This window comes from Phaethon aethereus, assembly GCF_964289735.1.
Source record: "Phaethon aethereus genome assembly, chromosome: 18".
Taxonomy (NCBI): Eukaryota; Metazoa; Chordata; class Aves; order Phaethontiformes; family Phaethontidae; genus Phaethon; species Phaethon aethereus.
Genome location: NC_138594.1, coordinates 1,682,729 through 1,743,676, shown reverse-complemented (window position 1 = coordinate 1,743,676; position 60,948 = coordinate 1,682,729). Strand labels below are relative to the sequence as shown.

At 52.8% G+C, this 60,948-nt stretch overlaps 1 protein-coding gene across 1 annotated transcript; it reads right to left on the bottom strand.

The window, feature by feature from the left end:
- Window positions 1-4,655: 4,655 nt before the first annotated feature.
- Window positions 4,656-18,030, bottom strand: ELAC2 (elaC ribonuclease Z 2; the record flags this gene model as incomplete). The annotated part of the gene is made up of 24 exons (XM_082008205.1): window positions 17,689-18,030; window positions 17,549-17,599; window positions 17,392-17,462; window positions 16,629-16,693; window positions 15,769-15,826; window positions 15,175-15,243; window positions 14,498-14,653; window positions 13,958-14,016; window positions 13,198-13,256; window positions 13,037-13,109; window positions 12,420-12,532; window positions 11,694-11,792; window positions 11,345-11,483; window positions 11,181-11,266; window positions 10,001-10,110; window positions 9,104-9,200; window positions 8,527-8,665; window positions 7,842-7,880; window positions 7,564-7,673; window positions 7,000-7,099; window positions 6,799-6,919; window positions 6,521-6,599; window positions 5,591-5,735; window positions 4,656-4,898 (listed from the first exon to the last, which is right to left on the bottom strand). Exons 1-24 carry the CDS (start codon window positions 17,958-17,960, stop codon window positions 4,656-4,658), a joined length of 2,553 nt encoding a protein of 850 aa, XP_081864331.1. The 5' UTR covers window positions 17,961-18,030.
- Window positions 18,031-60,948: the final 42,918 nt, after the last annotated feature.

Sequence of the window (60,948 nt, the reverse complement as noted above, 5' to 3'; positions counted from 1 at the left end):
CGAGCAACGTGAGCAGCCACATCCTGGGGCTCTCCTAGCCTCTCAAACCTGCAACTGGAGACAGCCCCATAGGCTCTTGTCTACTTGTCCTCACACCACCTCCTGGTGCTTACTCCCCATTCCACTGCCAGCAGGCAGTGGCATGGGCTTCCGGAAGCCTTTCGGTACCAGCAGCGCTGGGCTGAACCCAAAGGCTGTCCCTTGATGGCAACATCCAGTGTGCTGAAAGGAACTTCTGGTCTTCTGGAACCTCCTGGGGTCTACTGCTGGTGAGGGTCACCTAGGTCCCTGTCCCAGCTGCACTGCAGGTCTTGAGCATAGACAATTTTTAGGTTATTTTCCAAAGTTGCAACCCACTAAATATGACTTCTGTCATTATCAGCGAAAGTTCCCAGGGTTTGTACTGACCCAATAGTGTGGGGTCTCAGCACGAGTCTGGGCTTGCCTGGACCTGAGCTGCTTTTGGCTTGTTTGAGCTGTGATAGCAACACAGAGTCTGTGACCTACCGCAGGCTGGCTCTGCTCTGGGACCAGCCTTTGGCAACAGCCTTGTCAGGCCAAGTTGTCCCTGGCAACAAATAACAGCGCGCTGCATTACCAGGCACGGGGGAAGCTGCTGAGAGCAGCTTTAGCTGGGGCTGATGAGAAGAGAATGGTCTGTGATACAAAAAGGTATAAAAATAGCTACAAATGGATGCAAAATTGAGAAGGAATAAAGCAGCCCAGCACCACCACGGTGCTGTCACAGGATGCTGATGACTCTCTGTAACCACAGCTGGCACTGTCGCCCTGAGGAAGACCGGCATCAGCAGCCTTTGTGCTCAGGGAGCCACAAGAAGGGGGAGCACAGCCCCAGGGAACATGCGCAGATACTGCTGAGTTCACCTTCAACAGTTTTAACTACATTATTAGAAAGATTTTTCTCTGTTATTTAAATCATGTGGACTGCTAGTGCTAGTGATGTTGTAATCAGTCTAATAATAGCTGTTCGTTTTCTTTCTAATTGTTAAAATGCTAACTGAACTCACAATGAGCCCCCAGCTCCAGAGAGAGGAGGTGTGTGCCCTCCAGCCAACACAAGCTGGAGTGAGAGGTATATAAGGCCACCCCAGCTGTGGTCTGCAGCTCAGCTGCACTTCCTCACTGAATAAAGACACAGTTTTGGTGTGTCTATTCCTGATGTCCCAAATAACCCATGGAGAGTTTGACACAAACTATTTCTTTCACAGGACAAATTCTTCTAAGACCGTCCTAGAAAGCCCTGATAAAATGCAAGAAGCTCTCGTGCAGCAGGCAGAGCAACGCACATCCTCACCCTCAGGAAACTCAAGACCCTTTTCACCTCCTCGCAGGCCCACCGTGTCCTCCTGACCCAGCACCACCATCCTGTTTTCCTTGAAGTGGTTTGCGAGGAAGATGGGACTAAACACAGGCACGATCTGCTCCCTACAGACACACCACCTGCAGGGGCCGGGGGGCCAGAAAGCCTGCAAACTGGCTGTCAGGGTGCACAATCCCAACTGCTGCAGGCAGCCAGGAAAGAGGCTCTAACAGGACCTGCTAAAGTGCTCCTACCCCAAAATCTCGTGTAGCAGATGGTGTTTACAATGCCTATCATGTGCTACCTGCCATCCCTTACAAACAAAGCCGTGGTGCAAAAATCACTGTTTGTGCAGAGACCGTGAGAAGGACCTTTAAAGGCCATCTAGTCCAACCCCCCTGCAGTGAGCAGGGACATCTTCAACTAGAGCAGGCTGCTCAGAGCCCCATCCAACCTGACCCTGAATATTTCCAGGGATGGGGCATCTACCACCTCTCTGGGCAACCTGGGCCAGGGTTTCACCACCCTCATTGTCAGAAATTTCTTCCTTATATCTAGTTGAAATCTGCCCTTTTTTGGTTTAAAACCGTTACCCCTTGTCCTATCACAACAGGTCCTGCTAAAAAGTCTGTCCCCACCTTCCTTATAAGCCCCCTTTAAGTCTTGGCAGGCTGCAGTAAGGTCTCCCCAGACCACATTATCCCACAAAACCAAGACAACCCAGTCTGGCAGCCTACTCGTGTGTATCCAGTCTATCAGTCACCATCTTAATGTACTGACAGTGTCACCAGAGCTTCTCAAATCAAGCAGCTCCTCTACTTTCCCATTTCGGCCTCACTGCTGAGACTTCTCCGGGTCAGGGGCCACCAGGAATAAATCGAGGCAATGCTGTCTGGCTCAGGCTACTAACACAGGAAAGAGAAAGCACTCGAACCTCTTGAAGATCCCTTTGAGAAAACATCAGCCCACTTGCCCAGCTGGGCACTGCACTACAAGGGGCTCCTTCTGAATGTCAGGAAACAATTCTTTCCTGTGAGGGTGCCCGAGCACTGGTGCGCGTTGCTCAGGGAGGTTGTGGAGTCTCCATCCTTGGAGATGCTCAAAAGATACCTGACACGGTCCTGGGCAACTGGCTCTGGGTGGTCCTGCTTGCGCAGGGAGCTGGCCTGGATGACCTGGAGATGGGCCTTCCAGCATCTACCGCTCTTTGATTCTGTAAGCCGGATCAGTCCCACCAGAACAACACCCCGAGACAGGCCCAGAGCTGGTGTGGACTGGGATTTGGGAGGCTTGAATGAACTCTGGAGACCTCCGTGGCCAGGAGGTGCGGTGAAGGGCGGAGCTGAGGGTACTAGCGCATCAGCAGACAGGAGGCAGCCCAAGGAGCCCGTTCGCACGGACAGGGGGCAGCGCCCGGTCCCGGCGCTCGGCCCCAGGCAGCCCGTCGCTGCCGAGCGCCCAGGCCCGCCGCCCCCGGGGCGGCCCGGGCCTCACCTCCTCCACGACGGCGGCGAAGTGCCGCAGGGCGTCGGCGGGCAGGTCCCCGCAGAGCAGCTCCCCGGGGCCGGCGCCGGGCGGCCGGAGGAAGAAGACCGCCTTGGGGCGGGCGGCGGCGGGCGGCGGCGGCGGCCCCAGCGCCAGCTCCCCGGCGGGGCCGCGCCAGGCCAGCAGCGCCGGCCCCGCCGCGCCGCGCAGGAAGTCCTGCAGCCGCGGCCCCGCCGCCCCGCGCTCCCCGCGCCCCGCCGGGAGCCCCAGCCCCCGCGCCGCGCACCGCCACAGCCGCTCGCCGCCCGCCTCCGCGCCCGCCGCCATCCCGCCGCTGTTTGCGGGGAGGAGCCGCCGTTGCCCGGGGGACGCGGCCCGGGCGGGGGGGCGGGGGCCGCCCCCGGTGTCCCGCCCGGAGCCGAGGGCGGTGCGAGCGCGGCCTTCCCCCGAGCAGAGCGGCTCGGGCTCGGCGGGGACGCGCGGGCCCGCGGCCCATCTTCCTCCACCGGGCGCCGGCCGGAGCTTCTCACCAGCCCCACCGCGCTGCCCCGCATCGACCTGCGGAAGCTGCAGCTTGTGCGCCCTGGCCTCCTGCACCTCCGTCCCTGTGTCCCGTTAACACCCCCGCGTGCGAAGCGGTTCGTTCTTTCCCAGCAAGAGACCCCCCGGGTGCAGCCGCGGGGCTGCCTGCCCTGCACCGGCAGGGACCATGCCCTGTGCCCCCCGCCCTGACCCCATCTACCCCCGCACTGGAGCAAGTACTGGCTTAGCCTTAACAGCTCAGCAGCCTCTGCTTGAGGTACCCAGCTGTATCAGTAGGCCAGTTTCCTCTTTTAGACAAGCTTAATATTAAAGTGCAGGTGATCAACAAAAGATGGTTTGCTGCCAGTTTGGATCTTCATTTTCCATCACCTTAAAATTAAGTCTTAAATCTTTAATATGTGCTGGTGTCACTTGCTGAGCAGTGCCTGGATCCCCAGTGCCTTCACTTGCCTCTGAAAATTAACTCCTTAATGAAACAGCGCAAAGCTCCCCCTCCTGCTTGCAGACACATGCAGTTGCAGCACAGGTAAAGAAAGGAAAGCAGATCCAGAACAGGCATGAGGCTCCAGCATCAGGGTGAGATCTTGGTCTTTACAACAGTGCTGTAATGCAGAAACAGCCAACTGAGGTCATTTGGAGCAATGCAGATATTTGTTTTCCCCTCACTAAGTCCTCATTAGCAATCTAGGCAAAACACAGCCTCCTGTACAATGTTCGGTGGTTTATTAGATTCTAAAATAAGGTTTTGGAAAACTGATCTTATGAAAAACAAAAAAATGGGCTGAGAAATACCAAAATAAAATGGGAACACAGCAGCATTCACATCCCTAATTTAACGTAAAAATTAATTGGGCCCCATTTTATTGTGAAATTTGCTCCTGGGATCTGGGTCCTGATACCCAGTTACATGCCTCATAACCCCGAGACCTTATTCGCCTTATTCTGGCAAATCCACGGCCCCTCCTGGCCTTCTCAGATCTGATCTCTTGCAAAGGTCACAACTGCTGCTGTCACATTATAAATAGCTTGTAGCATAAAACCAAAAATTAAAACAGTTTAGAGAAAACTTTTGGCTAAAAGGAAAATGACACGTGGACTAGAGATGTATGGGCAGACACTGTTGCCACAAGGACTCGCGCTGCTAACAGCGTGCTTGGTAGCTTCAGCCCACGGGGATCCACTGATGACCAAGCAAACCCAGATGCTGAGGCCAGCCCCTTTTTCCATGGTGCCTGCGGCGCTGCGTGCTCCTGAGGCCTGCAGAGAGCAAGGCACCTCTTACAGAGCATTCTCAACCTTGTTTCTTTCAGTTTACTGTTTTAAGCTTCTTGTTTGAGGGTTCCTGATGGTTCTTGGCCTGTTTCCGTTTCTGGCATGGTGCTTCCCTGTTCTCGCCCCCAGCCAGTTTGTCCAAGGCTAGAGCAGTCTCCTTCAGAAGCCGCATCTCCCGTTTTTCCTTCCGTTCCTCCATTTCTACTATGTCATCTGCAAACAAAGCCTTCAGAGGCGGAATCAGCTTCGGGATGGTCAGAAAGTCACCAAAACGTACCTGAAATACATCAGGCACAAGAGCACCTGTGAGAGAACTGCTTTTTGTTTTCCATCCTCCCCAGTGTCTTTTGCCCATGCAGATGGCACTGCCCCTTCCTGCATGCAGCACCAGCACAGGGGAGCCCTAACCTTGCCGACAATTTTCAGCTGCACTGACACTAGTGGGCAGGTCATCTTCAACCCTACAGCAGTCAGCCCACAGATGCCACACCCCAAGTTATTTACATTTTCTTCACAAGAAATGATGCGGGCACTACAAGTTTTGATTGATTAGTGAGCTATTCTCACTGCTATGACTGTATTCGACCAAACGGCAGCAGCTTTTGGCTCCCAGACGTCTTTTGCAGAAAGCCATTAAAGCAGCACACCAGTTGAGAAGGGAATGGGAATGGAAGCAAAATTACATTTTCAGGTGGGAGTAGCGACCACAGAAGGGAGGTGACACAAGGCAAGTACTCAGTATGTTAAGAGTGGACTTCTGTTCTCAAGAGCCATCAGCACCTGTCTCACTCTGTCACCTTTTCCCCATGTTGGTGATGTCCACTGCCAGCAGTAAAAGAGGCCATTTCAGAGACTACTCTTCAGAAGGAGATGGTATATCAATACAAGTGGAGAATTGAATTCATGATCAGCCATCCCAAAGTAACACCGAAACCTTTCCCACAGTCTGGGTCAAAGCTCTCAACTTACCCTCATATGATCGAACGCAATTCCAACCTTCTCACTGAAGTCTTCACTGAACAGCGGGATCTTGGCATATCTCTGACTGAAGTGATTGAGCATGATGAACTCTGCATTCATCTTCATCCCCGTCTGAATTGCCTGGGAGGTTGTGCTGCAAAAGGAACACGGCACTGCATACTCTGGTCACACACAGGCTGGCTAGTACTGCCCCTCCAACGGGGCAGGGCAGGCTGCTTGGCACCTAAGGTCACATCACACCAGCAGCCAACACTAGATACTGTCTATCACGTGCTGAGTACAAGATGTCCCTGCTTGTTGCAGGCACGCCCAGGCACCTCTTCCTCTGGCAACCTGCACTGGTGGCAAGTCTTGACTTCCAAATGACTCAGAGCACAGGAAAGCAGCTGTAATTACTTGGAGCTCTGCATTTTAGAGTTCCACAAACTGAGGACAGGAGTTTACTCAAATACTTGTCCCAGGGGTGACAGCAAGCCCACCTCTCTTGCATTGTAACTCACATGTAATTCCGAGAAGCTGCTCTCAGGCCTCCCCACTTTCACTGGGGGCAGCACTAAGTGTCGCTGGCTGCAGCACTCAGTTTGAATTGTGCAGTTAACTGCAGGGGTAAGGTGACTCTTCTACTCCTGAGTTTAGTCCCGAAATGTAATCAAGCAGAGGGCCTTTCCTTTGGGCTATTCTATTTGCAGAGTTACTATTGTCTACTTAAAAGCTTTCCCCATTTTTCTTTGGGGATGTTCAGAGGAGCTGTGAGGGTTACAGAGCTGGTGCAATGAGCAACACACCATTTTTAGCACTGAAGAGCTCTACACACACCAGAACCACCTACAGGACTTGGGCCCTTCCTCACCAGCTCCAAGGACAAAACCCAGCTCAGCATCTTTGCCTTCCTAACAGTGATAGCAGAACACACCCCACCTGTGTGTCTTCTCTATAGCTTCTTTTTCCATGCCATCTTCCAACGTTGCTTCATGGATCAGCAGGGTAGCATTTTTACCTGTGTAAATAACCATATATTCAACCTTCAGTTGAATATAGACTAGTTCAACTGCCTACATGAACTCTCATTTCCCCCCCTTAGCCCCTCATTGTGTTGCAAGCATAGCACCAAGGGTTTGGGAGTGCCCGCTTCGGATACTAACAGTTTGAGAACTTTCTCCAAGAGATTCTTCAAGCAGAGGGTTTTTGTCACCTACCCATTTGTACTAAGGCCATGCAGGGCATTGTGTCACCAGAATAGACTACTTTCCAGCCAGATTTGTGGATCACTGAACATGCAAAAGCATTTTTACAGTGCTGGACTTCACAAGTCTGAAACTGAACAAGGATACAAGTGTTAGACCTGAGATCCCCTCTTGCCCCTCACAGCAACTGACACTGCCAGCTCGTGAGCTTACCTCAGCCAAGTCGTAGTTCTCTAACAGAGAACTGACAAACCATTTGGCTTTAGGTTTGATGTTCTCACAGCCTTTCACAAGGGACTGGGAAGTAATCATTCTGTGAGGGAGGGGAGAAGAGAGAACTAAGGACAGGTACAAAATAAAACCAGATCTTATCATTTAGCAGCCTATTTCTCCTTCTCAGTCCAAAAGAAGAGTTCATCTTACAAACAAGATATTTTGGTGTGCACATCTGTTTTTCCCCTTGCTTTCACTATCCAGTGCCCCAGTAACTCATCCAACCACTTCTTCCCCACTGTCAAACACTCTCTCTTCCAGGAATTTTTTTTCACTTGCCCAACTTCCCTTTCCTAAGGAAAAGGAAAGCTTGGATGTAAGCCTCTATTCAACTGAGGAACAAACCCTATTCTCCCCTTTGCAAACTGCACATCCTAGTTCTACACACAGCGGAAGGTGCCAGAGTCACCGCCAACGAAGGGGTGGAGGGAATGGATAACAGTAGTTTGCCTTGAATAAGGACCCAGCAAGGACATTTCTCAACATACCGCACAGAACACTCACTTGATGTCTCCGAGAATCTCTTCACAGTGGTTGTGGTACTCATGCAGCCAAGGCATGATCTGTTCAGGTGCTACCAGAAACAGAGGGCTGAAAGCCTGACCAAGAGCGGCCTGGAAAAGCAAAGGCAGGGGGGAAAAAAAAAATCAGTACTAGGTATACACCAAATCAGAGATAAGAAATACCTAGGGTATTTCAAAATGTGCTTTTCCACTATTCAGAAGCTTTCCTCCTTCACTCCAAGGCAAGTTCAGGAGCAGTGAAACAACAGTACTACTTACAAAAGCTCTCCGCCTCTCCATCAGGATGTTCAACAACCCCTGCAAAGGGAATAAACAAGACAGCAAGCTGTAGTCAGAAAAATCTGGGGCGTAAAGTGACAACAGTGCTACTGCAGCTCAGCAAGCAGCACTTTTTGGAAACCTAGTCAGAAGTATATGATTACTGCTTTTCCAATAACTGTAACTTGCTGAGCTGCTGTAACACTGTCACTGCTTATGCCCCCAAGCTGGTGGCCAGCAGCCCACAACACAAGCCCCCCAGCCCTTCCCAGTGCTGCTGTGTCTGCTCCCAAAACAGGGGTGGAGAGCAGAAAGTCTCTACCCAACATCTCAAACCCAGTGTGGCTTCCAGACACAAGACTGCAGACCAGCAAACAGCCTGCCCCGATCAGGCCAAATCTAGAATAGACCAACTGGTCCTTCCATGACTATTTATTGCAGCAGTGCTTTGCAATAAAAAGGAAGCTGGGTTGGACACTGCTAAAAAATTACAACTCTGGATGATCCCAGCAAGAAGAGGAAATTAGAAACACAGACAGGTTCAGGAGTGCCTGGGGAATGCAGAGGGGAAGTGCAGCCCTAACAGCAGGGCAGCTGGTGTTCACCAGCTGCAGCTACATCTGAATCCAAAACAGCAGAGCATGCCTGCATAGAACCCCTTCTCCTTCCAACACACTCAACCTACCGAATGATGGTCTGTATGCATGTGGGACACAAACACAGCTGCTATGTTACACAGCACTTGGTCAACTTGCTCTCCATAGTGGCGACAGAGCTGTCCAAATGTTCCTTCTCCACAGTCCAAGAGCAAGGATCGGGTAGAGCTGGCAAGACAAGTGACAAAGGCATTTAGCAGCCACTGTATGAACTCTGACAAGGCCCCATTCAGGAGGGGGATCTTTTGGGTTGGAAGGCAGAAAGCTCTCAGTGCACTACACCTCTAAATGCTACTCCAGTCCTACTAGCCAAGGCTTTAGAAAGACCGTTCTGTCTGCATAGCTCATTCTTGTCTTGTGTTGATGCTGAACACACCCTTGGGGCAGATGGTAAAATGAATTAAGACATTAAATATTTGGCTTTACAGGTGGCTCTCCAGTCTTCCCCACTTACAGAGAGACAGGTGCCTGAAACTGAAGTCCTACAGACTCCACAACAGGGGCACTCTCCCTGTGCCATCAACACACAGGTCAAATCAGCCCTTGGGCAACACTCTCTTGAAACACTGGGTCTCTCTGAGCAGAATGCATGATGCTGGAATTTACCTGGTATTTACCAGTGTGGAACTGACATTTCGGATTTTCATTGGAATCGCAGATCCTGTTCCCAAGAACACAATTTCAGGATATGCATCCACATTTCCTTGAGAAAACAGACAACATGGGTTTGTAAGTAAACGTTATCCACATACTGCCCAGTCAGTCACCATTTAGTTCAACAGTCTAGTAACTCCAGAGTCTACATGTCCTGTCCAGCATGTTCATTTCTGCCTCCCTCAACCTCTGGCTTCCCTACAGCAGCAAGGTTTACAAGGGAAGACAGAAGACAGAACGAGCCCCACCAAGAAAACACGTCACAGTGCATAACTGCATGTCCAAAGGCAGGCAAACAAGGACTCTGCTCATTGCCTGTGACAGAGCTGGCAGTTCAAGAAGGACCTGACTCCTGTTCTACAGTGCCCTGACTCTCCCTGGGATCAGGATGCAGACAGCAAGTGGTGCTGTGTCGTACCATGAAAGCCTCGCTGCCAACAAGTCAACTGAAACTGAGAGGAGGTCCCATGGGGACCTGATTCTAGAGCAAGAATTCTCCCAGACATAGGGACTTGCACTGTGGCTGCTATGACAGCATTCAACACAAGTAGAGCTCTGGTCAACTCGGAGAAATGACACGGGTGCTTTGTCTCTGCCCCGAACAGCACTCAATCCCACACCTAGCAGCTTTAGAAAACCAGAAGCACAAGACTGCATAAATCGAACTGAAATGAGCTAACTCAGTTTGCACTAAGCCTGTCCTCTGCACAGCTCCAGGAGGACTTAAGAGCACCTCTCAGGCAGCAGGAAAACTGCATGTTCACAGTTTTGTCTGGGCTTTAAAGCAGTGGCTCAGCAAGACCTCCTATTTCCCATTACACTGCTCCAAGACGAGTTGCTGATCTTTACCTGGTACAGCAGACAGGCTCTCTTTGCACTCCTTCACACGAGTTTGGAAGTCAGGGAGATCCAAGGCTTCACTAACAAATGCGTTGTGATCACAGACAGTCACAGCATCTCTGAAAGAACAGGCCATGTATCAGGATGGGGCAGGGTAGGAACTGAAAAGACAGCACTTTTCAGAGAAAAGTGCTAAATTACTGTGCCAAAACAGCCTTATAACAAGGAGTCAAACGCTCCTTCCAAGTTCCATTTTGAGGGATGAGGGAAGATACACCCACAAGCATGGCATGTGCCAAAAAGGCCCGGTTGAGCTGAGACACGCCACAGAGATAATCATTCCAAACAACTATAGAAGCTCCTGGAATAGCACTATGCTCCTCTGCGCTGTCCAGATCCAGAGAGCTGCCAGACACTAGAGGGCTCTGCAAGGCAGCATGAAGAACAACTCGAAGAGAAACAATCACCCAAAGGGGCTCTGGGCATCACTCAAAAGCATAAGGGACCTGTGTCCTGGTCCTGCATCAGAGCATGTGCAGTACTACAGGCCTTCAGACACCTTAAGCAGAGAAACTTAAACTCTTCTTGGCATGTGAGTCCTCCTATTCTGCCCAACAGAGCCAGAAATTTGAGCCACGGCAGCTGGTATCCCTTTGCACCACGTGGTCCCCTGCCCTTAAGATCCTCATCAAGTAGCTCCACCTACTTGCCCACAAAGCAAGCACCAGTGGAATGTCTGCAAGAGCTTAACCACCTGGTCTTTTCAGCTCTGACACCATTTGAAGACCCAGAAAGCCTGATAAGGCTTTCACCAGGCTCCTCAAAAAGTCTCTCCCTGCCACCATCTGCTGTGCTATAGCCATGGTAGGTGCACAGCATACAAGGTCAAAGCAAAGGACAGAGGAGCACATAAGGCTACAAGAGCAAGGGACAGAAATGACACGCCACACCACTGGCCAGGTGGTGTTTTCAGTGGTTCACTCATCTGTGTCCCACACCTTGTCTGAGGCTTTCAGGGACAGGGACACCCCTAAAGGCACAGCTGAAAGCTTGGCAGCTACCCCAGCATGGTCGCCAATAAGAATCTGCAAAGGGTACTTGACACACCATCCTCCCCAGCCCAGCCTCACACTAAAAAGCTGCTTCAAGCCAACACCCAAAAACTGCTAAGTCAAAGATTCCCACCGACCTCTGCCACTCCTGCTGTGGTCTGAAATGGTATTTCAAGAGGCACTCTCCTCGCACGATGGGCACACTACACACAGCCTCTTCTTCCTACAGGGAGAAGAGTGGCATTAAACACATTCTTTGTTCAGGGGCATGAGGTACACAGGCAAGTGGGGCCTGGCCTACCTTGCTCTGGTAGGTGGTGAGCAGAGGGAAGATCTCTGGGTGGATGAGGTTCAGCTGAGTTTGGATCTTGTAGCTGCGTGGGTTATGCACCGTGGAGGAGTTCTCATTGAGCACCAAGTGCTGAGTTCCAGGTCCAAATCTGTAAGAGGACAATAAAGTGCACAACAGCTGCAGCCCCACATTAGTTTTGGGCATATGTGCACACCCAAGTCATTGGCTAAAATCTCAACTAAGCCTGCAGAGTCCTGCTGCCAGCCCACAGCTATTTCTACTCTGGGAAAAACATCTGCACCATAAGAACATGCTCCCCAACAGTGACATGAAACCAAGTACTGAGAAGATCACATACCTTTCCAGCCATTGCTGGTAGCGGCTGTCCCGAAGCACTGACTCTGGAGTCACATGAATAACCAAGGCCACCCTGTTCTCCGGAAGTCCTTCCTGGTACCTGGGGCACATTCCAATATGAATAGAATACCTGCACTTCAGTCCTCCAACACCTTGGCATCCCCTCTCCTCTCCCATCTTAGTGCTCTACTAAGCAGGTAGAGCACAGATCCTAAGAGCACAGCCCAGGAGCTCTAGGCTCCACATCGCGGTAAGCATGAGACCCAAGCCTGCCATTTGCTGACACCTCCACTCTCCCTACCAGGGCAGTTCCTCTCCTCCAGGAGGAACAACATCTGCAGAGCCTTTCAAAAGCCGGACATGCTTCTGCGTAAGCCTTACAGAGACTTCACATGCAGTCCAGGCTTCTACCGCACAGGGAAGCGGCAGTCTCTACATTGCTCCCCAGCAAGACACCAGTGCACATTTCCTTCCCTGGAGGCCCCTGAGGGAAGACAGGCCTGTTGCAGTTACAGAGCCCCACAGGTCCTGCACAGGCCTGCCTTTCTTGAAAGGCTCAAAATGCAGCACCAGTCCTTTCCTGCATCTCTAGGTGCTTAATAGTGCCCAACAGATCAGACATCAGCCACAAGAACCAACATATCTAGAACAGAACAAGAACTTCTCTTTGGCAAAGCTCAGCACAGATGTCTTCCCCCACACACTCCAGGTCACCCCGCCTCTCTACCTTTGAAAGGTCTCGTTCTCACAGATGGCATCCACAAAGCCCTCATGAGGACACTCCAGCACAATGAACACTGGGCCAGGGTCTGGAGGTGTGCACAGTTCTTCAGGAGAGAGCTGCAGACAGATACACAAAGATCAATCACACCACAGTCAAGCCATACACGCAGCCCTTCTTGCACCACTATGCCCAACTCTTTCAGCAGCTGTTCTATCAGCCAGCCCCCAGCAGGCAGCTCCAAAGCAGGCTCTCTCAACGCTCAGCAAATCCACCCAGTGTGGACATGTCCCCCCCACAGGAACCATAATCAACAACAGCTTGGGGCTGGAACAGGGACCAGTCACTAACCAGAAGTAGCTCAAAAACAGCAAAACCCATGCCAACCTCTTAGCAGGGATGAGAGGGAACAGGCAGACAACCATCACCCACTCTTGCCTCAAGAATGGGTGTAAAAAAAAAAAACCAAAAAAACCCAAAAAACAAAAAACACAAAACCAACCAAACATGTCCCAACACCTATTGGTAGGCAAAACATTCTGCACAAAAAGATTGTCACTCTGGGAGCCCAGCGCACGAAGGAGGATGGCAAAGCCACAGCAGAAAGCATAGATACATCTTACCTCTCTGCCTTCAAAAGTGATGCTCTCCCCATTTTTGAGCGCTGTAATTATGGGAAGAATGGCTGGAGTTCCCCTGGAACAACAGTTAAACAACAATTTAACTTACCAACATCAACAAGCCTGGTGTCGCCCCATCCCCCAGGCTGGGATCTTGTACTCACACTGGCAGGCCCATCTCCTGTGCTTTAGTTGCTAGGAATTTTCCCTTCTTTGGGTGAATCTGGAAAAGAGTTAAAAGGAATTATCAGCCAAATAAAGAGTGCCAGGAAACAAGATCCACATACTTCCAGTTCAAATGTTTCTCCACAAGCCAAGGGATTTTTTTTTTCTTTCCAGTTCTGCAGCCACTAGTCTAATTTAACACCAAAAAGCTTTTACTAGACTTTCTGGTTTCCAAGATCATGCTGCTGCTTCTTGCTTCCTTTTTTAGCCAAGTAAGCAGGACAGATGTCCCTGCCGTAAGCATTTAGCAAGAATGGAACCTGTATATTCTTAATTGGCTGCTTTATAATGAACATCTCTAAAAAAAAAAGTCTAGTTTTTACACACTCCTATTCATGTTACAGTTACTCTGACCTTTGAAAAGCAGAATCACAATATAGCTTCAATTCCTGCTTGAAAATGCTATCTACAGTTAAATCTATTTAGTGAGACAAAATATCCTAAAGACATTAGGAAGCATTTCTTTACCAAGAGGGTGGTCAAACACTGGAAAAGGCTTCCTAGAGAGAGAGGTGGCTGATGTCCCAAGCCAGTCAGTGTTTAAGAGGTTTTTGGACAATGCCCTTAATCATATGCTTTACTTTTGGTGAGCCCTTAAGTGGTCAGGCAGTGGGACTACATGATCGTTGCAGGTCCCTTCCAACTGAAATAGTCTATTCTATGCTACATCAATTTAGAGATCTTTGTGCCCAAGCTTACTTTACAAAGGAAAGCCATCACCAGATCAGGATGCCTGCTTGCACACTTCCATTCATCACCTGTAAAAGAAAGCAAAACTACTAGAATCATCACTGACTATCATTTTTCTTAAAGCCAAAACACATCAATGTTTGCTAAAGCATTAACAGGAACACCACCATCCAGCCAACTTGGAGCACAACAGCGAAACAGTACAAGCACCTAAGGCCAGAGAGCCTGTTGTTTCAGCTATGAGAAACCAAAATAAAGCCCAAGACTGAAAAGTAATCAATTCCAACATCCACTCGCACCCGCTCCAGCCAGCGGCAAACTACTGCAGGGACTAATCACACCCCAAGTAGGAATCATGTCCAATTTCTAGGCTTTATTAGTTCTGCATCAACTTCCTAAGTACCAGAACTCATTCTGCTCCGTGTAATCCTTCAGCTGAGCTTCTCAACAGACCTCACTTCCAGAGAGCAAACAGCTCAGAGGACAAATGCATATCCTTAATTTGGCACCATTTCATTAAAGTTAAAAAGGTCATTCCATTTTTTTCACCTGTTTTCTTTGGGCTTTCTTTTTCCTTGCCCTCCTCCAAGCTTTGCTGTGCAGCTCTTGGGGATCCAGGCCCTGTGTCCTCTTTAGGGCTGTTTCCACATTGGGTTGATGTTCCAGGACTCTGACACAATGTAGTTTCAGCAGCTAGTGGTTTTCCTGTCCCAAATCCAATAAAACCAAAGATCACTCAATCAGAAGGGACAGATAAGAAAAGCACGAGTAGCATTCCCTCTTCCATGACAGTCATGTTTAAACTGCACCAGAATACAGAGCTCTTCCCCCCCAGTCTGACTTACACTTGCATACTCTAGTCACTTATTTCAGGAGCTATCTGACACCCAAGTCCTTCAGATTCTCTCAAAACTGCTAAAGATTGTCAAGTCTGTGCCTGTACTCTAAGTATTGCAGTTTCCAGCAGTAAGGAAACTCAGCTGGCTAAAGACAAGTCCAGTGATGTTTCACATGTCATTCTATACATCCACACCTAAAGAAACAAACCAAGGCCCTGACTCAACAGGTCTTGTTACTTTAAAAGAGATCCTTCTCCTGAGAAAAAACATGCAAATTAATAAACCTCTCCTTACTCAGGCTTCAAACAGAAGCCGCTCCTTTAACCACCTTAAGCATGGTTACTGAACAAGTGCTTCTCCTGTCCAACTACAGTGTCACATGCTCACCTGTAAGAGGTATTTGGTAGACTGTCATCGTCTCGTCCTTATATTCAGGCTCTGTGTGCAATTGCACAGCTGGAAAGAGATCAAAACCCAGCATTAACAAGTTTGTAAGAAGAGATTCATACTCCACAAGAATTTAGATCAGGAAAATAAATTTCTTCTTTCTTAAACAAAATCTGCTGAATGTCCCCTTTCCCTTTCTCTACCCAACTGCAGAGATCAATGAATAATTAAAGTTCTTAAAAGCCCATCATCCAGAAAAATTAGTCCATGATACCACAGTAAGCAAGTTCACTGGCCGTGTCTGGAAGCAGATTGCCTTCACAGCGCTTTGAAACCGAACAGTGTCCACTAGTTGGACAGACAGGCAGCGGCCTACTAGAAACAGAGCTGGAAACACTGGTTTTCTTCCAGGCAGTTCTTGTGATGGATTTGAACAGTGTATCAGACCAAAACAAATCTTTAAAACTTTCTTTGGGCAGATATAAACCAGAGGTATTTATTCTGAAGTTGTTACTGTTCAATGCAACCTTGGCTACAGCTGGAACAAAAAGAAGTTACAAATTCATATTAGCTACACATCACCCACCTACATACCTAAATCCATCCTTTTTAGGGGCCCAGGAAAGAGTCGGATCGCTTTCAAGTAGTTTTGCTGGAAAAGAGACAGTGTATCAGGAGAGAGCGCCCAAGCAGTGCAATTACAAGCACCACTTTTAGCAGTTACAGTTACTTTCTGTGAAGCCAAAGGCTTAATGCCCAGTCAGGCAAGAACTGGGCAGCGCACAGCCAGCCAAAAAGCCCGGGCAGGTATCCCACCTCCAGAGAGCATTACTCATTTAGAAAGAGGAAGGAAAATAAAGAACCACTCTCCCCATCCCTTCCATCAATATGATTAGTCAGGAGATGTTGCAATGAACTTAACGATGCTGAGGATTGGAAATTTTCAGCCTAGACATGGCATTAGGCTGGCAAGGATCATGCTGAGCAGGAGATAAGAGACCCAAGTTTCTATTTAAAGAAAATGGGGAGGGAACAGACAGGAGAACAAAGGACACCCTTTTTGCAAAACATGATTTGAAAATTCATAATATTATAATATAACAAGACAGTTTTAAGGAGCAGAAGTCTGATGCTGTCTTGTGTGTTAACTGTAGATTTGCTTTTTAAAGCCAGCTGTTCTGGCAGAACGTTCGGACTGGCACTAACTCAGACCAGCATTTTACAGCTATATGATTCAAGGTCAAGTTGAACAGTGCTCTGAGCAACCTGATCTAGTTGAAGATGCTCCTGCTCATTGCAGGGGTGTTGGACTAGATGACCTTTAAAGGTCCCTCCCAACCCAAACTATTCTATGATTCTATGCTTCATTCCTTTGATATCAGCTCCCCCAATTCTAAGGTAAGCTTTAACATTTGATGGGTTCGCTCTCCCTTCTGCAAGCCTTCCCTACTCACCAGCTTTGGCGGCCCTAGGAAAAGACATCTCTGAAGCCCCATAGCCTTTAACGTGAGAATCATACCTAAAAGAAAGCACAGAAACAGTTTTATCACAGCCCCACTAACTGCTGGTGAATCATACAAGAAAGATCCCACTCAGCACCCAGGAGTGCTGGACCTCTCCACAAAGGCCAGAACTGAACTCAGATCCAAATTCAGTATTGCCTCAGCTTTGTGGCAGTTTCATCAAGTCACTTATCTCCACCAATAAAGAAAATATCTACAATTTGGAACAAGTTACCTGAACAGATTGTTCCTCCTTTCTTGAAGATTTCTATAACTTTCATGTACAAGATCCTAAGTGATCTGTTCTAATCTCAGTCTGCTTTGAGGACAGCAGTGGGCCAGAAACCTTGGTAGGCCCCTTTGAACCCAAATTAGTCTGACTCCCTGCTGGCCATGCAACGTCGGTAATGACTTCTCCTCTAGAAGACTTAGGGTAGATAAAGCCATGCACGCTGCAGAGGCAGCGCGCCTCTTCCACCATGTGTGCCCATACAGTCACAGAGATCACACCGCTGCAGACGCCCACGTGCAGCCCAGCCGCTCTGACAGCGTTTTTCCTCTCTCGACTGCTACTTAAAAGATCCCATGCACCACTCATCGGGCAGCTTACACATCAGCCACCTCTGGCCTAGACAACTGCTGCCTACAACTGGGCCTTGTGAGAGGAATCAGTGACAGGCTGCCACTGGGGCACCCAGCCAGCCCCTCCACTCACCTGGCAGCCCCCCAACGTTTGCCCAGGCCACCCGGCTGAGGAAGATGCTGTCCAGGTGGGAGATCTTGAGCCTGAGGGGCGAAACAGGGGTGAGCAGCGACCAATGCACTCTCGGGGAGGAGAAACCGGGGCAGCCCCCCCGGTCGCCCCCACTTACTTGTGCTCCTGCATGGCCCGCTGTGTGCCCTCACCGCAGTTGAAGAGGTACCTGAGGGGAAGAGGGGTCAGGGCAGGCCCGGGCAGGGCGCCCCGGCCCCCGCCCGGGCGGGGCGGGCGTCCCCGCGGCCTCACACTCACCGGTTGAACTCGGAGAAAACGTAGACGGCGGCGCCCGCGTCGCGGCTCCCGGCCGCCACCACCTGCACGTAGACGGTGTTGGGCCCTGCCAGGCCCGTGCCCGCGCTCCGCCGCCGCTCGCGGGCCCACAGGTGCCGCGGCACGTCCTTGGGCCGCCGCGCCGGCCGCACCGCCGAGGGGCCCTCAGCCATGGTCCTGCCCGCCAGCCGCCGCCACGCAAGGCCAAAGACCGGCGACGGCCGCAGCGACAGCGCCCGCACCAGGGCCCACATCCGCGCGCGTCCTCCCGCCCCCGCCCCACGCTGCCTGCCGCCAATAGGCGCGCAGCGGCTTCAGCGCCGACCCCTCGCCATGTGCTGAGAGTGAGCCAATGAGAAGCGAGAGGCTGCTCCAGCCGACCCGCCCCCGAGGCGCTTTTTCTCGGGCCCGACTCGGCCACCGTCCGCTTTCACGTGACGCGGCTTACCCAATCGGAACTTCTCCGCCGTACGCTGAGGAGCGGTGCTCAGCGGCGCCTCGCGGGAGGCTAGCAACGCGGGCGCCTAGCAACCGCCGTGCCTAGCAACACCCCGCCCTTTTCGCCGGCCTCTCTCGGGTCGTTCCGCGGTCTCGCGGCTGCTCCTGGGCCCGGCCTGAGCCCGCTGCAGCTCCTGCCGCGGCGAGCGGCCGTGCCGGCGGCCTGCCGGGACGTGCGGGGCTGGGCCAGGCCCGGGCCGGGCCGGGCAGCCCGTGGGTGAGAGGGCCTGGGGGGGGGCCTGGTGGCTTCGCGGTACGTGAGAGGAGGAGGCCGTGGAGGAGCCGGAGCCGGGCCCTGTCACAGCATGTCAGGAGGTGCCAGCCGGGTGGAAGGAAGGCCTCTTCCCCGTGAGGGCGGCAAGGCGCTGGGTCAGGTACCCGGCAGGGTTGCACAGTCTGTCTCCTTGGAGGCTGTCAGGGTCAGGCTGGATAAAGCCCTGAGGACCCATGTTTGATCTCGGAGCTGACCCAGCTTTGAGCAGAAGGTTGGGCCTCCCAAGGCCCCTCCGAGCTCAGATTACCCTGTGATTCTCCAGTCTCCTCTTTACCATTTCCCCACTGCTCACGAGCTCCTCTTCCAGATGAGCCGTGTTCAGGGCCTGTTTACAAATACTAGACGATCCAGGCCACAGCTTTGTTTATTTTTGAGCTCTCTAAACCCACTCAGAGTTCTCTCGGGCTTTCTGTTTGCTTCAAAAAGAACCACTAAATTTTACTGTAACCAGAGTACCCCAACATAAACAATCCTAATCATCAATATCCCTTTTCTTCCTTACTTCCAAGGGCAAACCTTATCTTTCTCAGTGCTTTGCTTTACAAACACTGTCTCCCTTTATTCTTGGTGCCAATGCTCTTCCCTTTCTTTTCCAGTGATCTAAGCAAGCACTTTGAGTGGGGACCTGTCCAAACCTCCAGATCTTGTCATGGCTGTTTACAGCTGTTCTGTCAGTCTTCAAATCTATAATTTACTTGCCATCTCTCCTTCTTCTGACTTACATCCCTTCACACAATAGCTCAAATTAGTGTGGTATTTTTCCATAGGTTTCCCCACTTATGGATGAAATAAAGGGTTTGTTCCATTCAATGGCAAACTCCTTGTTCATGCACGTTTTACACGTTACAGTCCTGCAGCCTAACGCTCACTCGCAGCACTTGGCTCTGCTCCTTGTAGCCACACAGGAGAGGAAACATCAGGTTAGATCTTAAATTGCTTCCCAATGAATGTTGAAGTTTCCTAAAGATGAGCACTCTATCTGTGCATTCCTGTCCCCACTGCTTCGTCATTTCCCTCCGTGTCAATGATTTTCTCCTTAGGTGAGTAATTAGGAAGTATGAAAATACCTTTTTTGGTGCTTAATACAATTTTTTTACACCTTTGGGAGCACAAAAGCTTTCTTAGGGCTCGGGCCAGCTGGCATGGGGTTTCTAGCCAATGTTTCTTTAGTTGATGAAATAACTAAGACGGTGTGTGGTATTTTTCATCAAATGAACCCTAGCAATTTTGCCTAACCTTGCTGGCTTGGTTTTGTGTGCACAGGCCAACAATTAAAGCTGTGACTTCACTGAAATTCTGTAAAGTTACAAAACTGCCTGTAATGTCTGAACAGTCTTACGAAGATTTCACAAGAAGTAAATAAAAAACTCTGAATGTATTCTGAGGTTCACACTAATGAAAGCACATGACTGTCCTTTGCCATTTCAGCTGCAATGTTGTCTGGGCAGCTCACGTATTGGGGAGGTATTTCAAAGACTGGTTCATGGTTCAGGAGGAAATGTCTTTTTTTTACAGAAATTTTACAGTTTTGGTCCTTGTTTTGCATTACAGTGGTCCTAGCCTAACAGTTGTGTTGGCAGAGAAGTAGGGACATCCCAGATTTTAGTCTTTGTAGTACTTATAAAGTGAATGACTCATGCATTTTGCCAACTTAATTCTTGCTGTGATTCAGATTTCCTTGGAAAACTATCTTTTGTCTTATAGATAGGGTGCTGGGAAAGATCTTGGGTTCAGATTTTCAGCATGACCTTGTAAAAGTCTGGAGTAGTTCTCTCAGAAATCCTGGATGTTAAAGCTATTCTTCACTTCTCAAAGTCATCTGGAGTAGTGGTTTGATCTATTGGTGGGTCTCCTGGAACAGGTCTCGTGGCCCTTGGATAATAAATTTTAAATTGCAGTCTAATTTCCCCCAAATGCATCATCCTTACAGCTTGTGAAGATCACATGCAGTAATCAGCCCCAGCTTGGAGAGTCATTATAAAATCAGCACTGCCTGAGGGTTGTGAGGAAATGCACCCCATCTGGCCCATTGGTACTTAAATAGCACACAGTACTGCAGAGTTTGGTTAACTAACTCAGCCGAAGCGATAACATCAGCCATGCCACAGGAGAGATTTAAAAGTAATATCCCGACAGATACCATCAACAGACAATTGAGGATGTTTATCTCAGAGACTTCACCAAGATGATACTGATGCTTTGATTTGTTTGCTAGCAGAGATATTATAGTATATTATATGTATATTATAGTGATTTTCCATTACCCCCTATAGTCTGAAGTTTTATTAGAAGAGCAGGTTTACATGTAGATCAAAGATGGCACAAGACGATACGAAGAGTTTAGGTGGGTCAGTGGCCCACTCAGGCTTCTTGTGAAATTTGTTGCTTGTAAAGATAATCAGTCTGGTCAAGATAAGAAGGAAAATTAGTGGAAAATAGAAGACCTTGAGGGCAAAGCAATAACCACGACGTACTGGTCTCGGGCAAGGGGATTCTCCCAGAGACACTAGGAAGCAGGAGAGGGCACCCCGAGGAACAGGTCTGCCCTGCATCATGAAGCTGTGACACTGCAAGAGACTGCTCATGGCTGCCCAGAGATGGAGATGTCACCCTGTGACAGGAGGTGCTAGGAGGTGAGGTGTGCTGCTGGGCATGCAGCTGGAAGAGTTTGTAGCAGGGGCTTGGTGCATGTGTCCTCACTACCAAACTGATAATAGTGTTGCAGAGCATGTTCAGGTCCCAGCCTTTGCCCTTACAGTGCTTCAAGTCCTGGCCCATCACAGAAGAGGACTCTTTGTAGCTCAGGAGTGAAAACGATGGTCAGGAGCATCATGTCCTTGACTGAACCCACGGCAGTGTGCATCATCCCTTTTGCTATGAACACATGGCCATGGCTGAACTCATCCCTGCTGAGCAGTGGAGCAGATGATGTGCAAAAATCAGTGTTACTAGTGAGCTCAGGATACACTGGTGCAGGCAGGGGTGCACACAGGCATTGGTTTGGCTGGCCCAGTACTCTAAGACCTCTTGGATATGGTGTTACTTCATCTCATTCCCCTTCCCACCTCCATCACTGCACAAACCGTCCAGCCATCAGTCACTCACACCACTTTCCCGTTTTGCTGCAGAGCTTGTAGCTGTTCAACAATTTGTGTTTTCACAGCAGCCCAGCATGTACCTGGAATGTGTAGGACATCCTAATGTCCTACAAAAATGGCATAATTTCTTAGTCTAGAGCGACTGAGCAAGGAGTCCATAGGGGTATCTGCCTTTGTGCCAGTTTGGACCATGAAATTACTATCACTTCTTAAAAAGGGTGTGATTTTCCCCTAGCCCAAGGTGAGCCTGCAGTTTTACCTCCTCTTTGTCCTCACACATTAGTTACCTGCAGGTAAAGGAGCTCTCCTTTTTCAGCAATGAAAGCCAGGCCATAGCAGCCTGTCGCTCATAAGGACGAGGAGTTTGCCAGCTGACTGTCAAGACTGCAGTGACACTGGCCAGCAAAATGGAGTGCTTGAGCCAGAAACTGCAGAAGCCCGTGGCTCGACATTGGTGAGCAAGCCAGGACACAGGGCTGTGGTGAGCGCTGTGCATGGCCAGCACCCCGGAGCGTTGGCTGTGCCAAGGGAGGGCAGGCTTCCCTGCCATGCCAGGGCTGGCACCATGTCTAGCCTGGTGTCATGAGCGCTGGTGAGTGGGTAATGCTGATGGGAGGGCAACCGGAAAAACGGGAAATGTTCTGGGAGCTCATACGGATGTCCCTAAGCCTTTCCTGCCATTACAACGTCTATGCTTGTATTCAATGAGACAATTGTCTGATCTGGGGATCCTTGTTTGGTGTTTTGCTTCTCAGGGTCTGTCCTTCAGACAGGTGACCCAGTAACCCATCTCCTCTCTACTAGCTGGCACCCCTCCTCCAATCCCCAGTGTGCACATTGGAAGGGCATTCAAAGCACCAAGGTCATTCCCCTGGGCTGGTCCACGTTCATGCTGCTGATGGCAAAAGTGTGGATACAAGATTCCTGTGCTTTTCCCATGCCCTTGCCATCACCATCATGGGCAAGACCTTGCCTGCAAGGCAGCTGCAAAGCAGAAGCATCCTCAGAGCTCCCTGGTCTGTGCTACCTGTCTGTGTGCCCTGTTCACATCTCGCATACACAGAGACACAGCAGAAAGGCCAGCGTGCACCATCCAGGTCTTACCAAAATGCAGATAAAGAAGCAACTTGATTATTTGCGTGTGCATCTTAAAAGAGAGAAAAATGGAAATGCTAATAGGCCTTTTAACGCTGTGCAAGTAGCACTAGCCATGACCCAGCAGAGAGCAGGAACATGTGGCTGCTTCTATCCTAGTGATTGTAAATAAAACCTGGAGCATGGGGGATGCAGGGAAACAAGCCATTGTATGGAGGCCTCTGGGCCACTGTGCTCTCTGACAGAGCCAACACAGGGATACATAGAGCTTGAGCTTGATTTAGCTCTTTCCCCAGCCTCTCTGGGGGGTGAAGCAACACTGCACTGCAGGATATTGGTTTGCTGATGTTATGGTGATGTTCAGCAGGGCTCTTCAGCCAAGAGCAAACTCTGCCTGGGCTGTAACTGGGGGACTACAGAAGTATTTGCAAAAAGAAAATAAATCCACAGAGAAAAGACACATACTCTTGCTGCAGCCAACAACCCATGGACTTAATCTGAGTGGCAGCAGCAGCCTGCCATGTTGTTTCCTTTCCATGGGGAAGCCCACCCTGGTTATCCCTGGTACCATGCAATACAGACAAGGCTGGAGCCTCCCCACAGAAATGCTCTTCTCTGCCTACATTCTGAGAAAGAGCCAATGCACCATGAAGAGACTTACCATGTGACAGTGAACAAAAGAGGGATGACACGAGAGCCACAGTATCACAAACACCATCCTTGGAGCAAGCTGTCTGCCCACACAATTTTATATAGCTCCCAGAAGGGTCTGATATTATTCAATTATGCCTAAATTTTCTCCTCTAACATCCCTTGACAGGGAATTACATGTGAGCAAAAGTTCCTGAGGGAACCTTGCTCCCTGTAAAAGTTCTCAGACTCCCTTCCAAGTAGTGAGAGTAAAACTCCCAAAATCACCCGGCACATTGTGGTGAGCCTGCAAAATGGGTTGCACAGAGCAATGGGACAGCAGGGTCTCACAAAGGGTCCCCTCTTACTCAGTGTTGCAGCATGCAGGATAAAAAGCTCAGACGATTTCTCTTAAATCCTTCTGAGTTTAGCCCTGCAGAACCTTGGTGGTGGATTTTGCCAGCAAACCTGTTGTTTCTGAGTGATATAGTAACTGTAGTTATCAAGGACATCAAGTAATCAAGAACAGACATCCAAGTAATCCAGGAGGAGAAATCAATTTGACAATGCTGATTTTGCCATAAATATGGTATTTGAATGGAGGTGATTGAGAGGATTACCCCAGGAGGTAAACTTTCAGGTGGTTTATCCCTCAGATTAGTGGCATTTTGCTGAAAAAGCCTTGTTTCTCACTGACAAATAATGACAATACTTGCCAGAGGAGTGGGGAAATTCTCACAAAGTGGCACAGGAGGTCACAGGGACTGCCTTAGCCACTTAAACCTTCAAAGAGACAGAAAATAAATAGAGGAAAAAAAATTATAAGCAGCTAATGGGGAAAGAGAAACTAATTCCTTGGGCCACAGAAATGCTTGAATTTAGAATGATTTCAGGGAGTGAACAGCAAGGTGTAACCCAGGGAGCTTCATTAAAAAAGAGTTTACATGTCTTATCTGTAATCTCACCCAGACTCCTGGGTCCTATTTCTGCCAGAAGAGCAGATGTATGGATATGTCTGACCCCATGCAGAGGCAAATCTCCCTCTCCCAGTCACCCCTGTTGGGGGGATATTACTTTCTGCTCTTTCAATAAAAGGAAGGCGAACACTCCGCACCCAGCTGCAGGGACTCTTGATTATTTTCAGTTCTGGCTGTCAAAGTATAAATAAAATTAATTCCTGTTGTTTCAAGAAGGAGCAAGGTCCTTCTCCCTGTAATTTACTCTTTGTCCTCTGCCTATGGCACACGAAAACCCAGCCAGCATCACAGAGCTGAATTTGTCGCTGTTTTTAAGCAAGTTAAGTGAGCAGGAATACAAACAGCTTCCCCTTCTACAGCGGGAGAGCAACTGAATACAGCAACTGAAAGGTATAAATTGAAGATTTTCCCACCTGCCATGAACTGCAAGCTGTGTGGCTTAGACCTGGAGAGAGGACAGCATGCTGCAGTGGAAAACCAACTCTGTCAAGGCGTGTTGAGTATCACAGTCACATCCATTAACCTGAGGATGTGCACTGGGAAATGCCCTGCGCTCTCTGCTTTTCCAGGTCAAAAGTTCATTGAACTGGGACTGAAGTGAATGCTGTAGACTGCAGCATAGAGGGAAAACCTTTAGAGGGGCAGGTAGCAGAAATCAGACTGGGACCAGGAAGTTTGCTGTAGAATCAATGCTAAAGAAATCCAGATACCTGGAAATACACCACCACATAGGCAGGGCACGCAGACAGCCTCAGCTTTGTCCTCGCCGACCCTCCTCCAGCCTCTTGCTGTCCAGTCAGTCTATCATGGACTGTGCTTGGGCTCCATGTGCCTGGGCCCAGCCTTTCCTTTGCTAGCTTTCCCCTTGACAGCTGCAGGATGTGGCAATTTGCAAGCATACAGAAAACAGCCCGTTTCTCTGATTTAGGAGGATTTATTGCTGTGCTCTGCTTTTCTGCTCTCAAGACACATCTGTACTTATAACTGTACGTCCCGGGAGGGTGGTATTGTCCCACTGGAGGACTGATCTGGGTCTGATCACACTGTGCAGAGCCAGCACTGTGCCTATGTGACTAGCTTCCAGCCCCGTGGCCAAGCCTCACCAGACTGAAGCCAATCTGAGGGATGCTTCAGGGCCAAGTTTTGAAATAGCAGGTAAGGCTCACTGTGCTTCTGAGACCAAAGGAGAGCTAGAGGCAGTGTGGAGAAACCTCCCACCCTCATGGGCAGGGAGATGTCCTGATACGCCCAAGAAGGGCCAGAAGGTTCGCAGCACAGTGAGGTTTCCAAGACCAGACTGATGTCCAGCCACAGCACTGTCATCATCACCAGGGCGATGGTGGGAAGCAGGCTGCACGCCGTTTTGGGGGACTGACTTAAGACCTGATGTCTGTGACCTTAGCTTAGACGCCAGGAGTCAAGAAAGCCCCAGCTATGCTCCCAGAGCTTTCTACAAGATCCAGGCTCTTCGGCCTGCAAGGGCCAGGACAGACTCAGATCACTGGGACCTTTCCACCTCCTGCCCCATCACCCACCAAGGCCCAGCCCTGCCTGGACACAGTGTGAGGAGGTGGCCTCCATCTCCTCCTACAGACCATACCCTCAGACGATCTTTCTCTCCCTTTCCTGGCTGTGCGTGCCTTGGGGAGGACCAGTCCGGAGCCACCAGTGCTGCGGTGGGGATGCACAGCGCGGGGTTGCAAGAGAGTCCTGGCATGGAGGCCGCTGCCAAGCGTAGCACTGGTCGCAATGGTCCGGGAGCCGATCTGCACCGGCGTGCCTGCCGAGTGCCCCACGCATCCTGCCCGAGGGGCTCCCCTGCGCCCCCCCTCTCCCGCGGTGGAAGGGGCGTGCAGGGGCGCAGCGCGACCCTCCCGGGCGTCCGGCCCCGGGCCCCGGCTGCCTCCCCGGAGCAGGAGCGCGGCGTGCGGCGGGTCACCACAGCCCCGGGGGGGGAGGCCACTGGCCGGGGAGCGCCCTCGGCTGCTCCGCTGGCTGCTCGGCTCCCGGGGAGCGACGGGGTCCCGGTCCTCGCTGAGCTCCCGCGTTCAGCACGGAGGGAGAGGGCTGATGCCGGGGGTGTTGCGGGGCCAAGGTGCGGTCCTGCCCAGCCCCGCTGCCCCGGGACCGGCTCCGCAGCCTGCGCCCGCTCCCGCCCCGCCGCCGGGGCCGGCCCTGCCCCGCAGCCGCGCAGCGCCGTCCGGGCCCTGCAGCAGCCCCGGCTCGGCCCTAGATGGCACCGCGCTCCCGCTGCCGCCGCCGGGGCGGAGGAGAAGGTGCCCGGCCGGGGCGCGGGCAGTGAGGGCGGGGCAGCCCCTGCGAGTCCCCGCAGCCGCCCGAGCCCCACCTCGTCCCCCGCCCCACCCCGTGCTGCCCCACTGCCCCCCGTGTTGCCCCACTGCCCCATGTGCTGCTCCGCTGCCACCTCCCATGCTGTCCCTCTGTCCCTTTTGCTGCCCCGTGCTGCCCTTGCTGCCCCGTGCTGCCTCGCTGCCCCCCGTGCTGCCCCACTGCCCCCGTGTTGCCCCGCTGCCACCTCCCATGCTGTCCCTCTGTCCCTTTTGCTGCCCCGTGCTGCCCTGCTCCCCCCAGGCTGCCCCACTGCTCCTCACGGTGCCCCACTCCCCTCCTTGCTGCCCTGCTCCCCCCAGGCTGCCCCAGGTCCCTGCCCGGTGCTTGTGCTGCTCCAGGCTCGGCCACCTCCGGAGACCCCGGCCGCTCCCTCCCAGCCCGCAGCGCCGTGCTCCCACCCACCTTCCCTCTCCTCTGCTACTGCCCTCGGTGCAGCAGTCCTTCATGCAGGGCCAGGCCCAGGGAAGCAGCTGCGCAGGCAGAAGTTCTGCCCCATGGGGTGCCCTGGCCCCTTCCCTGGAGTGGGCCCCCTCCAACGTGACCACTGTGCTGCAGTCCAAAGGTCCGTGGGGTGGGACCCTGCCTCACCGAGGATGGCACGGCACCAAGACCAGCTCCACTTCCCACCTTCCCCCTGGGCCAGCTCTGCTGCAGCCGCAGTTCAGACAGCCCAGGACGCACCATGGGGCCTGAAGCTGGTGCTCAGCATGGACAATCCCTGAACGGTTCAAGTGGGCCACGGAGCACCCATGAAAAGCATCCCTTTTTCCTCCCCTTCGGGACCGAACCCGCCAAGAGGAGCAGTGGGCCTTCCTCCACTCCACGTTTGCTCCACTCCAGCCCCCACGCCCCAGCCTGCTCGCTCGTACGGCTTGTGTGCCACAGGAGCCGGTCCCCACAGGACCAAATGCGCAGGACCTCTCTGCTTGTTATGGGCACGACCCAGCTGTCATCCCTACCACCTCCTCCAAAGATCAGGCTTCGGTATTTATGCCGGACTTCACTAGCAGCTGAGATGTGCCTGGAGAGCAGTGCAGAGATACTGGGACAGCCCAGAGCGGGTCCATCCTGATCACTCTTTTCTCCGGCTGGTGGGGCAGAACCAGCCCCGCTTTGCTCCCAGGTGGGCTCAGTGGTCCTGGACCTGTGAGCAGAGAGGGATGCTGGGATCTCATCTCTGCTCGGAGTCATCCCTACATACGAAGCCGCTTCCCCTCACTCCCTGTTGTCCCGTGAAACGTGCTGGGGAGAAGACATGCTTCAGCAGGCAGTTGAGGGTTCACCCCTTGACACAGCACTCATTTAACTCCATCCCCCTTCTCATTTATTTATGGGCCTTCATCACCAGCATGTCTTCACCCTGATGGACAGCATTTGCACATGTCCTTCTTAGCCAGAACATGGGGCTTTGCAGCCACTTCTCTATTTACTGTAATTTTTAGCTCAGACACAACCAGAACTCCCACCCTGTCTGGGCGTCTCAGCGCAGAAAACAAGACTAAACTATTTTGGGATGTTTTTCCCTTTTCCTCATACTTGGGTGCTTTCCCATGTGGCTAAATCTTGCGAGCCTTGGGGAGGGTGAACCTGTTTCGCACACCCCCAAGAGCTGCCTCTCGACCTCTCTGCACACTTTAACCCTCCTCTGACCACGGGCACCTCCCATGCAAGGCAGCTCTGTGCTCCGCTTGGTTTTCTGAGCTAGAAAATGTGTCCAGTGTCAGGGGATGAGCTGGGAGCATGGTGGATGGGAACAAGCCTCCATCCTTCTGCGCCATCCTCCTCGTCACCTTGTCTGGTCACACCTCCCCAAAGTGCCCAGAAAACTTTGGGCAGCGGGGTAGGGACATGGGTTTGGCCCCATTTGTCTGGCAAAAAAGCCTGGAAAATGCCCCTTTGCCTCCAGCACTCCTGTTTTAGTCCCTATTGCGTGGCACCCGCTGGGGAAAGGCCGGCACAGAGCCGAAACGACGCACAAACCTTCCCCCTCCTGCCTCTGTCACAGCCAACGGTCTCTCCATTGAAGTTTACTTAAAGGTCTAATAAAATTTCCAAACTGGAAAAATCTTTATGTGGAGGGTTCACTTTGTTTAAAGGAAGAGGACCATAAAGATAAAGCCGTGCCTGCCTGCTGCTCCCCTCCCGCTACCAGGGCGAGGGGCCGCAGCACAGCCCTTCCCACCCAGCCCGGCTGCGGAGGGAGGAAGAGCTTGTTTTCCTAACGAGAATTTTGAAGATTAAAAGGGGAAAAAAATCAGCCATTTGGAATCCTCTACTGACGCTGCAAATACCCTCGTTAATAGATATGTCTCGTTTTGTTACCTCATTTTAATTAATCATTAAACAAAGACAGCTGCCAAATTTTGGCTCTGGCTCTGAGCCTACAACTGACTTGAAGCCCTTGAAAAATAGACTATTTATGGTGCCTGGGTTTAAAGCTTAAATTTCTTGTATAAACTTCACCCTTCCTAAGAATAGCGTGGGGAGTGCATTGCCGGCTGCATCCACGGTGCCCCGTGCCCCCGGCCTTGAGCCCTGCGGGGTCTGTGGTGAGGCCAGGAGGGAGCCGGGTCCCTCCAGCCACCGACGGCCCCGTTTCGCCGCAGAGGAGTGGCCGCACTGGGGTGTCCCACGCCCCGGTGCCGCCCCAGCCTGCTGCCCGTGCGTGGGCAGGTGCCATTAGCATCGGACATGCCCTGCTCCCGTGGCCAAGTGAGAGAGCTGGCTTTTGGGCAGAGCATCCTGATGCAGGAGAGCATCCTCGCATTGCCCAGCGCTGGCCGGGTGTCCGAGGCGCCTCTGGGGAGTATTTGTAACCGCCAGGAAAGGGCAGGGCATGGGGCGAAGAACCTGCTACACGTGTTAAGACATGACAGATGCGCCCAGGACTTGGGTTCCCGTCTCTGCTTCACACAGACACCCAATACCTGGGCCCTCGGATTCTGCATCATGGTGGCCGGTGCTGCTAAGGCTGCCTGCAGCCAGAACGCAGGGCTCCTGTGCCTTCCCTGCGATAGCAGCTCAGGGCTCCACAGGCAATGAAATATCATTTTTAATCCTTTATACTTTCTGATTATTGTTATTTTTCTCAGTTAAAGTACCTTGGGGATAGGCTGGAGCCTGCCCCCCATCCCATCCCCTCCGATGGTAGGTGGGGAAGGAGCTTTCTTGGGGGCTGTGGCTCCATGGAGCTCAGTAGAGGGAGGGCATGGCAGCGCAGGAGGAGCAGCCTCAGCACAGACTTTTGGCTGGCCAACTTGTCCCGTCCCCTGATGCTGGGGGATGCTCTGGGGGCGTTAGGTTGAAGTGGGGACTGTGGTCTTCGGGTGGCGTGTGTCCTGCTGTGCTGCTCGCAGAGCATCCCGCTGCAGAGCTCACGCTCAGTCCTGGCCTCATGCGAGTGCTCACACACGCTCACACGCATCCATGCACACACGCCCAGGACCCAGAATTCGGTGCAAACCACTCCTTTACACACAGACACCATCATCCTGAGACCCCCCTTCCTTGCACACACGTATGGCTGAAACAAATACATGGGAACCTGGGGCTGCCTGCTCCAGATCTGAGCCACGTTATGCCACACTCGAAGCATCCCAGCGGTTATCTGACCACCTCGCAGTAGCACTGGAAGGCCCTATGTTTTTCCAGCAGGGCTGTGCCATGGCCTGCAAGCCCTCCATGGTACTTCCACTGCTGCAAGCTCTCCAGCTGCCAGCTGGGCTGCAGATGGGAATGAGAAGTTTGCAGATGACACCAAGCTGGGTGGGAATGTTGATCTGCTGGAGGGTAGGAGGGCTCTGCAGAGGGATCTGGACAGGCTGGATCGATGGGCCGAGGTCAACTGTACGAGGTTTAACAAGGCCAAGTGCCGGGTCCTGCACTTCAGCCACAACCACCCCATGCAACGCTACAGGCTTGGGGAGGAGTGGCTGGAGAGCTGCCCAGCGGAAAAGGACCTGGGGGTGCTGGTTGACAGCCGGCTGAACATGAGCCAGCAGTGTGCCCAGGTGGCCAAGAAGACCAACAGCGTCCTGGCCTGTATCAGGAATAGTGTGGCCAGTAGGAGCAGGGCAGGGATTGTGCCCCTGTACTCGGCCCTGGTGAGGCCGCACCTCAAATCCTGTGTTCAGTGTTGGGCCCCTCACTACAAGAAGGACATTGAGGTGCTGGAGCGTGTCCAGAGAAGGGCAACGAAGCTGGTGAGAGGTCTGGAGAACAAGTCTGATGAGGAGCGGCTGAGGGAACTGGGGGTGTTCAGTCTGGAGAAGAGGAGGCTGAGGGGAGCCCTCATCGCTCTCTACAGCTACCTGAAAGGGGGTTGTGGTGAGGTGGGGGTTGGTCTCTTCTCCCAAGTAACCAGTGATAGGATGAGAGGAAATGGCCTCAGCTTGCACCAGGGGAGGTTTAGACTAGATATTGGGAAAAAATTCTTTACTGAGAGAGTCGCCAAACGTTGGAACAGGCCGCCCAAGGAGGTGGTAAAGTCACCATCACTGGAGGTGTTCAAAAAATGTGTAGATGTGGCACTTGGGGACATGGTTTAGTGGGCATGGTGGTGTTGGGTTGATGGTTGGACTTGATGATCTTAAAGGTCTGTTCCAACCTTAATAATTCTGTGATTCTGTGAGATGGTGTGCCGAGCTGAAAAACAAACGGGTGTGCATGTGGCATGCGTCTGCCCGTGCACGGGGCACAGAGCCGGGCCGGATGCTGGGCAAAGGACATTGAGCTCTTCCAGCACCTAAGGAACAACTGAGATGTAAGGGCTGGGGAGAAAAACCACCCTGCACAGTTGCTGCATCCCAGAGACAGGCTGACAGCCTGCAGCCCTGCGAGGGTGGCGTTTCCCACACAGCCACCCCAGTGCTCAGCATGGCTGGGGCTGAGCCCCATGGCCATGGGGCCACCCCGGCCAGTCGAGGTCTGGCTGGCCCCGCTCAGGGCGGCGTGGCTGCACGCAGCTGGCACTGGGATCCGCACCGGCTCTGGCCGACCTGGCCCTCCTGCCCCGAGCGGGAACGGGGCCAGGCTGCAGGACCAACTCCTCCAGCTGCGGCCGGGAGCCCGCAGCTCATATTTCACCCTGCTCGCAGCTCTCCCAGTCGGGTGACACCAAACGCGTGTCACAGGCGCTGGAGCAGGCTGACGGCCCCCTGCCACCCACGCAGCCTCAGCCCCTGATCCTCCAGCCTCTGCCCTCCGTCTCCCCGCCTCAATGGCTAAAATAAACTGTCTGATACACAGCTCGCATGGTGCTGGGAGGCTGAAGCTGGATGGAAACCCAGCGAGGCACATGCAGTGCCCTGCAGCCCAGGTCGCATCCCCAGCACCTGCCTGGATCCGGGGTGCTGCCAGATCCAACCTCCATATCCCACCTCCCCCGGAAGACCCCCGGGACACACCTGGTCTCCCTGTCCCAAGCAAAGCCCGAGCACCCGTGGGCATGCACAGTGGCACAGCCACGCCACCCACTGCCACGCTGCCGTGACCCGTGGAGGACTGCGGCTCCCACAGGAAGGACAGCTGCGTGGCATGGGCAGCGAATGACCCCACGCACACATGCCAGCTGCTCACATGCTCCTGTGGGATTGCCAGTGAAGGCAACCCAAGCTGTCTGCGGGCAGCATGGACACACCACCTCTGCGCCACCGCCGGACCACTCCGTGCCATCAACCCACGTGTCACCCCAGGCTGCGTGGCCTGGATGCCAGAGCTGAGCTGCTGTGGGGCTCATGGCACCAATGGGATAAACTCACCACATGTGGAGCTGGTGGGGAAGAAATTCATCCTCTGGCCCACCATGTTATCCAGCTGCCTGCCAGGCAGCTGACACTGCTGCATGGCCGGCGTGCAGGTCTCCCTCTGAAAGCCGCCACCGTCACCCTCCAGAGCTCCCTCTCCTCCCCTCACCCTGGCCCGGCTGTCAGCACTGGGCCACAGCTCTGGTATTGCTGCAGCGTGGTCCGGCCCCACCTGAGCTCTTGTGGCAAAACTGCCATGAAGACCTTCCAGTGTGAAGACCTTCCAGTGAAAACTCAAATGTCCCCTGTCAGCAGAGGCAGCGTGGACAGCAGGTGGCTTGGAAGAAATCTCAGAGAAGGGCAAATTCTTCCACTGTCAGGTGTGGACTGTTAACACTGAACCCTAATGATGACAGCCTAAGAAACAATACAGGTACTATACAGCCCGCTAGTACAGAAACACTCACCTCTCCATCTCAGAAATGCTGCTGTTTCGTTTTGTGTCCCTGTCCTAAAAACCTCCTGCTCCTAAAGGATGCTTTCTGGACCATAGCTCTGCCTTGTCCAAACATACTATGAACCAGCCTCTCCCAGACAGTGTCTAGGTGTGATACTAGAGTAACTTCCACAGGGTCCATTGTGCCCAATGGATGATTGTTGAAGGCCCTTTTGGGTCTCTGGCTTAGGTCTCTCCTAGATCAGGAGCTGTTTTGCCAAAAGGGCTCCACTGACAAGCTGCCATGTAAACAAACTTGGTGAGAGCCAAGGATTTATGGAAGAGCTGGGGAAGGGCTGGGGGAGATCCCCCCGGCTGCATATGTCTGCCCGGTCAGCGACTTCTGCACAGAGCAGAGACGTGTTTGTTAGTACGAACAGCAGGTTCGCCAGCGGGTGAGTTTACAGCGAGGTGGATATAAATAAATAGAAGAAAAAGGACTTTTGCTGCACAGGGGAGCAGCACCCTGCACGCCTGGGGAAGGCTGCCCTTGGGCTGGATGCTGGTCGGAAGAGGGGTTGTCTTCAAGGGAGCTACCCAGTGGTGTCAAAAACACCTACAGTGATTTTTTTTTTTTTTTTTTTTTGGAAGGGTGAATGTTTTGGGGGAGAGGGAAACTGTCACCAGCACTGTCCTCAGTGCACAGCACAGCAGTGGCACCCATGGGGCACGGGTGGGTGGCCATCATTCCACTCTTTATCAGTTAGGAGAAAGCACCAGGGAGAGGACGTATAAGGCAGAGGCAGAAGAGGCGTGGGGAGCACGGGCAGAGAGCCTTTGGGTCTTCGTGTTCATGGGGGAAAGAGGTACAGCCTAAGCAGAGACCCTTGGGCTGCTCCTGTGTTCAGAAAACTGTTTAGCCCAAGTGAGGAGGACTGCACAACTGAGGAGGACAACCCACTCTCCATCCAGGTTCCCTTCCCAACAGCAAGAGCCTGCAAACCTCCAGGCTTCAGCCAGGCATTGGGATTAAAAGGGAAAGAGTTGATGGAAGGGACAGTGAAGTGCTGCAGGCTGCACTGGTGCAGCTTAACCCAGCTCAGCTGCACAGGATGGCCTAGGCCAGCCTAAGCCCTGAAGAGGGATTTTATAGGTGAGAAAGTGACAGTTTTAGGGCTTTGACACATAGGTGAAGTCAAAGGGCATTTGGCAGCAGTTCATTCTTCGCTCCCAAGGACCAAACCTGGAGAAATTGAGTGCTTTGGGAGCCGCTGATGCAGCCAACATGATAAAGAGCAGCTCCAGTCTCGCAGTGAGGCTGTGTCCCTGGGACACAGGGAAACAGGGTCTGCAAGCACCCCTCTCCCCTTCCCCTTCTCCTTCCCCAGCCAGTGGTGCTCCCCACAACTGCCTTGGGTGCCCCTGGACCACGGCCTGGCGCTCCCACATCGAGGCTCTGTAGGGTGGGGGCGGCTGTGGCTGTGTGGACACACGTCTCATAGCCACAGGGGCAAGGACGGGTGTGCCCTGAAAGAAAGGAAAGGGGGACCAGTCTCGGGGTGTTCCGTGCCCAGGAGCTGGGCAGCCCCCTGGCAGCGCTGGGCCGGGCTCAGTAAAGCCCCTGGTGCTTCTGCTGCCTTCTGCTCCCCCGGACGCGCCTCCCCGGGCAAACGGGGGTGCCCGCAGGACGGGGGTGCGAGGCCTGAGTCTGGCAGGGCTGGCGGGCCTCTCGCCCGTCTCCCGGCCGGGATCGCTGCCCAGCTCCTCGCCGCTGGGGTGGGGCTTTTCCCGCTGCCCCCGCTACCGACCCGGAGATCCCCAAGCGGTGCGGAGAGAAGCGGGGGGCGCGACTCGCGCAGGAGCTGGCAGACGCCCAGGGTCAGACCGGGGGGTTCAGCCCTGCGCCCCTTGCGGGGCGGCCCCGCTGCTCGGCCCCAGCCCGCGGCTTCGCGGCGGCGGGGTCGGGGTGGCCGCGGCCGCCCCCCGCGCAGCCCCGCGGCCCCGCCGCTGGGCCGGCTCCCCCCAGGGGCGCGGGTGCCCCCGCGCCGCGCGGCTTGAGGCAGGGCGGGGGACGGCCGAGCCGGCACCCCCAGGGCCGGCCGCGCCGCTGCCCGAGCCCCGGCCGGGCAGGCTCCTCCTCTTCCTTAACCCGTGCGGGGGCCGCGGCGGAGCCCGCGGTCCCGGGCTGCAGAGGGGGCGCCCGGCGAGCCCCGGGCCGGGCGGGGCGGGGAGGGAGGGGGGGAGCCCGGCCCCCCCCTCCGGCCTCCGCGCTGAGGCCACCGCCCCCCGGGCGCTGCCCCCCGGCACACGGCGGGACCGCCCCGGCCCCGGCCCCCGGCCGCGGGGATGGGCTCCCGCCCCTCACCTGGGGCTCGGGACGGGCAAGGTGCGAGCCCCCCCCGCCAGCCCCCGGCCGCAGCCCGCCGCCGCCCCACACGTCTGCCCGGCCAGCCCCCGGCCTCCCCTCCCCTGCTCCGCGGGCCTCAAGAAGTTAATTTATTTTTGGAAAAGCAGCTCTCAGAGTTTGTCTAATTCCACCCGCACCAGCTCCTTTCACTCTATTTTAAACCAGTTCTTACTGTGCTTCAAGTTTATAAAAACAATCACTGCTCCCTGATAAAAGCAGCCCTAATCCGCCGAGAAAGCGAGGAGTCACAAAAGCAGCATCTCCTCCAGGACACTCTAGCTCAGCCGAAAAGTTCGCAGGTAATTTACGTTTCCTACTTAACGTCTTTCTGTTCTTCCAGCTGCTTTCTCACGTGCGTGTTTGGTTACGTTGACACAGGGCACCTACGTGCTGCGGTATCTCTAGGGAGAGGGAGCGCAGTCAGGCGCTGCTGCTACCTGCTGCCTCTCCGGGGTTACTGGTGGGGCCTTGGTGGCCGCTCGCACCTGGCAGGTCTGGGACTGCGCACAGACCTACACGGAGCGTGGCGTGTGTTCGGGGACAGGCACGAGGTGCATTTAGGAAATGTGGAGAGGATGCAGCATCTGGCTTTGCGCAGGGAGGATGATGGTGAAGGGCCACGTGAGGTTCCCGAAGGCTCTTGCTGTGCCGCAGCCATTTGGAGGCTGCTCTGATGTTACGCTAATCCCTCTGCCCCAGCCGGAGCAGAGGGTGTCTCTCCCAGCGGCTCGGGCTGTGGGACGGCACCCTGCTCTTACTCCTCTTGCTCCTGCTTTGTCAGGAGGTCGGTGTCACGGCTCCATTAGCTGTGGAGGGTCATTCTGCTTGCACTAAATGCTCAGCCCCCTAATGCAACTTCTCCGTGACTCACCAATGCAACCCACAAAAACTATGTAGAAGAAGCTCCCGGCATCGCTCACGTTCGGATATCCAGGGCGTTTGTGCACTGCTTTGTTTCTTTTAAATGAATGCATTGCAAAATGCTGCCAGTCATAAACTACTGATGTCATGTGTTGAGCGCTAAAGCGCCCGGGGGAGGTTTTGTCAGCCTCGTGCAGGGCTTTCTGGTGTTTCAGGGTTAACGCTTTTGAAAGCACCACCTTGGCAGCCGCGAAACAGTTACACTTCCAGCACAGACCGACTGCGAGGGAGCGGGACGGGCGGCAGCGCGCTGCCAGGGCAGGGCTGTGCCCGTTCCCTCTCCTCCCCGCAGCCTTGTGACCCAGTGCTGCCCATGGGCAACCTCTCTCCTCATCGGAGCGGCCCTCAGGGCATGTACACGTGTTTTTGGAAAAGGGATGAGGGCTCAGGTTTTAGCGCTGTGTATTACAACTGCTGCTTTGCTGAGGTCCCTCTGGGTCCTGGTTGACTTTTTCCCTGTTGTCTATTGGTAAAACACACATCATTTCAGCTCTGAGTGGAAAAAAAAAACAAACAAAAAAGGCATAAAAATTAAAGGTTTTTTTTTTTAGAATTGCATGACCCAATCTCTCCTATAAATGTCATTTTTCAGACGGCCCAAGGGACAGCAGAAGTCAGTGACCCCACATCCCCCTCTCAGATGCTGTGCTCTCTGGTGCTGTCCGCATGTTTTGGTGGTCCAGCATGCACGGGAAGGGATATGTGGTTGTTGTGTGCAGTGTACAGGCTAAAAATAGTTTCCCTCTCGTGCTCCATCTGAATGGGCAGCCACATATGACTGTACATGGATTTGTCTGATAGTCCCATTTCAGTGTAAGAGACAAAATATCTTAGTTATGGCTTTGTTCTTCAGCTAACAATGGGTAGCTAAAAATATCCGACTTTGTTCCACTCAATATAGTTCTCTCAAGGGGAGACACTAACGTTATATTTTTGCCAAATCCGTGCAAAACACAGCCAAAGAAAATGCACATTTTTGCCAACAACTTTTCATAAAACATGTAACTAGCAGAAAACTCCATACTGTTCTGCAAGCGGGGCTGCTCTGTCTGCTGCGCTCAGCGTCCCTGGGCTCCTGGCTGCCCTGCTCCCTGGGAGCATCTGAGGAGGGCGAGGCACGTGGCCTCCTCCCCATCCTCCTCCTCCTCCGTGCATGCTCCAGCTGTGCCACGGTCTGCCAGCGCATTTGGGCTTGGCGGGCACAGGGCGATGCGCTGCTGCCTGCTCGTGCCTGGCAGGGGGAGGTTGCCCCATCGCTGCCAGTGGCAGCTGGTTGGTGGTCGCTGCGGTCTCACTCCAGTTCCCTTATTTCCCGTTTTATGGCAGCCAGGGCTGGAGGCCAGCCAAGCCAAGCCAGTCCCACTGTGCAAGCGCTGCGCTTGTGTTAAACGCCTGGCACGGTTGCTGCAACGCGCTCGCAGCCTGACAGCCAAGAGGAAACCAGCAGAGACCTCACTGGGCTGGCACGGTCCCCGTGGGGAGGAAAGAGATGGGCCCTCCTGTGCTCACCCCCACCTTGAAATAAAATCGCTGTCTCCCCACTGTTGCCATCCTGGTCCCCGGTGCTCTCCTTCCAGCTGCAGCACGGCGCAGATGGGTACTGCTCACAGAAAGGCTCAAGGAGGCAGGATAACCAGTCCCATCCTTTATGTCGGCGGAGGCCAGCCTGCTCCTGGGGTGACACTTCCTCCTGTTCTCCCTTGCCTTGCAGCCATGGGCAGAGCAGATCTGGCTGACCTTGGCTGAGCAAGCCCCTCTTTCTATGTCAAAGCTGGCTTCGATGAGTAAGCAGCCACACCATTTGCAACAGGCACTTTGTTTTCTCATTTACGAGTGTCCAGGCTCAGCTGGAGCCCATTTTGGTTTGGGCTGGAGAGCTGCCCACCAGGTGCTTGCTAAGTGGGACCAAGTCTTGTTGCAGCTTTGCCCAGAATCAAGAAGAGGTTGGACTGCTTCTACCTTCTGTGGTACTGCAGTTTTCTAGGCTGCAAATCATTCTTGTAGCTCTTCTCTGAAGCCGTTACCATTTTCCAGCATCCCTCCTGTTGTGTACCCACAATGACCAGTAATGACCTCCCTAATTCTGGATGTCTTTCTCTGTGCTATAGTTGCTCTCCAAACCACAATGCCACGTCCAGAGCTCCTACTCCACCGGTTTTCACTGTGCCCCTTCTTGCAACGTTACCACGTTGCTGCTTTTCTCCAGGGTCACTTTGCTTTGCGTGTGGCCACGTTAAACCCCATTGGCATTCAGGTAGGGACATTTCAGAAGAACAGAGAAGGTCTGTGGGTTCTGGCAGAAGCAGTCCCCTGTGCCAAGACCCATGCAGTGTTTTGATGCTGGTGAGCAGCTGAGGTTACTGATGGAGGAAGGATGCAGGCCAGGGGACACTGCATGGCTCTTCACGCCACGGCTGAAGCAGAGCCTCTCTCTGCCTGGCAGTTATCCTGCTCCTTCGCCACCCCTGGTGTGGAGGACCTGTCTCCACCTAAAAGACTGAGATCCAAAGATGGGCTGCCCGCCCCAGGTGGACAAGCGCGTCTTTTAGGAAGAAGATGCTGCCTGATGTGATTCATGCGCTGTTTGCTGCCACAGTGTTCCGGAATGTACCTGCTTTATTTCTTGGCCGTCTTGCCTGTTATTGGCGAGGAGCTGAGTTAATATACTGGGTATTAGATGGCAAAGAGATCCAGACCCTGCTCTTGGGATCTGGGTATGCATGCACCCCATGAGTTAGGGGTACCTTGGACCAGGGGTGCAAACACAGGACGGATCTCCCCGAGCTGAAGGGCAGGGACCTGCCGGGATGTTGCTCTGCCAGATGTGACACATTTGTGACAGGGTTATAAGTCATGTCCCCACCTGCCTTTGAGCTCCTGGCAGGCTGCTTGTGCGCGTCCTCTAGCACTGGCTGGCTGTTGGGTGCAGACAGTTTGCAGATGGTCCCCTGCTCCTGGGGAAGCTCAAAGATGTCCCATAGTGCACGGCTGGGGACATCGCGCACGGTGCCAGCTCAAGACTTCTCTTGCCTGTGGGCCCATCAGCACAGCTCTGCTGGAGGATGGTTCAGAAATGCAGCACAGACCCTTGCACCCAGTGGAGCAGAAGCAAGAGGCACCAGTGCTGAGCAATCAACTCCTCTGCCTGCCTCTTCGCCCCGCTCCTCCATGAAGCCATCTGGCCTCCCCCAGCCCCAGCTGCCTCCCCCACAAAAGCAGTCAGCACTTGTGTTTCCCTGCACTCGCCTGGCTCCCAGAAGGTAGACACTGCATAGAAAAGATTGTCTTTTAGAAACTCCCCCAAAGCCCACCTCTCCTCCCAGCCTCCTTCCCAGGCTTTCCACAAGGACCCAAGCCCACCCTTGGGACTGGGACCCAGCAGGTGCCTTGGATTCAGGTATCAGATATGGAGACTGTGTCCAACCTCAAGCCCCTGGGTGGGAAGTATGGAGAGGAGCAGTGACCTGATAGCTGAGCAACACAAAAAGAAAGCACACCGGGTCATGGTGTCCAGCTCCCTGCTGTTCGGGAGATTTGCAATAGCACTGTTGTGCTGAGTTACAGGCAGGACCTTTCTGGAAGGGTACAGGAGGCAAGCTCATCATTTTTTTGGCTGAGGTGATCCAAGGATGGCAGATTTCCCTCCTAAGTCTGCAGAGACTGAGACTGAGCCTTCAACCATACTCCATGTCTCTTGTAGAAGCACCTCTGTTTTGAGATTGCCCAAATCGCACATGAGCTCCAAAGGTGGTATAGGCACTGATGTTCAGTAGAGTGATCCTAAACACTCCTCCCAAGTCTCTGTGGCTCCAGGTGCCTGCTGCCAGTGTTGCAGTCTGGAGGTAGGGCTGTTGCTGTCCCTGTGGTGGCCCATCTTTCATTCACTTGACTGTAGGTGCTAGTGGGTCTCAACCTATGCCCCCGCTTCCCAGGCAAGTTGTTTCATCTTGCCTTGAAGCAGGGATGGACGTTCTGTAACCAGGAGTGCTAGTTTCATGGGATAGGCAGGGAGAGGGACCCTCCAGGTTTGTCCTTCCTTCTGAGCCAGCCCCTAGCTGGTTTTCAGTTTCCCAGAGACTGCAAAGAGTGCAATCAGGGGAGGCAAGAGGAGAGGTTGTGACCATGTCCAAACACTGATTCATGAGTGGGAGAACACTTTGGAAGTGTTCTGTCCTGCCTGCTCTACACCTACAACCATGGGGGTTTCTGGCTTGAAGGGGTAGCTGTGGACATGGGGCAGCATACATGGGAATGGTTCATCCATCGGAGGATACTCCTTTGGGCACTTTGAGCTATGTGTTTGTGTCTGCATGGCCCCAAGATGGGATCTCATGACTAAGGGTTTATGCATGTGGCCTCACCATGACCTGCTGTGGTTAAGTCCTGTCCTGCCAGCTGGTGCTTCTCATCAGGTGCTAATGATTTAGTTTAAGCTATGAGGTAATTTCTGAGAACCGCAGGTGGGACCATGCTGCCTGGATCTTCCAGGTTGTGCTGTGTGTGTGGTGCACATGGCTTCCTGGTCAGCATACTCTTCTCCTTGGGTTCACGGAGGATTGTCCCCTTCCACACATTGGTGCTTTAGCACATGATCCTGAAGCCAGAATAGCCAGAGCAGTGACCTTCATGATTCTCTGGCCACTGCGCCTGGGACCTGTCTGTGGCCATCGCGCAATGTGTCCCAGGCACACAGCAGCCACCGATGTAGTGGTGTTGGCATTGTCTTGGAGAAGGCACCAGAGCAGGGGATGTATGTCTGCCTTGTCTGACTCATGTTGATTTATGTCCCAACCTCAAGCCAAAAATACACCCTGCTTGCACGGGCACTATTGGAAGAGATGTAGAGGGCTTATCAGCTGTCCCAGGGACTTCCTGGCTCTGGGCCCCATCGCGAGGGTGTGACAGCCACCAACACCCTCAGGAACAGGGCCATGCTCTCTTTCTGAGCATTGGGGTGTGGGGTCTGCTGCCTCTCCTGCAGGGGTGGCGGGGGAACTCTGCACTTGGGGTGTGCTGCATGCTGTGGGTAAAGGTTCTCCCCTGCAGACAGAGCTGTGCCTGGTGCAGGATGGTCAGCCTTCCAGGTGGCTTGTTTGTGCTGGGGTGATCGCCCATCTACCAGCACGCTGTGCGGTGTCATTCCTGGTGTCAACTGATGGCACCTGCAGATGTGTGATGTGGGACCAATGGATGCCTTTGCAGAGCTGGGAAGGAGTTAAATGACTTAAAATTCAGGCTAAAATGAGCAAGGTTTCTCACCCAGCCCTCATGGTGGCCAGGGACTAGCGCAGTCTGGCACCCTAACCCCCACCAGCTCCTGCTCTCCTCTGGATCTGTCCCAGCATTGCACAGTGGAGGCAGCAGGAGACCCTGGGGTGCCAAGAGCTGCTCTTTGGGAGCCACAGGGCAGATGTGGGACCTGCAGCAGCTCTGCTGTCACCCCATTTGGACACTCACTGGTGTTGCCAGTGCTGAGCATGTGCCCAGGGAGGTTCCTCATCGTCTGTCCCTGAGGGAGGGCCTCACGTTGGCACTGTGTATCTCAGTGAGCATCATCCAGCCCACAGGCAGGCTCTGACCTCTAACAGGGAAACCGGACAGTGTCTTTTTGCATGTTAGCAGCATGAATGGTGTCCAGTCTGCCGCATATTCTCCATTCCCAGTAAATACCTAGGACACACCCATGAGCTCACCGTACATCTGCCTCAGTCAGGCTTCTGGCACCCTGCAATGTTCCCTTTGTAACATACCTCTTGCCCGGTTAGAGCTTGTGCAAAGCCATTGCTGCAATCAGCGTGGGCTCAGGATCCCCCGTCTCCTCTGTGTCGCTGCCCAGCCTTGTCCCAGCCCTGTGTGCAGTGGGTGCTGAGGGCTGCCCGGAGGACAGTTGGTGTGGCTCTGTCGTGGGAAAGGTTGAGCAAAAAGGCAAGACCTGCAGAAACCCGCAGTGTTTCACTCTGGCTTGCTCTGGTTCGGTTCTCCCACCTTCCCCGGTGATGTGCCTACGGTGCCAACCAAGCTGCCCAGGGGACTGTCCTGCAGCAAAGCTGTCCCCGAGCCCTCAGAGCTGTCACCCAAGCAGCTCACACCTAGTTTTTGTGTCTCCCTGGACCAGTCCCCAGGGCTTTCTTCTCTCCTTATAGTCCTCCAATCCCATTAACTGCAGAGCCTTTATGTTATTTTTCAGACTTCCCAAGGCCAATCCGTCCCCACATGCCGCCGTGGCCAGCGGAGGGGAAGGAAACGAAGTAGCCGTGGCCTATTGAGAATGACAGTCATTCTGGCACGTGCCTCTTCAGAAAGGCTTCTCTGCTCTTAGGATGGGTTTGTGAGCAACAGGGTGGTGCTGTTCCCACAGTGCGTTACCGTGTATTACTCCCAAACCGACTGAGTTTTGTAAACTTTCCTGCATTTCTAGAAGCGAAATTGCTGCTGAGGTAGGGCAAATGATCAGGAAATTGGGCTGAGCATCTTGCAGTAGGAGCCGGTTTCAAGGCATTCCTACAGGGACTGGTTGAAATGTGGAGGGACCTAGGGATGAAAGAGCTGGAGAGAGCACATGGACCCAATTGGGTGCAGATCCAGATCCAGCACATGTCTGTGCGTGATGTTCCCTATCTGCACTGCAGGCTAACGCAATAAATCAAAGCGAATCACCAGGAGAAGGCCTGTCAGAGCAGGTCATTTTGCAGGGCTTTGACATCGGCCAGCCAGCTGCTGGACGGGGCATGTGGAGTTTGTTTAACTACCAGCAGCAGCACGTATTGCCTTGGGTCCAACAGCTCATTTTGCAGTGCAAGTAACAATAATGTGCATTTGCAGTTGACGGAGGGTTGCAGTGCCGTGTGGGATTTGCTCTCAGCTCAGGAAATGTTCCTGGGAAAGTCTTTTCCCTCCCAGTGTTGGAAGAAGAGGCTCGACTCCTTTCTGAAGTGGGACGAGGAAGAATAACTCCCCAGAGATGTGGCAAATGCTGCGAAACAGCCTGACATAGCTGCGAGCTCCAGCTCAAAGGACCCTGCTGTGTTCTGTCCCTGGAAAACTCGTGGGGTCTTGTTTCTTCTCAACAAACAGCACGTAGGCATCTCCACCGGTGGCTGTCACCACCACCCTGAGGAGCCGTCCCGGCATGCCGTACGCAGTCCCCAGGCCCGAGGCTGACAAACTGCTCCCTCCCTTGAGATCGCCTCTCCCCGCTGCATGAGCGCGCATGTCCCCGCGCCCGCGGGCTTCTCCTCGCCTCTCCTCGGTGTTTCTGTGGTGGCCCGGAAAAGGGCAGGAGTGGTTGCAAATAGCTCATGGAGCCACCGAGCTGCTGTCAGCACAGCCAGGGCTGCAGGTCCGCCCAGCCTCACTGCTGAGTGGAGTTCAGATGACAGAAACGGTCCGTTAGGTGGTATTTGAGCTCACTAAATTCCTTGTGCTGTTGCTTACACGTCCCTGTGCCACTGCCCTGTGCTCTCTCTGCTCCTCCAGGGCTTTTCTGTAAGGTGGCTCCAGGCCCGTATCCCACCAGGCTCCAACGTCAAGCTGGGCAGAGCAGCCAGGGCTCCTGGGGCTGGGGGCATCCCCATCCCACCGCGGTGCTTTCCTGCAGGAAAAGTCTCCTCCTCCCTTTAGCAGCACGATCAAAACGGACATGAAGAAGGTGCATAACTCCTTTACCCCCTTTATCAGTGCAGCAATTTCCCTGCCCTCCTGGCAGGGACTGTCTCATGTCCACATGGCACCCAGTGCCATGGGGCCACCAGGGTCCTCCCAGGGCCTGGCAGGTTGGATAATGTTGCTGCATGGGACTCTCCACATCATCCCAGAGCTCTGTCCTGCCGTCACGCTTCATGTTCAGAAGCGTGCGACAGTGAAAGGTGGACGCAAGGCCTTTCAGAAGGGTTCCTAAACACACTTCTTAGTTCAATTTGAACAAGAAGGATACAAAAAAAAAAAAAAAGTGTCTCAGGCAGCAGTCCCAGCACTGGTTTCCTCCTGAGGAAACTCTGACACTGCAGAACCCGCTCCAGGTCTGCAGAGATGTGGAGAACACAGGAGGCAGAGGGCTGAGGGGCAGTGGTGGCCCACGACTGCTGCCTGAAGATATATCTAGTAACTAACTGCTGTGTCCCATCTGAGACACGTCCCACCAGTCTTGGCTTGGGTGAGGCATCGGTAGGCTCCTGAGCCCAAGCCTCTGGCTCACATGGGCTGAGCACAGGGAGCAGACAGGCTTGAAGGGTGGAGAGGTCCTGGGCACAGCATGATCAGGGCACCTGGGAAAAGGGACAGGGTTGTCATTTAGGACCACAGCAGATGGTTTCCTCGGAAGGGAGGTGCATTTGGCTCAGCGCTGAGTGCAGGAGGTGACCTGCTGCTGCGAGAGGAGTGCTGCTGTTACTAAAGCACAAGGGGCTCTTCTTAAAGCCGGGGTGTAAAGAGTGCTCTGAGGACTGGTGCTCACAGCAGTTAACCCATAGCACACAGCCAGGCCTAGAGAAAGAGATAAGGGATGTCTAAGCCCGGAGTGGGAGGCAGCAGCTCTTTGGAGAAGAGTAGCATGTGCCAAGAGCCCTGGTTTTGTACAGCAGTCATGACAGTAAGCCCGCGCAGGCTCTTCCGCTGGGGATTTTCACCCATACAGTGTACTTGGTGGTATCTGCTCCCCTGCACTGCCTTCTCTGGGGCCATCCGACTGCAGCACGCACGCTCTGGCTGCCCAACTCCCCAGCCATTTGTCACCGAGAAATTTAACTTTCTGAAGTCTGCAAGCTTGCTAAGAATAAACTTAATAAATTAGTGAGCATATTTAAAGTGCACCACTGCTCGCTGATCTGGCATTTTAATCTGCTCGTGAAGCTATCCAGAGTGTTTGCTCAGCGTGTGGCCAAGTTCTGAAATATTTGCATGCTGCTATTGTCAGTACATCTTCTGACCCTTTGCAAAAGGATGGCAGGAGGAGTAAATTTATAAGAATCTTCCACTGGCGAAGGTAGCAGAGTCATTCCTGCTAACACACTCAGTTGAGTTATCTCCCTGAGATCATCTTCGCCTGTTATTCTGATCTGGTGGATGAGATACTATTAAACAACGCAGCTGTGTTTTATGTTCTCCAGGGCTACGTATCCTCTTCAGTGACACACATTCTTTGCAGGTCAGTTGTAAAACATGTTTGATGTTGGCACATAGGCAGACGGAGCAAACCGAAGCCACTCTTTCCACTTGGGAATGACAGCGATCATAGCTGCAGGTTAGGCCGACCTCTGCCCTGTTAAGGCAAGAAGTGCCCTGCCTGCCTCCTGCCTGCGGCTGCAGGCAGGCAAGCAGTGGGAAAAGGGGACTCATGTAAACCAGATGAGGGCCAAAGAGCTGTGTGCAGGGCTCCGGAAGCTGGTTCTCCTCCCTTCATCCTCTGCCTTGTTGCAATGATGTGGAAAATGGCATCTCCATGGTCTGGCTTTTCTGCAATCCACCTTCTTCCAGCAGCTCACAAGGGTTGACAAAGCCCTGATGAAATGGAGCAAGCAGCCCTTGGCTATCTGTAGCCATGGTTGTGCTTCTTTCCGTGACCATCTCCAGGCTCTGTTCTGCAAAAGGTGTAGGCTCTGGCTCTGCAGTCCTTACAGACCTGCTGGAGCTGCCTTCACTGTGAGCGGGATGCAGAGATTTCCAACTGCTGGGCAGAGCCACAGTCCTCCTGGCTCCAAGGCATTGAAAAGTCTTCAGAGTTTCTCAGGGCAGAGATGTGCAAGGAACACAGGGGTCCCTGGCCACGGTTTCACTGCACAGAAGTTGGCATTTTTAGGTAGTGGATTGTCTGCTCTTACTTAGGTGTCTACTTAGTGCAAGACGAATTGCTTCCTGAACACCACTGACGATAAAGGCTATACCTGCTCTCCCAGGTGTGGAGAGTGACAAAGCAGTCTGACCCCAGAATAGGATGTCTCCCATCCTTGTCGATTTTGAGAGATCAGAGATTCTGGAAAATAATTTTGCGAACAATTCCTGACATGTCATGAAGTATGAATGACAGCAGCTCTTCCCATGCTTGTGGTCCCAGAAGAGCCTTCACAGCCTGGTCAGATGACAGGTCAGTCCTCTGTACATGATGTAGGTAGGAGCAGCTATGTTGGGTGCAACTGAAGAACCAAAGATGACAAGTGAGCATCTGGGAAGGTGGCAGTGCTGGAGAGAGGGAGGGAGGAAGTGAGTGGGAGAGGATGTCAGATGGCAAGTTAATAGCTGGATTTGGGCCACCGTGAGTCACGTGTGTTCCTGCTTGAACATCTAAAGAGAATAAGACATGCTGCTTGACATGTAGGGTTAGGGGAAGTTAGAGTTTAGGTAGGAGTACAGAGAGCCAAGCTTTGTGAGGAAGCCCAGTTTTCAGTTAATCTGGGATTAAAAAACCCTAAGAATTTGAAAAGAAATCGTGTTGAGAATAAAAGCCTTATTTTTTGAGAAAATAATTAGTAAAAAGTTGATTTGGTGGAGGATGGAAAAGAGGAGTCATGGAAGAAGAAAACAGAGGGATTAAAGCTGTAAAGGGCAAGGTAAGGTGGAGGCCACAAATGCCGTGGTGTATCAGAGGTGGAAGGAAGTCACCGGCATTGCCCAATGCTCAGTAAAAGGTGCACCTGGGCCAGCTGTCCATCCCTTCCTGAATTCACAGCAGGTCACCTTCCAGACTGTTTGTCCCTTCTAAAATTGACCCTTCATGTTGGAGGTCTGTTCAGCAGCCTTGGGTCCAGCGAGTGACACAGTCCCACCACAAGGACCGTGTGTCTGCATCCAGTTCAAAAATATCTGTGGCTCTCAGGCTGCTGGAGCAAGGAGGTCCTAAGGAGCAGGTTTGGAAGGAGGAGAGGTCGTTTCTGCCATGCTCCATGATTTAACAAAGCTGCTGTGATAATTCACCTCTATTGCTCTGTAAGATCACTTGCAGGTCTAAGAAAAGGACATAGCTTTTTTTGTAGCAACTTATCACCAGGAAAAATGCTCATGTTGAAGCTTGTGCTGTCAATGAGGCATGACTGAAAGGGAACAGTGGGACGCAGTCCCTGCCCGTAAGTATGAGCAGAGTCAGTAAGAGTAGTGATGGTTTCATATTCAGAGTTCCTTTCCGTCCATCCTTAGTCCTTGTTTGGACTAAGAGGCCTTAAGGGGCCTTCAGGTACCTTTGTGACTGCTCAGTCTGGCTACCAGGTATAACCTGAGACGATATTTATTCCTGCTTGACTCAGAGCAAGCAATGAAGCGTGTTGTAACATTTGTTTATGGAGATTCCCACACTGCCTTAGTAGGTTGTTCCAGTGGTTAATTATCCTTGCTGCTATGCCAGTAAGCACTATGCCGTATTACCAGTTTCAGTTTGCCCAGCTTCAGGTTCCAGACATTGGATCATACTAAAACTCTACCTGCGAGGTCGGAGAGTCTTCTGTGGGGAAATGTATGTGGTCTGGACACCCCAGCATTTGGTCTTTGCCAAGCGGAATAGATTGAACTCTGGAGGTCTCTCGCTGCAAGGTCGGTTCTCTTTAATCATCTGCACAGCTTTTCCCCCCGTCCCTCAGCATCCTGGTGCACAATGAGAACCAGAACCAGGTGCTGGGTGGACACAGGCACCCAAATGCAGGGTAGCATAATTTCTCTACTGGCCCTTGGAGGGGGGCCAGGCAAGCTCTGCCAGACTCCCTTGGGTCTCATAGTCACCACCCCCCGGGACAGAGCACCCCGACTTGTACGTGCGGCCGACAGCCTGCTGCCTTCCTCCTGGATGTCTGACTATATTTGGCTATATTAACTATCTGCTGGTGCCCAGCTTAACCAGCAACCCAGGCCATTCTGCAGCAGTGATCTGGCTGCTTCTCTATTTGCTGGTCTCACAATCTCAGTGTCATCAGCAAACTTTACCACAGATGATTTAATATTTTTTCAGATCATTGATAAAAACGCTGAATAGCATAGGGCCAAGAACCGACCCCTGGGGAACTCCACTAAATCCACCCCTGCTGGGTGTGGAGTTCCCATTTACAATTGCATCTGAGACACGTCACCCAGCCAGCTTTTAATCTATTTAGTATGTGCCATGTTGATTGTGTATTGTTCTAGTTTCTTAATCAAAATGTCATACAGTACCAAGTCACTTGCCTTGCAGAAGTCTATTACACCACCAATATTATTTTTATCAATCAAACTTGTAATTTCAGGAAAAAAATGAATCTTAGTTTGACGTGTTCTGTTTTCCGTAAGTCTATGTGAATTAGCATTAATCGTATTTCTTTTACTTAAATCTCTATCTATCTGTTGCATGCCATAGCAGCCTTTGGAGGTGACTGCCCAGAGCTGATGCCAGGCTGACAGTCCTACCAGTATCTGGTCCAGCCAAATACTTCTACAAACATTGGCAAACACGAGCTTTCTTCTATTGCTGTTGATTGCTCTAGCACATCCACCCAGAGACAGACTAATACAACCAACAGCTTCAGCAGAGCTATATTTATTCCTTTTATATTAAGAGAAATTGCTTCTCATTAGCTTCAGGTTTGTAGCCCATACATTGTCCTCATCTCTTGGCTTTCCTTATCAGTTTTCTACAGTTTCTGACTTCTCATTCATTATTATCAGTTTCCACTTTCTTAAGTTATATATGGTTTTCTTATTTTTCACAGTTGTCTTCACTTCCCTCACAAGCCAGAGTCATCTTTTTTTTTTTTTTTTTTTTAACCAATGTTGCCTTCTTTCTCAATTGTGGGATTGTGGTTTTGGGGCAACGCGTAAAATGTTTTTCAACAATTCCCACTTAGCGTTCACATTTTTCTGATTAATTTCCTTCTCCCAATTGATTTGGTTCATAATTGTTTTCAGCTCTGTGAAACTGAATCTTTTTAGCATTAAGTAGATATATTTTCAGAACAGAGCTTCACTTTAAATATTCACTTTATTGTCATTTTTGCTTTTCAGTTAAGTAAAATAAAGCACTGACTCTTAGAGACATTTGGCATGCATTTTAGGGTCACAGAACTGGGAAATGGAAATTGTTCCTGAGAAAAGCTGTTTTCATGAAATGTTTTTTGTCAAAATATATAATAATTTGAATAAAATGAGGCTCGCCTAAAATCCAGCAGCATGAAGATGGCATTGTCCCTCTTTTGGCAACTGAAAATTGAGACACTTAGTCCGAAACTTTTTTGATTCTCCAAATTTCCTCAACATTTTGAGTTTGGCAGCTAAAACGAGAAACTCTGTAATCACTTTGGGGTTGTTCAGATTTCAATGGAAACCCAATCTCCTTTTTTTTTTCTTTGTAGGAAATGTACATTTCCTTTTGAAATCGTTAATTTGATGTCCAAAATACCACATTTCATTGACAAAATGTTTGAGCGAGCAGTTGTGACTCATTCTGTGGAGGATGCCTACAGCTGGAAGGTCTCTTGTGAGTTGCCCGGCTCATGGCAGGACTCCTCTGTCCTAGAAATGGGTCCCACTATTATTCACTCTCAGTTGCGAGCGGTGGTGCAGTGGGGGACCAGCTGTTTTATCCCCAGAAGAGATGGGGAAACACTGTTGGGCGAGAGCAGCCAAACCACCCTGTGTGTGGTGGAGAGCGTATGCATTCCTGTGGGAAGTGGGTGAAGACCAGGTGGGGAGAAGATACCAGACCTCCCTCTGCACCTGCCCTGGGGTTGCTGACAGCTTTGCATGTCTGGCACTGCACACCGGGAAGAGGGCGAGTCCAAAGTGGTTCCACCCCATGGCTGGCTGCTGCGTGGCCAGGCTGCTTTATGAGGAGCGGTTCAGAGAAGGCAGATGGCCCTGGATCCCGCTGGACAGGCCACTGCAGGCACTCCCCTGCCTGAAACCCATTGAAAACCGTGGGGAGCGGGAGAGTGGGCTGGCCACTCAAGCCACAGGGCTGGGTCTCTGCTGACCCACAGGAGATTTCCAGATGACCAGGTGAGGAGGCATCAGCACAATCCCCATCTGTGCACCCTCCTGATCAGGACAGTTTGGTTGTAGCGGAGCTTTCATGAACACTCTGTGTTCCCTCACCCCTCCTCTGGCTGAGACCCCAGGGAAGGCTGAGTTCTGTCCTACGGAGGCTGTAGCCTCTGCTCTCCCCAGACATGGCACACTGCCTCTGGAGGTAAGATGACAAGAGTTAATGTGTCTTATTCTCACGAGTCGCTTTTTCATTCACACGTTAAGTTTCTGCAGAACCATTTACTGGTTTTCAAGGACAGAAGGAATCATCTGCTCTGACTTCTGCATATCACGCCAGGGGCTTGCATCTGCTGATTCTTGCATCCTGTCTGCAACGTCTGGTCAAGAAAAAGTATTTCTTTTACAGCAAGGTACCCAGTCTTGAATTAAAGCCTTCTTGCTGAAAGCAAATCTGCTGCATCCCCAGCCAAGTTGGGCCAATAGTGCTCAGTGTGAAAAGTACATTGCATATTTCTGTGTAGATCCTGGGGTTTGCCTGCCAGATTAAAGAGCACTCTGCCAGAGAGGTCTCCCTCCCACACTGGCGTTGCTGGATAACTGGAGGCGCTTCTGCTTGCCTGCAGAAAAGAAAGCCCTTTATTCCGGGGAGAGCTCCTGGTTTTCTGCAGAGCTTTCGAGCTCCATTAGCACTCCCAGTGCCCAAGGCAGGCCAGGCAGGCTTCTCTCTCGGTTCCTACCCTTCTCTTCTTTTGCTTCCTTCCCTGAGGAGACCTACAAGACTTGCACATAATTTTTAGGGTAGTATTTCTTTGATGGCGTGCTTCCTTATGGCTTCCCTTCCCCATGTCCCTACCTGGGAGATTTTATTGACTTGTCCATAACGGACATTCCTTCCTCAGTTGCTTTACCAAGTGTTGTTGGACCCCACTGTTGGCTCTGGACTCAACAGTGATGAAGCGCTCAGGCTTGGTGATGGACAAACTTGAGGGGTGCCGTCAGGTTGGCCAGTTCCTCCGTGCCACCAGGACTCCCCAGATCCTGAACGCCAGCTGTGCTGAGGCACCCTGGTCATGCTGTGGCATGGCAGCTCCCCCGGGGCAGCGTAAAAGCAAAGGTAGGTTTGGAGTGATATGGTCATTCTCGACTTCCCCCCTATCTCAAAATTAGGTCAGCCTCTTGGCTGACCTTAAGAAAGGGCCAGTGCACATGACACACGGTCCCAGGAGATCCCCCGTCATGACATCCAGGTCTGCTCACACTCTCCCCCTCTCCCCGCAGCCCTGGGTCACGTAACTCGTGCTCAGAGCAGGCCAGACAGACTCTCTGGCAGACTCTCTGGCATCATTTTTTCAAGCCTGATTAATGGGGCCAACTCTCCTCCAGATTGAACTCAAGAAAATACCATTATCTCCTGCGCAATGACTCAGATATTGTATTGCAACATCTTGTTGGTAATGTCAGATCGCAGGCAACGATATTAAAAATGAGCATTTTACCCTGGACAGGGTATTAACTATGAAATTAAATCTGTATTTATTGCCTTTAGCCATGAGCCTCTAGACTCTTCCAGAATAAATGTTTTTAGTTCCATGCAGGAAGATTCTGGCATTTATAGGCCAGACGTTTCTAAGGGGAATATATACCCCATGTGCACACCCTGTGCAATACCCTGGGCTGTGGGTTACCATGCCATGTGATGTCATGGCAGATATGGTGAGCTCATGCCTCATTATGCTGAGCCGAGATGAAATATGCACCGTTCCCCACAGCCGCTCATTTCTGACCGACTGCACGTTGTAAATACCAGCCACATGCATTTGCTTTGGTGTTTTTGGCCAGTGCCCAGTGAGAGCAGGTCCCTGCAGTGCGAGGATGGAGGGGCTGTCTGTGGGATGGGCTCCATCCCCAGCAACAAAGCACCAGCTTTGGCACCGCCATGGGATGGGGCAGAGCTGGGCCTGGTGTCACAGCACTCGTCAGCAGCAGGAAAGCCACCGCGTTCCGAGCAGGATGGTGTGCCGATGACCCTGGCCATGGGAGCATGTGGCATCCTCCAGGACAGGAGCGAGCACGGTTTCCCCGCAGAGGGGAAGCACTGCTGCAAGCCCCCCAGCCCCACGGCCTTCCTCCCTGCCCAACTCGGATGCAGGTGCAGCAGTGAAGCGGTCCACGGGTTTTGTTTGCCCTTGGCGAGGGAGATGAGTTGGGATCCTGGCGTACGGCCAGGGAGGGATGCCTGCCGCCTGCCCGGGACCCCGCGCCAGCAGCGCCAGGACTCAGCCCTTGCCCGGGGCTGCCGCAGCCCTGGGAGGGCTCAGCACGGCTGTGCCGGGCGGCTGCGGCACAGCATTGGCTGCATGATCAGAGCGGTGGGCGAGATGGCGCAGGTCCTGCAAAAGGCGGGTGACACGTCCACGCCGGGGCGGCCAGAGCACCAGCTTGGGCTCCTCTCTCCCTGGGCTGCAGGGTTTGGTCCTCAGCCACCTCCTCTGCTTCCCAGGCCAGGCGATTTTCTGCTGAACAAGTGGGTTTCACTGAAATGGTTGTTTTGCACAGGAAAAGGTCTGTTCTCGGGGAGAAAAAATCCAACTGGTTTAGTGAATGCAAGTATTGGAATGAAAACCAGGTGGCTTTGTTTGAATGCAAGTGATTTACCAGTGGCACTTTTCCGTTGAAAACCAGCAGTAAGGGACCTTTAAAAGGGTGATGAGAAATTATGATATTCAGTTTGATTCAGCTTGAAGGTCCCTATGTGTAACTTCCTTCTTTTTTTTTTTTTTCCTTTTTTTGGACACATATTTGGAATGACTCTTAAATCAGGTTGAGCTTTTGTTCTGGATGAGTTTCTGGTGATGCCTGTCCCTCTTGCCAGCATTCCCCAGGGGGTGCTTCCTGGAAGGTAGGAACCATGTACAGCTGTACAAGACATTGCCAAATCCACCTGCAATTTCCAGACTGGCAATTCGTTATGAAATCCTGCCAAATCAGCTTTCCAGTGACGTTTGCAGTGCCACAGAGTGGCCTGAAGTACAGCAAACATGGTCAGCTCCTCACTCAAAGGATCTTAACGCTGTGGTCGTACTGGCAGGGGAAAGAAAATGAAACACTCCAAACTTTCTCTGAAAGTCAACGTGATGTAGTTTGCACTCCCTAATCACAGCAGCACGGCTTGGGATGGCAGCCCCCCAGGAACGGGTCGTGACCGAGCCCGTGCTGCTGCTTTAGGGCTCTCCCTGAGGTGGCTGCAGCAAGGGAGCCCCAGGTCCGTGCAAGAAGCCCCATCCACTTGGCTGCCACAGGCTGCCGGTGCTCCCCAGCTGCCCTCTCGTGACACGGCTGCCTGCCTGGTCCCATGTGCCGCTCGTGCTGTAAGCGGTGGCAGGGTGACACGGCCCCGCTGTGACAGACCTGCGCCCTTCGCTGCCTCCTGACCTGGGTGGGGATCCCCGAGGTCTGCCTGGGCTGGGTCCAGGGCTCGCCGCACTGCAGCACCAGCACGTACCTTGGCCACCTCTCGTTCCCTCAGCCCTCCCTGCCTTTCTTCCCATCAACAAGCTGAAGCCGCAGCTCTTGGCTTGCGTTCCTGCCCGCCGTCCTCCCCTGCGGTTTGGGGTGTCTGCTGTCCCGCGGGACGTGAGCAGCTTGCCCCAGAACATCCCCCCCAGGCAGAAGCAGAGCATAGGCAGATTGTCACTTGCACCCCTTGGGAGGGCGGGATGGGACTGACGGATTTAAGGGCTTTTCCAAAAGGCATCGAGTCTAGAGAGCACATACTTGTTGTTAAACGCAAGAATACTTCATTGTTGTCAAGTGTAAAAATCACTTTCTGTTGTCTTGTGCAAGCAAACTGCACTGGCCTCACACAGAGAGTGCTGGCAAGGAGTAAGCCTGAAAGACGGTCCGCATTTAACAGCACCGCAGGGGCTGCCTGACCCCTTGGGAGACGAAAAACAAGCAAGATGCACATGCGGGCCAGCCCTTCCGACTGGGGCCAGCGCGCATTGCTCAACGCACGGAGCTAGAAAGCGTGCTTCCCAGGCCACCCTTGCTTCCTGGGGACTCAAATTAGGTGCAAGCCGCTCGCGGGAGGCTGTGACGGCCACCCTTGCTTCCCAGGGCCATCTGGAAACCCTCAGACCCGCTGCTCCACCAAAGGCTGCCGGAGGCTGGGGCCGATCGTCCAGGGGCAGCCAGGGACGTGACCCATGGGTCACCCTCCAGCCATTAAAAGCGCCTGGGAAGGGGACGCTGGCACGGTGGTGTCATCATGCATATACACGGCCGGGAGCCTGCTCTGAGCGTAAGCCCTGCACTGTGTCTTGGCTGGCTCTACCCCAGCGCTCAGCAAAATGTGGCTGTTGTCCAAGTTTGTGGAGGCATGTGGACAGGACCGAGGAGACAAACTCAGCGGGGAAAGCAACCTGTAAAAAGACCCCTACAACGCTGCTGCTGGGCTCCTCTGCTCCTGATCCGACACTGCCACTGTCTTTTGGGACACCCAGATCCATTGCCTACAGCTGCTGTGGCCTCCTGGATGTCCCGGTCTTGTGACTGGTGGCCACTGTGGAGCCATTTGAGTTTGCCCTGTATCTGCCTTTCACCTGCTCAGAAGAGACCAATGGCTACACACAGCCATGACCCCAGGAGATGTGCTCAAGGTGGGGCTGCTCATCCTCCTCCAGCATGAACATGAGATGCCCTGGTTCTTTCCCTCCTTAGACTTCTGGCGGGTGCTTGAGAAGGACAGGGACCCCTTGGGCAAAGCCACAGGCTCTTGTCCTCCGAGATATCCTTGGGGCCCAGGGGATGTCACCCCTGGGCCACCTCTTGCTGGCAGCCAGGATCCCACAGGGGTGAGCTGTCTGCTGCTGCCAGTGCCTGGGATGTGACTGCGCAAGGCCACCAGCTGCTTGGTCCTCCCCATTTTCATCCTCCCTGAAGGAAGAGGAGACCACCCTCCAGGTGGGAGGCTGGCGCAGGTCCATCCAGAGGTCCCTTCCCACCAACACTCTGATGCTATGGCCACATGAAACAAAATCTGAATCCTGAAGAATAAGGGACAGAAGGATGCCGTTAGTCCTTTGAATGCTTCCTCTGCAAGGTATCTGTGGGTGCTAATCTCCCTTGGGAATTTTTAGGAGTCCTTTAGGGTAGCGTCAGGCTCATCAGGGTATGTTAACTGTGTGTATCCTTACCATTGGCTGGGTCTCTTAGTAGTTTAACCAGGAATTTCCTTTGCTGGTTGGGGTCTTAGCACTTCTGTCTTGTAAGGTAGTTTACTCTGAATTACTGTGAATTACTGGGATGTACTTTCAGTACTGCTGCACAGTGTGGATTTTGTCTGACTTTTTACTAATAAAAAAAATTCTCGTTGGAACATTAAACAAAAAATGTGAAGGGAACGTTCCTCCAGTGAGGACATCTCCGTGAGCTGTTCCTAACTTCCTGGAGCTATGAGTACCAAGCTTATACTTAGAAAAAAAGAGTGAATGTGCAAATTTCTTTGATCCCCTTGGTTTAGGTCAGAACAGAGCAGCCCCAGCATAGTTGACCAGGTCAGGCGTTACGGTATTTTAATTTTCTCTGGCATATTCAGAACAGATGCATCTCCAGAACCTGTACGAGCATGTGCAGTGCACAATTGTCTGTCTCATCTCCTGCTGCTTTTTCACTTCTATGACATAACTTTTCTTCAATAAGTAGTATTTTTAAAGCCTTCTAGGATTAATGGTCATTTTTGCTGTGACTTTTCATAACAACATAAACTAAGAACACTGAAGTATCTGTGGCATGAAGAGGCAAGTGTGTACTCTGGCGTTTGTTGGGCAGGGAGAAAATGCCAGTTGCTAAGAGAGGACTTTTTGGGAAGAGCAGTGACTCATGGAAGGCTGGGGATTGTGAGCACAGTGAGTTTCCCCTGTGATTTGATGCTCAGCATGTATCGAAAATCAGGATTTTGTGCACGTGTCGGTAAACAAGCAAGAGTGTATAAAAGAAGCATCTGAGTCAATTACTCATGTGTGTGCACAACACACTGTGAATTGATATTCTTGGTGAACTAAAATGAGATAGATGATGGGGTATTTGCAAAAAATACCCAGACGGGCCCCAGGAACGGAGGGGAGCTGTAGGAGAAGTGGAGACCTCACCAGAAGTGTTAAAGATCGCTTTGGAAGTTTTCACAGAAGACCTGTGGAAAAGATGCTGGGGCAGAGAGTCCATTTCATGCCAAAGTCCATGGGCATGAGTGCCAACAGGGAAGACGCCGGGGAGATGGAGGTGGGCAGGACCTGGCATTTGCAGTAGACTGTCTCCTGCTGGTACAGGACATGGAAGGCTGTTCTTCTCACATGGGGTCAAAGGCCGTTGCCTGGAGTGAAATCGTCCCAGGAGGTGCCTCTGGCTTGGTTTAGTATCCCAGTGCGATGAATGACTGGGAAAACCAGCCGACAGGAGAGGTTTTAGCAATAAGCTTGAGTGGACCAATTGCTGCCAAACTTATCCCCATAAAAAAGAGACTCAGTGATCCAGATCTGATACCAGCTCTTGATGTGTGGCTTAGAGCCAGGCATTTCTCTTAGCGCTGGCCCGAGCAGAGATAAGAGCTGGGGGAAAAAGAGAGACGTAAGAAACCCCACCTGAACTGGCAGAAGGTCTGCAGAGACTCAAGTGACGAATGTGGCTGAGTATCGATGAGGGCTTCCAGGATAAACTTGCACTGAGCAAGCAAATAGTCACTCTGTTGGGGCTGGAGATCAGTGGAGGAGGCCAAAGGCAGAGAGCCTTGAAGTTTGCCACATATCCCAAATCTTTTCTGGCAGAGACACACCTGAAAGGGAGGGAGCTGTGAGCAGGGGAGATGGACACTGGTTGAGATATGGCTCCATGTCTGTTATTAATGGCGGAAACCTGTACGCGGGTCCTGGCCAGAGAGTCCTTGAGCAATTAGAAAAAGTGATATGTCCTGTCTGTAAAACAAGAGGCCTGGCAAGAAGGCAAAAATTAAGAGAAGCATTTGAATTAGATGCTGGCACTTTCAAAACTCACCATTTAAAGACCCTTTCTGGTTTGCAGGGCCAGTCCAAAGGACTGGCTGAGCCGTCTGAGAAAGGGCCGGCCCCACCAAGGCTGGAAAATGACTGCTGCTTGCTTCCTGGCTCCTGTCATGGGCCCGGGACCATCAGAGCTGTCTGCAGTCCAAGCACCGCTGATGCCAGGGCTGCTTATAGTGATGTGAAGAAAACACAAACCTGATGTAATATCCACAACCCACAAGCAAATCCTGCAGGTCATAGCATGGGCACTCCCGAGCAGCAGCCTAGCAGATTCTGATGCTCTTCTGCCTCCACAGCCCAGAGACCATCACACTGGGGTTTCTGTGTGGTTATAGAACCCGTGGTGGGGGACAATTACTTCCACACATCCAGGCTCCCCACACAAGGTGCATTTCTGAGTGAGGGGATGAGAGTTGCGCTGCAGTTTGGAGTGGTTCGCTGAGGACACCAAGTTTCCAGCTGCTCCCCAACCCACATTGCTCATCCTGGGCAGTTTTCCATCAGCATGCTGCATCTGCTCTGCCTTCTTGCCCTCTGCCCTCTCACGCCCAGCACTGCAGAGGTGGAAAGGGAAGGAAAGCACGGTGGCTGATCCAAGGAGCAGGAGGGAAGGCAGGATCAGACATGCTGCGAGGTGTAGGAGCTTGTCTGCTTTCTCCTGCTCTCTTTGCCTCTCAGTTCCTGAAGAGCAGAGGCAGAGTTCCTCCTGCATCACCAGCAGCATTTTGCTTCTGCCCAAGGGACGGGGCTATGGGAAAGCCGCCTGTTACAAAGGGTCAGGCCGAAACAGGGAGTGGGGTCAGGGACTTGCTGGCTGCTGCTCACCTGCTGTACGTTTGCCACCTTTGGGTAGTGCAGACCATCAGGAAGGTTTGGAGCCTTGTTTACCCTGGGATTCCCTTTGCTGCCTAGAAGCTGTGTTGAGAATAACCTGCACTCTGCTTGGAGCTCTTCTGCCTTGTTTCTTGGAGGTGGAGTTGTTACTTCTTGCTCTAGGATGAATTGACTTTGGCCCCAGAAGCCTCTCTGATTCTGGCATCATGGCTCTTGTCCAGCAGCCCAGCAGCCCTTAACTCCAGTGGGAATTGTGAGGTGCCATGGGATATGGTAGCAAGTCTGAGTCCACTGAATCATCCATTAATCCAGGTCTTTGACCATAGTACAGCCTTTTCTGCTGATTCATGTGGCTGCAATAATGAGGCCTTGAATTGCCATCTCGAAGACATATGTCAAAGTGAGTCACACCTATATTATGGTCTCTTATCTCCTCTTCACTTATTTGGTATCCCATGTCCACCAAGCGGTGATTTACAGTGTCTCCCCTAGCTACGTAGTGCGCTGTGCACGAGCTACGTTTAAGAACAGCTTTCAAGCTGTCAAGATAATCTTGCATTCAGCTGAAATGGATCTGCGTCAGCTTGAGCCAGGAACCACGAGGGACCTCCTGCGATTTCAGTGGGTTTCAGCTTTCTCTGTTCCTCCCTCGTACTGGCCCAGAACAGGGCGTGTTGGATAGAGGAGATGGCTTTTCATGGGCTTCTCTAGGAGGTGATGCAGAAGCTACTACCTGAGCTTCTCTGAAATGCTTTTTTCATCCTACCTTAACGCTCATGGCCAGTACTGCTTGGCATCTGGCAGAGCATCAGTCTGTGGTGCGTTCTGGGACTTCGCACGGCACCTGCTTGCAGGGCTGCGATCCAGATCACTGCGCTGCATCTCCTTCCTTGGCCATCCCAGGTGGTAGCTGATTTTTTCAGAGCACCTTTTGCGGCTGCTCTCTGGATGGGCTGCAGCACTCATCTGCCTGGAGGCGGCAGCGTAAAGTTTGCTCCAACCGCAGCCCTGACTTCCCACTCTGTCTCTCCCGTCCCTGCCCTGTGCCGAAAGCCCCACTGGACTTTGCACTTGTTTGAGACATAGTCATGATCCCACTGGACATCCCCGATCTTTCTGTACAGCCTGCTCAGTGCTGTGCTTTCCTGAGTTATGTCGAAATACGCTTTTTATCAGCGTGCTATGGAGACAGCTTTGCTCATGGTGGGGAGTATCCTGTGGTCTGGATGACCTCCCCTTTGCTTGAGAAAGATTTGCCACATCATTTTTAGGCTAAACCATGTCCTCCATGGAGTGTGCATCACAGCCCAGGGGTCCCTGACACTTGCCCAAAGGTGGCTCACTTCTTACCATGTTTTGTCCCCAACTTGCGCTAGACTCCTTCTTCCAAGGATTCAGCTGAGGCAGGGGGTCTAGAGCCAGCACTGAATTAGGGCCACAGCAATCACAGCAGCTATAGCTTGGCAAAAAAGCCTGGCAGCTCTACCCACAGAAAAACTGGGGCACAATCCCCCAGGTGTGTGTGAAAATCATCCCAAATCCCAGAGCAGCAGCCAGCAGTCAGGGAACTTCTCCTTTGCCAGGGTGAAGCACAAGTACATGGATGGTTTTCAAGCTTCACCCCCCAGCACTTGGGAACTGAACACTGTGTTTTCCTGGGGGGGGATGTGCTGCATGTGGCCAGGATGAGGGTCCGCAGGGAAGCCCACCTGCCTGCGCTCAGGGGTCTCAGGGAAGCCTCTCTCAGCTCAGCTCCCCAGAGCCATGGGCAGCGGGGCGCACACTTGCCTGGCTCACCAGCCGCTGGCTCTGCTGCCAGCGCAGTCGCTGCCAGAGCTGATTATTTCTCCTGTGCTGCACTGAAGGGAGCAGCTGGCAGCCGCCTCCTTAGTGATATGGAGGAACTAAAAATAAAAGCCAAGCCAGCGCGGTGCAGTCCCCAGGAGGCTGGGCTGGCTGGGAGCACTGGGCTTGGTTCTGCCACCCAGTCTGGCGCCGAGCTCCGCAGAGATGCGCGGAGTCGATTCCTTCAGAGCAGCCAATTCTGAAGCGGGGGGTTGAACTGCAGCTTGCTGTGTGCTTTTGCTGTACTGCGTATGCTTGCACCAAGCCACTCGCTTGCAGACGGCTGCACAGGCATCCCGTTAGCTGCAGAATGCTGCGGAAAGGCTGGAGGTGACTGACCAAAGCAGCAGCAGACGGATGCTGCGCTGCCCTGCTCTCCTCCCGCGCTTGGGTGCTGTCGTCCTAATGCCAGGAGAGCACAGATGCTCGGCACAGCTGCTCATGGTCTGCGCTCGGGGTGCAGCTCGTGCAGGAATGTCGGCAGAGCTCTTCCTCTGGGTCGGTGTGAAAGCAGCAGCTCAGCAGGAGCAAAGCTGATGTAACCTGCAGAAGCTGCTGCCCTAATCCTCCCTCATCAGGAACCGCAGGGAGCCATAGTCCCACTCCTGCCGGGAGCTTCAGGACGGAGGGAAGCCAAACGTGCAAGAACTGCAGTGCGCATGGGCAGCAGAGCTCCCATGTTCCCTCTAGAGGTTTGCAAGTATGATGACTCCAAGCTGCTAGTGATGATTTCCAGGATGAGAGATGTGAGTGCTACTGAACAGCACGAGGAGTGCCGCAGGCACGGTCCTTCCACCAAACACCCACGTTGGGCTGCGCTTTCTGCAGAGCGTCTCTGGGTCTTCAGAGAGGAGATGCTTGGTTCCCTCAGTAGCATCCTGCCCCTCCTAACTGGAAGAGGGGCATCCAGCTGAGATTATCACTGAGGACAGGGCTCTCATACCGCTTTGGCAGTTCCCCAACAGCAGAACTAAGAGATCTAGGTAGCCCCCTCCCTCTTGTAACTCAACCCCAGGTTGATTATAGGGCCAGAAAGCAAAGCTGAGATTTTCAAAGCCGAAGGACACACTTTTTTCTGGTCCTGAAGTCCCTGAGCATCAGGTATCTGGGAAGAAGCTGTGAGGGGGTGTCTTTCTTCCCATGC